This window comes from Nelumbo lutea, chromosome 8, assembly GCF_056320005.1.
Source record: "Nelumbo lutea isolate HS-2025 chromosome 8, American lotus-T2T, whole genome shotgun sequence".
Lineage (NCBI taxonomy): Eukaryota > Viridiplantae > Streptophyta > Magnoliopsida > Proteales > Nelumbonaceae > Nelumbo > Nelumbo lutea.
The window spans coordinates 48915358-48976305 of record NC_142691.1 but is presented as its reverse complement, the minus strand read 5'-3'; the positions used below and the strand labels follow the sequence as shown (position 1 = coordinate 48976305).

Sequence of the window (60948 nt, the reverse complement as noted above, 5' to 3'; positions counted from 1 at the left end):
TATGAACTGGGCCTGGATCTTGATAAGAGTAGTATTCTTGGATCAGGTTTCTATTGAGCAGTTCTGAAATCTGAAGTGATGTGGGTCTGTAATATGTAAACAGAGTTTGCATGTGGATCACTGCAAAATATTTGATTGTCAGATAAAGATAAGACTTCATTGATTTATTACACATTAAATCTTAATGATATCAATCAATCACATTAAGAACATCACACGATTTACTTAATTTTCATTGATTAATGCACCATAGGCTTTGCCTAAACATAATCTCAGATTTGCAGAGAAAGTGAATTTTTTCAGAGGAACTGAAATAGAAACTAATAAACTGATATTTTACTACATTGGTGCCCCGATCTGAATAACTACATTGAGCTTTTGCTTTGAAACGAACCAACTGACACAACTCCTCTTTGCTAACCTGACGGATGTGCTTTTATGACATTAATATAACTAAATTAAAATGGGTAAAAATTGTACAGAGTTGTGCCTAATGAATCATTGAGTGCTGCACTTGAAACAGGACTAGAGAACTTCTACACCATTTGTCAGTCTCAGATCCATCTTTGCGTTGTGCCTTGATGCAGTAGTTTCTTCTTGTAGCAGGAAACAATGTGAAGTTCTCTCGACCTCTGTCGGAGCAGCCATGACAGGAAGGCATCAAGCTCAGGGCTGCCTACAAATAGTTTAGGATGACAAGGAGAAACATCAACATCGGGAATGATAGAGTGCTTGATGATGAAACCATCCCCCCAACTTCGCCATAGCTGTTTTTGTGGACTGCAGGGGCAGTGACAAAACCATTCGATCTCATCTGCCTGCACAGAACAACAATGGAGGTGATGAACTCAACTGATGAGTTAGTGCTCAGATGAGTACAGGCATCAGGATGGGATGGAAAATTCCATCTTCATATAAGACTTGGGTTTGCCATCCATGGCATGGACCGGACAGAGAACCGTTTTGATGATTGGGTCATAATGGTTCAACCAGATGGTTGAACACTTGAACAACTCGACTCATTCAGACAAAAATGGTTCTCCATTATCTTTTAAAGCCATTTCACACCAAAATAAATATTAGAGGGTTTTACTATTACCCATATCATATATCAATACATGTAGCTAGGGGTGCAACTTGGGTTGGGTTGGGAAATTCTTAAATTTTCAATAGGTCTGAACCCGAATCCTAATCTGAGCCCAGTGTAATTGAATTTCTTCAAATTGAGCAACCCAAGTTGCAGCTCTAAACACATGTAAATGGGTAAGTCTAACCAAGCCAACATTTCTAAGAACCAGGCAGGAAAACCGCCATTTCGGCTGCCGGTTTCCGGTCCGGCACAGTTATGTCTACAACATTGCAATGTTTGACACCTAGTTGGAAGAGAGACTTGTACCCGTTTCCTGTGGGGCAGAAAATGATGGCATATTCATAGGCTTTGCAAGTGAAAGTGCTTGTTCTGTCATCAAATGCATAGCTGTAGGCTTTTGGGCATGCTGTCTTAAAGATGGTTGAGTAGGATGAAGGTCTGCAAGTTGTTGGATTGGCATACTCCCCGCTGCAGCAATACTGATCCAGACCGAATGCCTCACATGCACTCCTACATGCTACCACACCCCCTGACTCCACTCCCCCCACAACCTGCAGTTCTTTTGGGCAACCTGAATTCAGAATCAGATAATTGATTGATCAGAGTTCCTCATTATGTTCTTATAACAAGTGAATATACTCTTGACTCTTGATGCATTATTGTGCAAGAGGAATAGTTGGATGAGATACAGGAAATGAATCTCACTAAGTCGAGAAAAAATAAAATCAGTTTGAAGCTTTATTTATTTTATTTAATGAATTACCTAAATAATATAGTTTTTACAAGTAAGAAATTCTACTTCAAACTAAAACTATTCTTAACAAACAAAGAACTGACTTCTCTTGAACTGACTAAAATAGAAACCAGAGAAGTTGAATTTGAATCTTTTAGATAGGATTTAAGATATCTTAGAAAAGTTGTTAGAAGCCGATCTTAACATGGCAAGTCTCTTTATGGGTTCTTTTGAAGATCAAAATTTGGTATTTTTCTATTTGGTAATACAAGTCTGAGTTCCTATCCATTATGCAGTTTTTTGACCAACATCCTGTGCCACGTGGTTAAATACACTAAGAACACGTCTGGATGGACTTTTCCACGTGGCTTTGAGGCTTTTCAGGATGGGATCTACATTTAAGCTGACGAACCATGCTTGGTGAAAAATGCAGAAAGCAAGGCACGCATTACTAGAAAGTAGAAACACGGAATATATAGCTACTTGGCATGTCAAGGCCTAGAAATCTGAAAAGCCATGTTTGATCATTGTTATAAAAAAAAAAAAGAAAAAACCCAGAAAGCCAAGTGGGCCTTCCATTAAAACTGAAAGACAACCTTGATGATAAGCAACGAAATAGATGCTTTTGCAGAAAGCTGGTAAATAGCCAAAAATTATAAAGCCTTTAAAGCCCCTTAAGAGGTGCTAAGCTATTTGTCGGGGTTTAGGATTTAGATGGAAAGCCGAAGATTCAGGGTTCATAATCTAAGCATCCTTAGAAGACATCCAACCACATTTGGGGGTTAGAACTAATGTGAACTAGGAAGTGCTAAAGTGAAACAAAGTGATTTCTTTATTGGACAGTCCAGATCAGCTACGTGTCTCTCTTCATGGCTGAAATCAGATGGGCCGTCTAGAAAAGAAGACTAAAGTGATTATTTAAATAAAAAGAAACTCTAATCGACAAACACTAAAACAACTTGTGTTAAAGAATGGCACATGCAGATCACAAACCCACAATCTTTAGTTCTTTACATTTTTTACCAGGAGAACAATGAAATTATGAGCAATTGGATTAAAAGATCTTACAAAAGGTCTTGTGTATGATTTAAATTGCTATTTTTAGGTGTTAATTGATGAAAATTATGAATTTTTATTAAGCAAAAATATATAAAGAAAACTTCAATCAAGTATGAAAATGGGAAGCAATTTTTCTTTTTTTTTTATGCTTAAAAAAGCAAATATTCATTACTGACTTTTTAAACTTCAACAATAGATATGTAATTTCATAAGATCATAAAACATCAAAACTAACTAAGCAGCTGGATCTGCCTTCAATTTCAGGTCATTGTTAGGTTTTTAGACAGTGGTCAGGTGGCCAACTTCCTACCCTGATACTCAATGGTGGCTGTGGCTTGAAATGGAGGGAATTAATCGATGATGGGCTTCTTAGGATCTAACATGTCAGGCCCACACTACTCTTGTTTGGGAAAGTTCAGTAGCATAATTCACCATTCATCATAAGCTTTAGCAGAACAGTTCATCATACCTGTATTGAGATTAGACACGCAACCGGTGGCATTACAGCCACCGTAGATTCCACGTGGTGCCGCAACTAGTGGCAGATTGTACCCGTCGACGATGCTAACGTCATAGAAATCCTTGTCACTGCCCTTTCCAAGCGTGATCTCGAAAAGCGACACAGGTGGTGTGGCACCATTGCCATTGCACTCCAACCTTCCCCCACAGTCCCCTGTCTCACATGTCCCAACTCCTGATTCATCAAATGTGCACCCAGTCCTGGCCCAAACCCTACCCGACCAACCTGGAGTCGTTTCAATTCTAACACTTCCACCGGAATCTAGTTGAAATCCGGTTGCTGGAAGCTGTGGTGTCCCTGCGCCAGCCAGTGTACCTGGCCAGATTGTGTGTGGGCAATTGTTCGTTACAGTGAAGGTGCAAGCCAACGAGAAGGAGAAGAGGGAGATGGCAATGATCAGAAAGAGTCCAGTAAGGTTCAAGGTTGCCATGATTCTCATGGTTAGAACTCCAGCAACTTTCTGGCCCAAGAAGTTCCCTTGGCTTGACTTGAGCAATTGGTTGAGAGGGAGGAGCCATTTCTCTGGTTTCAGTTTTAAGGTTTTCAGGTGAGGTGAAGGAATAATAGGCTACCCATGTAAGGAAGCATGAGACTTACGTTGCCTGGCCAATTCCCTCAGCCAAAGTTCACTCATTTGGGTTTAGTATTTTTCTGATTTCTGTAACTCAGGTGGCCTCAAGGAGAAGCAATACCTTTCTTGTCACATGTAACAGATAGATATAGTCATTGATTCCTCTTTCTGCTTTCTCATCAGAATCATCATAGGGATTTGAGACAAGGATCCTTCACATGAGGGGGCTTTTCTGAGTGGAATCTGCTTTGCACTCATACACCAGCTTCCATTGGCCAAGTCTCATATGACCAATCGAATAGTTAGAAACAAGCCCTCATCAGGGGGGGGGTGAAACTTGACCCTATCAGTATCAGGCTATCATCATATGGTCTCTCGGCCCTGACCCAAGATTTCAAAACATCAAAATCAATTTGTCATTCTGAGATGGACACTATAGCCAAATAGCATATACAAGTCAAAACATCTAATAAGAACCAAATATGGAAAGTCATATGAAGTAAGGCTATTGTGATAATTCACACTTGGCAGGAGAAAATGAATCAAAACTACATAAGGTGACATCATAAATATAAGATTATTCCTCTTATCCGAAAGGGAAAAAAAAGCAGATCAGATGAAAGAAAGGTGAAACCAGACCTCCTTTTCACACACAAAGGGACGATTGTGGGTTCAAGATATAAAAAGTAAGTCACAAACCATGATCTCCCTATATAGAGAGGAAAGTATCAAATTCTCAACCAAGCCGTCAAATTAGCAGAACACGAAGAACTAAAATCCTTCAAAAGTTTTCTCTTTTACAGAACTCAGATTTGCTTCAGCATATTATATTCTGAAGTGGTGACAAAATTAAACCCACTCATCCTGCAAGTTGAGTAGGAATTAGGGTGGCTGAAACCCCCCAGAATCCCAAAAAAATAACACACATCGAGAAGAGCTGAGCATATCATGAGTCATATCTATCATCCTCTGCATTAATTTCTTCACCGGCTTGATCAGCAACATCAGATTTTGCAGGGTTAACAAAGCGTCCACTCAAAGGATCAACTTGACGGGTATCACGGGGTCCACCTTTGTGGCCCATTGCAAGCATTGGTGGTGGCGGTAGAAGCCCTGCCCTGAAAAGAATGCGCTGAACAGGTTCTGAAGGTTGGGCACCAACAGATAACCAGTACCTGACAGAGAAAAAAAAAAGAAAAAAATTGAGTAAATAATAAATCAAAAACAAGCATAAATTAAATATATTTATCTTCACTTCAAAGTAAAATAAAACATGTATAAACAGATGATAGATTACAAGCATCTGTACATTTTTGAAGGAACCTACCACCAATTAAGAAGGACTAAAATATTCTAAACTATGAAAATTAAAAGAAAAATAGCAACCATCTAGAGTTGTAGACTGTTAAACTACCCTTAAGAATGCAGTAAAGGCATTGAAGAATCTCCATTTAATCCTGTAGCCCTATCGAACAGACTATATGATTCCCTCCTAGAAAGAATAGAACACCTTTCAAGGTCATTGCTTCTGTTAGCATATAAATTTCACAAACTTGAATGAATAGAGAATAAGTTTCATGCCCAAGAGAGGATCACTCGCTTCGGCAACAACTTCTAGACTACAGTGAGAGTCTACAAACCTTGATGCCTTAGACAATTGGTCTTGTCATTATCACTGAATATGACAACATTAATTACCCACTGTTCAAATAGGTTATGTTTGTAGATGTTTGGATAGAACAGAAGTAAGATTTGGTGGGATGAAAAATAGCTCTAGGTAATCAGAAATGGGAAAGCTTAGGCATTTAAGAGAAGTTGGTATGGCTAACATTGCTTTGTTCCAGAACTTTTATCCTTGTGGTGCCAATGCATTAGAATATAAAGCCTGCACCAAGTTCTTGTATTGTGGATGTTTTTTTATTTATTTTATAGATATTTTAGGTCAAAAACTTTATTAGAGAAACAATAATGATAAGTACAGCAAGAAAGTAGAAAATGAGCATATTATAGTACTCAATGAATTTGAAATCACAGATATATTATATTGTAACATGACCAGGTTTAGTGATTTCTGATTGTAGCCAAGTCCCCCCCCCTGCCCCCTGCTTTCATATTTCTTCCTCTAAGTGATCAGTGATCTATCCTTCTGCTGTCTATTCTGATAGAAAGAGTTTTCTTATGTAGGTTTTGAATTCCTTAATGATTGAAGCTAGAGATGGGCTGATTGCTATACCCTCTAAAATTCTATTATTTAATTATATTATCCACTGCCAAAAAAAATTATATTATCCACTGTTGTTCTGTTCAGCAACTACAACTGTTATCAAGTGGTCTCTAAATAGGTTGTCAATCTCTGCAGAGAGGGCAAAATGATCCCAAAAATGATTAACAAATGGACATGAGGGTAGCAAGTGATACGTTATTTCTCTATAAACCTTACAAAGGGTACACCTATTGAGGGGAAAGGAGGGTTCTTTGGTTTCTCCATTAGAGGGCCTCACAGTTATTGAGTTTAAGGTGAATCATATCCCAAAAAAGGGCCTTTATTTTTTGTGGAATTGACACCAACCAAATTGCTTTCACTGAGAAAACCATAGTAGAATTAGAAGGTCAAAGGGCTCAACAAAAGCAGGTATTATTGAAGGACCCCTCAGACTCATAGGTCCTTTTTTTGTGAATGACAACAACAGTTTATTAATATAAAAAAGGAGATAAATATAGAAATGGCTACACCCCAGAGATTGGGATGCCCAAAATGGAAGCTGCATACATCATGGATTTCCTTCTCCATCCCAAAACAAGTCATCTCTATTCACCCCTTGTTAGTCCTAATTCTTTTTACAGGAGTTAATTTTTGAAAGAGAAGCCCTCCCAAATGATCAATAAGGTTCATAATCTCAACAAATATGTGATGTCATTGCCATTGTGAATTTGTTTGATGAATATGTCAAAGCCTCAAAGGACAAATATTAATCCATGTCCAAATCTTGGGACTTTGGTTTTAGAAATGCAAGGATATATATGGAAAAACCACAGACAAAGGAAAGTTTGATTGAAAACATCTGTAAAAGTGGTACCATTGATAAACTATAAATATATTTGAACCTTTCTCTATAGATGACATCTTAAGGGGCTGGTAGCAGATGGCATACTCATCTACCTCTAGAACAACTATTCAACTAGAATGGTGACTGCCACCCATCAATTGAGTTAAGTTAATTTTTTATGGTTTCAATTGATGAAATCCAGGCAATTCAGGTATAGGGTGAGTATTCAGGAATAGTAATGGAGAAATGCTTGCTTCTCAGGACCAGTTGGAAGAGGAGACTCAATTAGAGGAGAACTGCTTGTAATTACAATGGTTAAGGCTAGATAAACTACTGGATTTCAGAAGTTTGATCATAGGAGACTCAAAGGACAATACTGGGCCGTTAAAATACAAGAAGCAAGAATACTAGCATTATAGGAATGAGATGAAGGAAATCTTGCATCTATTTTTGGAGATGGAGATCACTGTAAATTGGGTACAGAAATCTGCTAACAGCTTGGCACATTCAATAGTGAAACAAGGTGCAAGCAGAACACATTTGTTTTGGGGAAGTGTACATAATTGATATAGGCATATTCAGTCGATTCACCAGATGCTGACACATGGCACTACCCAAGAGTATTCCCGCCATTTTGCACTCGTCCAAGGGCAACAGGGTAATTCCCACAAATCATTACTGTGGGAGTATTTAATGTGTAGGCACCACGTTCTCGGCATATTTACTCCCAACACACTTATGAAGGGATAGTGATCGGCTGACGGCTCTTTGGCTGCCCTCTTCGTGACCGCAATTCACGGGACGGCTACTTATTAGTACTCACTCCTCTCAGGCGACTCTGACTATAAAAGGGGCACCACAACCTAAAGGTACACTTACGCACACTTGAGCTAATCATTATTCTCTTGCTGTGACCTCGGCTTCCCTTCACAGCCCTCGGCTAACTTGACTGTCAGAGTCCTCACCCCTGGGAACATTACCAGGGCCTCTAATGCCTTTTCACTCTTAGTAGGTAGGACCCTTGGCTTTCAGACCTTGGAAGTTAACAAGCTGCCCTTGGCTCCACAATTGGCAGCAACAATTATGATGTAAAGAACAGGGCTGACTAGCTTAGCTAGGACAATTTGATTGTATAACACATTATGCATAATTTTTTCTCTCATAATCAATAAAATTTTGATACAGTTAACAATCAAAAATAAAAATAAATGGAAATGTGTTCAATTTGATAAACCTTCTAGGAGATATTTTCTTATCTCAAGTTGTTTTCTATTCAAGAATTTGGGTTTTAGATTCTTTGAGACCCTTCTCTTGTGTTCTTTTCATGACCCTGGGTACCAATAGAGGAGGGAGTTCAAGGAAGTCTCTATGGACTCAATCTTGAGGGGTTGGGCTACAGTAGCTTTGCTTTAGCTTTCTTTGCTTGGTAGCGACTAATTCTGGAAGCCAAAGTCCAAAAAACAAAAGCCACTTTAGGCTCAGTTTGGAAGAAGTACAAATACAAATATGTAGGGTGTAAAATTATGTATTTTGTATGTATTTCTACTGTACATATTTGTATTTGTACTCCTTCCAAACTAAGCCTTAGGCTCTATTTGGAAGGAGTACAAATACAAATGTGTAGAGCGCAAAACCTTGTATTTTGTATTATTTTGTATGTATTTGTACTGTACATATTTGTATTTGTACTCCTTCCAAATTGAGCCTTAGGGACGAAATCACAAAGTACAGAAATAAAAAGAATAATAAAAGAGTTTGGGCCTTTGGGGCAAAACAACCATCAACTCTCGACCTCGACTCTTGTCTCTCTCTATCAACTCTCAACTCTCAACTCTCTCAAATCCAAACCCTAGGTAAACCCTAATCTTCTTCTTCTACAAGTCTGGTGTACAGACCCCTCTTCTTAGGTATGTCATCTGAAACTCTCTACATTCGACCTCTCGACCTCTTGTCTTGTCTCTCTCTCTCAACTCTCAACTCTCGACCTCGACTCTTGTCTCTCTCTCTCAACTCTCAACTCTCTCAACTCCAAACCCTAGGTAAACCCTAATCTTCTTCTTCTACAAGTCTGGTGTACAGACCCCTCTTCTTAGGTATGTCATCTGAAACTCTCTACATCCAACCTCTATTATCTATTCAAATCCCATCAAATGTATGATTTTTCCCCTATTAAACTCCATCCAAATGTATCATATTTCCCCTATTATGGGCTGTATTTTAATGTACCATTTGAATGTATATATGAATATGGTGCTAATGGATTGTTATGTCATTCGAATGTATCATTTTAATGTTATGGACTTTATCAGTTGATGTAACATTTGACTATTATGCCATTTACTGTTATGGACCGTGTTACTATTAAATGTAGAGGCTGATTTATGTCTCTTACATCTTCTTTCCTTTTTTGGCTCTTGGGACCACTCTTTTATGTTGTAACTTATGTACACATTTTCTTTGTTTTATTCTTTCTTGTAAGAGAAGGGCACAACTGTCCTTTCCTTAACCTTGTTCATATACAAGTTAATGATTTCTGGGCATGTGACTAAGGTGAACACACCCTTTCATTTCCTAGTTCTTCTTCTCTGATTTGAACTGAGTTGACCTTAAAATCATTTGAATGTGTTATGAACTGTTTTATCATTTTAAGGCATTATTGAATGTGAATGTGTCATTTTATTGTTATGTGAAGATGGTGATAAATGGACCTTAATATCATTTGGATGCAGCATTTCACCATCCATTCTATAGATAAGACTCCAAATCGAGCACTTCCATTGGCCACAATTATCCTAATCTAATCTATCAAAAAAATTATCCTAATCTAAGATCTTCATTGTGGCACAACTTCCAAGACCCAAACCCTACCAACACCTTTCCAAACCTCCCAATCAACCATCTATCAAATTTCAGACTCAAAATGCCCATTTTACCCCTCTCACAAATAAGATTTTGAATCAAGCACTTTCATTGGCCGCAATTATCCCAATTCAAGATTTTCATCGCAACACAACTCTAAAGACACCCAAACCCTACCAACACCCTTCTAAACCCTACAATCAGCCATCCATCAAATTTCAGACCCAAAATGCCCATTTTACCCCTCCTATAGATGAGATTTCAAATCAAGCCCTCTCATTCACTACAACTGTCTTAATCTAATATCTTCATCGTGGAAAAGTTTCCAAGACACCCGAGCTCTACCAACACCTTTCTAAACCTCCCAGTCGACCATCCATGAAATTTTCAACCCAAAGTGCCCATTTTACCCCTCCTATAGATAAGATTCCAAATTAAGCACTTTCATTGGCTGCAATTATCCTAATTCATGATCTTTATCGTGGATAATTGACTGCAATTATCCAAATTAAGCACTTTCGTGGCCTAACTCCCAAGACACCTAAACCCTATCACTACCTTTCTCAACATCCTGATTGACCATCCAACAAATTTCAGACCCAAAAATACCCATTTTGCCCCTTCTACAAATAAGATTCTGAACCAACCCTTTTCATTGGCCACAATTATCTTAATCAAAGATTACCTTCGCAACACAGCCCCAAGACCATGGTTTTAAAAGGCGTCCAAGGCAAGGCAAGAGGCGTACGCTTCAAGACAAGGCGGCCGAACAATGCCTAGTGTCAGTAGCCTCTTCAAGATGTTGTAGGGCGATAGCCTTAGTTTCGGTGAAGCATACGTCTCTCACCTCGAGGCGCAAAATCATTGAGGTGGTAGCCTCAAAAGATCTAGGTTTAAGGGTGTTCTAACATGGCTAAATATGTAAAAGGATGAAAAAGCATTAGGGAATATGGACTTAGGGTAGAGTCAAACATATTAAGGGTTTCCCTTTTTTCTTCTTTGGACCCCCCAAGACTGTTAAACCCCATTATCACCTTCTTTGGACCTCTTACAGCCTCTACATCAAGTTTTATCACAAAATTACCCATTTTACCCTTTCATCAAAAAAGGATTCCAATTCACACAATCTCATTGGTCAAAACACTTGATGCTCAATTTCCCTAAGATCCCTACACCTTCTACCCCCCTCCAAATGATTGACCCCACCTCAATACCCTTTCGTAGATTTTTTTTATGAAAATACCCCTCATACCCTTGTAAAAACCCAAGATTCCGTTTCCTTGAATCTTATTAGTTCCCCCCTAAGGCCTAGGGCACACTTCAGCCATGTGGGTTTGAATTCCCACCCTTGGATTTCCATGGAAAAGTTTCATTTAATCTTGGGCATTCAGTGCTTTTTTAGCCCTTCCATATTCCTAAAAATCTTTTTCAGTCCTCATTATCCCTCCTACCCTTGGATTTTGTAAAAAATCCCCCTAACACTTGGCAAACCCCTAGCCATTGGATTTCCATGAAAAATCCTCATTAAATCTTGGACATCCAATAAACCCATGACCTTTAAAATTCAATGAAATTATTCTCTAGGTCCTCCCTCACAAGAGCCCCCCCCCACACCTTTTAAAAATTGCAGAAACCCTCCCAACACAAGAAACCTCCCTCGTCACTAGATTTCCATGCCTAAAGCTTCTTTGAATTCGGCCCTAGGATGGGGCACCCTCTTTTTAAAACCCTAGGGCACCCCTAACTCTTTTTGGAAAATCCAAATCCCCCCCTTTGGCTCACTTTATAAAAGGAAGCTTATTCCTTCCTAAAACCCTCTCTTAAAAGGAAAGAAATTCCCCTACCTTCCTATTCCATTCAAACCGAACAAGTAAGACAATCATTATCCCTCTTTCCATTTAAACCTAACACCCTCCATTAAGCAAAAAACATCCCAACAACAATCTCTTATCCCACCTCGCTCATCATCTTCTCCCCTCCTCTCTAAACCTCCATTCTCCTACAACCTTCTCACAAAATCCTCACTACCATTCTCCATTACCTCCCACCATCTTCTAGCTTCCCAAAGAGAGAGAGAGAGAGAGAGAGAGAGAGAGAGACTCAATTAGAGCTCGGCCAACAATTGTAAAGAGAACAAAGAGCAAGAAGAAGAAGAAGACAAAAGTAGAAGAAAAAGTAAAAAGGGGAAGAGAAAAGTGCTCCAAATGATTGGGGGATTCTTGTCAAGCTTTTTGTCATCATTTCGGGCTTTCCTTTAGAGTCTAGAAGTCTAAAAACGTCCCAACTCTCTCCCACACTTGGACTATCAAAGATCCCCTCTATTGCATTCAAGGTGTTTGCCAAAAGGCTAACAAGGTATGTGCTTCTTCATTTCTTTTTGTCAAATTTATGATTTCTATTGGCTTTGTTTTTGATGATTTGCAAATGTTAGTCAACTTTATAGGCTATATCCCTTTAATGTCTTAGAAAATGCATGCCAAATAGCATGTCTAAGGTGCCCCAAATCCCTAGTTTCATCTTTCTTTGGTCCATTAATATGTGTTGTATTTTTTTATTGCATATTATAATGGTGTAGTTTATTTTCATTTTTCTCCATCTTGCATATGGGAATGTTTGCTGAATTTTATCTCAATCAGTATGCTCTCGGCTTGGTTGATAATGTAGTCATACTCATTGCTTCTTTCCCTAATTGCATGTAGTAGCATCGATGTTCTCATGCTATGTTATATGTTTTCTCTTTTTATTTTGCTTGCCTATGTTTGGGGTTTTTGTGAGGGTTGATGATTTCAAATTGGAGGGGAGTTCACAGGAACAATGCTTTAAAAGGTGTGGGAGGTGTCCGCCTAGAGTGGAGTAGAACCCCCTATTTGCTAATGTTGTTCATTCATTCATCCTAATAAAATATATTCTTAAAAGGCAATTAAAATTATAAAATCATTATTTTTTATGTGAGAATTATGAATTTTAAGACCCTAACATGGATTTCTTTGGGCTTGTCTCGAGGGGTGTGGTCAGGAATCCGGGGGCAAAGCCACTAGGTTCAAAACAAAAAAGCGTGAAAATTTAAAAAGGCACACGCCTATGCACACCAGGCATGCGCCTTTTAAAAGTGTTGTGCCTAGGACCTAAGCAAAGCACATACCCTAAAATGTGCCTTGCTTGTGTGCCTAGGTGCACTTGAGGCACCTTTTAAATCACTGATCCTCTGAGTGGATCCTTATTTGATAATAACACAACCTGAGGTCAAGTTTAGAGAATACTATGGCTGCTTGTAAATCATCCAACAGCTCATCAATGAGAGGGATGGATCTTTGACTGTAGTCTGATTTAGGGTATGGTAATCTACGCAAAATAGCCACGTCCCATCTTTCTTTTGACAAAGAACACAGGTGCTGAGTACGGACTAGAGCTTGGTTGAATAAATTGTTTGTCCAACAATTCTTGGACAATTTTTTCCATTTCTTCTCGTTGAAATCTAATCTTAGGTAGTGATATCGCCTCACATTCAATGGTGGTGCACCTAGAAGTATCCCAATCCAATGGTCCATGGGCCTTGTGGGTGACAAGCCTTTTGGTTCCTAGAAGATTATCCAAATATTCTGGTACAAGTTTTTGCAATTCCTGTGGGCTTCCAATGGGATAGGCTCCTCTGTTGTTATCACTATGATCGATGGTTCCACCCCTATTTTCATGAAAATTATTTGACCTTCATCTTGACATGTTTTGATGATAGTCCTCAACCCGTTTGGCTGGGGTGGAGTTGATGCCAAACCTGCTAGATGGCAGTGTTTTCCATTTATTGTGAAGTCCACTGTCAATTGTAACCAATCACAGATGACTGGACTCTCATTGCTTGTGGTGATTTGATCCTGATGAAAGAGCATGCTGTGATATTTCAGGTTGGTCCAGCACATCTTGTTCTACAGGCCCTTCTAGGCTCCCTTCTTCTTCTGGTTCCATTTCTTCTGTTTGAAGCATGAAGAGATGTAAGGCCTTACATCTGTAACCGGCCCAAATTTTTCCTCACAGTTGTAACAGAGACCACAGTCTCTGCAGGCCTGCATTTTGGCCCATGATAGCTTCCCCAATGGTACAGGGGTGGGTATTAAGGCGGTGGACTTGGGCTATGGGCCCTCTATTCTTTTTGTGGGCCGATTGTTTATAATAGGCATTGGACCAGGATCACTTGGGCTGCATGGGTAGGCTGGAGTGGACCGTGGGCCCAAACTTGACCTAGGGTAAGACATAAAGGAGGGTCAATTTAATCTCTTAAAACAAGTAAGCATTTCTTCTTGGTTTCATGCTAAGCTGAAAGTGCCGTGCAGTGAAATAGGTTGGAGGGCTTTCAGGTCGCCGATGAAGTAGCTGCAATGACATCTCCGGCCAGCCTTGTACCCTCGTTGAAAGTTTCTCGAACTCGATCTGGTAATCTTTAACAGATCCAGTTTGTTTCAGCTTTGATAACATTTTATCACAACTGTCAAATCTGATGGGTCCAAATCGTATGCATAAAGGCTTTTGTGAAGTCAGCCCAAGATACCTAGCGATGTGATCGTCGGAACCATCGAAACCAGAGTATTTCCTCCTGCTTCTAAGGGGAATGAGGCGACAGTGACTCTTTGATAGCTAGGTCATGGTATTCAAAACATTTCTCAGCCTTAAAAATCCAGAGTATGGGATCCTCACCTGAATAATTTGGGAAGTTAAGCTTTTTCTCATGGCAGCTCCAGTATCGTGTTGATTCCCTTCGGAGTCTCAACTATTTCCTTCTTGCTCACTTTTGTGGTTTCCTTCAATCAATTTTTTCTCCAGTTGTGCCATGATCGCCACTAGAGAATGCTTAATCTCCTGTAAAATTTCCAATGACTTTATGCAGTTGCACTTCCATGCAATCAACCCTTGTCAACAGTTTCAGACCTGGTACTCGGCATCCTCTGTTCTTCAGGATTTCTTCAAAGCTCTGATACCAAATTGTTGGAGTTACTGCACAACACAGGCTTCCCTTCGAGGGTGAAGCTACCTCCTGAATCGAATTTGATGAGAGAAGGGGGAGAGAGAGAGAGAGAGAGAGAAAGAATTTGATGCAAGTCTTCTATTCCCTTCTTTCAGAGTACAGTCCTCTATTTATATTGTTCTCCTTGTAATAGTCATGTGACATTATTACAGCTAACTAATCACTTGCTGCTTGGCTTCTTGGTTGGTTACATGTAACTGAATCTTGATTAGTTGCCAACTGTTTCTTGAGTAGTTGTGCTTAGTTGTCTCATTGTCTGAGTTGGCTTCTTCCTCTTCTTTCTAGAATATACCTTCAGCCCATTTTCTGGGTCCCTAACAACAGACTGTACTTCCTCTAAACCATTTTTATAATTCTATCAAAAGCATCCAATCAACTGGATCATATGTTTTTTCAATGTCTGTCTAGTTTACAAATCACACCTTTTCAGAATTTTGTTAAAGAATTTCCATTGTCACATAGCAGAAAGCAATAAGAAATCTTTATGCAATAATGCATGGAGATGAATATTCCACATTTCTCTTAGATACCAAACTGACTGTTCTTCTTATTGGTTATTATGTTTATATTAAAGTCATACATGGTATTTCTTGTTGCTTATATTTCTTTTTTTTTTTTTTTTTTTTGATGGTTCTGTAACTTCAGCTTATGAGATAACCTTGATGCATTAGGGCTGGAACAAACTATCAGAAGACAGAAATGAGAGAGGAAGAGAGAGAGAGAAAGAGAGAGAGAGTAGCAAGGGTAGAGAAAGAGAAAAGAAAGAGAAATCCCAAGGAATCGCTCCAAGGGGTCCTATAATCAATCACACTAGGGTTTGTAGGAATCACTCCATAGAGTAAATTTGCTCTAAAGAAATATTCACTCATTCATTAGCTTCATAAGGAAGAGAATACATTTATTTATATAGAGTGACTTGTGGCCCAGAATACTCTTCACCATAATTACAAAAATGCCACTCCTTGTCTTGTGCATCAAGAAACACAATAAGTTTCTATCTACTAATGCAAATAAACTGCAAATTAAAAGATAAGTCCTACTAAACTAGAGGACTAAGATGTTATAGCCCAGGCCCACACAGGACTAGCTAAAATGACAAAAATACCCATACGGTCCAAATATACAAAAATACAGAAATTTTCAGAAATTCAAAAAATTCCAAACTTGATTCTTTAGCTCCTGCATTATTCTCCCTTGGTTCCAAAAAATGAAGAACTTGACGATGATAAGTTGATGCAGCATTTTAAAAGCACAAGGTGCAAGGGCCAATTTTCAAGCATGTAAAACCCACAATCTCTTTTTTTCCTTAATTGCATTAAGTAGCTAATGTGATGTAAAATATATTGCATTCTTGATTATATGAGTCGCCTTTGTACCACGCCCCTTGAGGAGAATCCCCTATTTGCTAATGTTGTTCATTCATTCATTGCAATAAAATATCTTCTTAAAAGGCAATGAAAGTTATAAAATCAATATTTTTTATGTGAGAAAGAAGAATTTCAGACCCTAACATAGACTTGTTCGAGCTTACCTCGAGAGGTGTGGTTGGGGATCCGGGGGCAGAGCCCCCCGACCCAGCCGTTTGACTCAAAAAAAAAAAAGGAAAAAAGCACAAAATTTTAAAAAGGCGTATGCCTAGGCTGAAGCGCAAGGCGCATCAGGCACACGCCTAGGCACACCAAGCATGCGCCTTTTGAAAGGGGTGGGCCTAGGACCTGGGTGAGGCACATACCCCAAAATGCGCCTCACCAGTGCACCTAAGCACGCCTTTTAAATCACTGAGTTGATGTACCTCAATGACAAAAGGTGTAGTAATTCCATAGTTGCTTCAACACACTTGGACTGCAGAGTAGATGTCACTGACATAGTAGCTATAAATGGATCTTGAAAGTAATGCATGTCTTAAATACTGCCTTCCATAACCTACATTGTTAAATCATCAATAACATTAGCTTCTTGAACACTTACATCACCAATCAACCTATCTTGTGGTGAATCTTCCCCTTGCTTATCACTATGAACTTTTTTTTGATAAATAGCTTATCACTATGAACTTTCATATCCAAAATCTCAACTGCAACATTTGCAACTTTTCCTTCAACCTCTAGTTGAGAAATCACCATCTCTATGTGTTCAGCTACCCTTGGTTCTTCAACAAACTCTTGAACTTCTGCCATTATTGATGTTGGTGGGAGTCGTACCATGTCAACTTGTAATTCTTGAATTGGTCCCAATTGAACTTGTAAGGTAAAGTCACAACTTACTTCCTTACTAACATCTACTGCAACCAATACATATGCATCTTGCACCTGAATTTCTTCAACGTGCTCCACTTCTATCTCTTCTTGATCATTAGCCTCAAGTTGACCATGGGTGTTGGAAGTTCCTTCTTCAACAATTCCAATCTTTTCTTGGCTCGCACCCTTTTGATCTTCAATGTCTACAACTTCTATAGGTTGAAATTCTTCATTCACAACTTTAGCTCTAGGATGGGCATCGAACATGCAGGAAATCTTCTTTATTTTCAACTTTGTACTTTCTTCTCATTGGCTTCAAATTCTTTGTTGTAACCAGATGCTTCTTCTCTACCTTGAGTCGATTCAAAGGCATGATCTAAGTCATAAATCTGAATTGTAGACAATTCATTCTTGATATCATCCCTTAATCCATTCATGAAACGAAATAATTTGTGTCATTCACTTTCTGTAATGTCACATCTAATATATAATTCATCAAACTTGTGGATTGAACTATAGATAGCATACCTTGCTTGAGATTACTCAACTCCACATTTAGATCATCAAGGAAGTATTGCGGAATGCACTTTTCTTGCAAATACCTCTTCATCTCTACCCATGTGGTAATAGGATATTCACCTCTATTTTCTAGTTGTTGCTCAAGAATTCTCCACCATACTTTAGCAATACCCGTGAGCTTCTCGGCTTCGTGCGTGCAAATCTAAATCTTTGTTTTTCAGATATAATGCCAATCAAAATATTCTTCTAGTTTAGCAATCCAATCAAAGAATGCTTGTTGGCCTTCATCTCCCTTGAAATTAGGCACTTCACTTTCTCTTCTAACATTCATGAAAACCTTACTCCTATAGCCGACATTACTAGATCTACTTTCTTCCACCAAATTCTTAAGTAAATCAAGCATAGACCTTTCATATGGTTCAAAATCCCTATCATCATTGACTCTAGACCAATGAGATTGTTTAAATGATACCCTAGGCTTATAGAATTGGTTACTTTGTGAGAGCATATACCAAAACTAATGCAATAGGGCTGGAACAAACCATTAGCAGACAGAAATGAGAGAGGAAGAGAGAGAGAGAGAGAGAGAGATCCCAAGGAATCACTCCAAGGGGTCCTAGAATTACTCTAGGGTTTGTAGGAATCACTCCATATAGCAAACTTGCTCTAAAGAAATCTTCATTCATTCATTAGTTTCAAAAGGAAGAGAATACATCTGTTTATATAGAGTGACTTGTGGCTCGGAATACTGTTCATCATAATTACAGAAGTGCCACTCCTTGTCTTGTGCGTCAAGAAACACAATAACTTCCTATTTATTAATGCAAATAAACTGAAAATTGAAAGATAAGCCCTACTAAGCTAGAGGAATAAGATGTTATAGCCCAGGCCCACACAGGACTACTTAAAATGATGAAAATACCCATACTGTTAAATATACAAAAATATAGAAATTTTCAAAAAATTCCAAATTTGATTCTTCAGCTCCTGCATTAAACCTGCTAAAACTTAATAACGATTAGAGATAAAATATATTAGGAAGCATACATTCACCCAAAAAATTAATGAGTGAAAGAATGATAACTTACTTCACTCTATCAAAATTTAGACCCATTCGTTTACCACCATCATGTCCTATAAATACACAAAAAAAAAGAAAAACATATGAAAATCCAATTTCTCATAATAAAAAATCACAAAACAACAATGGAAAACACCAAATAAATATTGAGAAGTACAAATATGACTAGCAAATTTATCAAGTCGAATTAGCTCCTTGAAGCCTTATCCATTCTCAAGTCCCAACATTCCTTATAGATTGAACAAGAATTCTAGTCCAGTCACTCAGTTCATTTAAGATGGAGAGGCAAACCTGATAAATAGTTGTCTATCATTTTTTTCCTCTTGGAATTCAATAAAGACAAACCTTCAACTAATATTGGACAAAATAGAATTGAAGCTTAGCAGATGGTGACAATAGTTCAGCTCTTGTGCTGGACACTTAACCTTGAGATAGTCAGCAACCTCAGCATTCTAAATTACTACTTACTTTTTTATTCACTCTTCTGTTAATTCTATAATTAACCAGCACAACATAAATTTCCTGGGAGGAGGTATTCAAATCAAAACACTAGAGTTAATGTAATAGTGAAGAAAGGTGATCAATCAGTCTCTTTTTGGGGATTCGTATTCAAGAACCAACTACCATCAACATAGACTTCATGGTAAAGCTAGACTAGAGAATTCATCAGGAGGAACATAAATGCAGCTAGGCCTACCAGGAGAAGTGCCTTAGAAACAATTCATCTTTGGCCTCAAAAATTGTCAAGGCGACGCCTAGGTGACAAGGCGCCCTTTGAGGCTCACCTTGCCTAATCGCCAAGCAATTTTGTACTATGTATTGTAAAATAATTTTTTATTCTTTATTTTTTGACATTATAATTATAAAATAGGCACTATTAAACTAAAATATTCATTTTTTATGTTTATATACTAATTTGTTTTTATTATTTTCTTATTTGTTAGGATTTAATCAATACAAACATTGCTAAATGCTATATTGAACCCTCGAAGACTTCAAAACCTGAACCAATAAGTAAGGAAGAACTTAAAATTGTCTAATCAACACATTTTCTATACTTTAACATGAACTCTATACTTTTCTTATGAAAGTTATGAATAATTATTAAGGAAATATGGTTATGGTACCGAGGAAACTACCCTATGATCTACATTTTCTATATAAAAAAATCCATCACCTAGGCGCCCCCCTAACTAAGGGTGAGAAAAAAAACCAAAAAACCGAACTAAATGAGAAAACCGATTGAAATCGAACTGAAAAATCGGTTAACCGAATTCAGTTCTATTTCGGTTCAATATTCTTAAAAAACCGACAGTTTCGGTTCGGTTTCGGTTAACCATTTAAAAAACCAGCAGTTAACCGAACCAACCGATATATATATATATAGTAACATTATTTATATAGTATTATATATTATATATTTTATTTTTTTTTGAAAATCGAATTGAAAAGTTTCAAAAAAAAAGCTGAAAGTCTCAAACTGTTGACTGGTGACTGCTAGTTTGCCTTTTCGAAAATCGAAATTTTCAGCTTCTCTTTTTCTCTCGGTCTCTTTGGTTAATCTGTTGACTTTGTTAGACAGTTTTGTATGCCCTTAGCTTCAATCAAAATGATGTACTTTATGAGTTTATTGTAAATGAATAAAAGTGCATATTTGATTCATGTTCCCTTGGTATGTTTATGTGTAATACCCTTAAACTGGACACTTAATGAGACTCGTATTAGTTTAGAATATTCACAGCCAGTGGGTCGGTCTGGGGAGACCTATCTTGACAAGGCTGACACTGTGGTGCCACCAAGTCGATTGGGGTGGCATGTCTCAACTGCCAGGGTGAGACCCTAGGCACGTACAGTGTAGGATTAATTGAATCTTTGAACTGGACCAAATTTCCAGTATTGCCCTGGACCTTGGAGATTGATGGGCAAAACTGGAAAGTTACACCCGACCCCTAGACTCGATTGTGATACTGCACTAGGTGTCGGATTTGGCTGTCTTTGATGTACCAATCAGTGAGATCCTTAGTGGGGGTCAAAACCTAGGTATGTTGGGACAGTCTGAGAATTCATCTGAGTGGGTGATCATAGTGACAGGATCAGCCCCTTTGTCAGACAAAGGTAATGATCAGGGATGCACTCTAACTGATGGAAACCAAGACTGCTGGCAGCCGATTTCAATCGTTGAGATTTGTTTTGCAAAATATATTTTTTATGAGATATAAAAGTTATGGTTTCAAAATGATTTGCAAAAGGTTTTAATTCCCGGGATCCATATAAGCAGAGAGTGCAACACTGTTCCTTGCAGCCGAGGGAGAGGTCCTCTCTTGTCGGGCAGTGTATGATCATTATGGGCTAAGAGGTTAAGTGTAAGACCATTGAAGATAATGCCTGATAGGCTAATCTTGCATCTACCCACAGTCCCTAGGTGTTACAAGGTGGCTTGGCCCAGGGACCACTTAGGGTAAGTGTTGGGCCCATAGAGACCATGAGATGGTTTTCAAGGGGTGCACTGTCCATAACAATGTATTCGGCTAGGCCTTATAACAAAGGCTGGGCTCAACCCATGTGGTTGATGTGTAGATCGATGTTTGGGTCCCACGCCATACAAGGAAGCCCAACTAGGCAGCAGTTTGGAAGGTTAAGTGAATACATAACCTTAAATGGGCCTTAAGCCCATTTCGAACTGGACTGGTTTGATTAGTCATTTAAAGGGGCGAATTCTGAGATGGATTAACTGATAGGATTGGGCCTGACTCTATCCACTTAGAGAGTCCAAGATCTAAATGAAATTTAGATCTGGAAACCTCCTAATTAGATTAGGAGATGGCTGATATAATCTACATATAAGATAAGGGTCATCCCTTATCACTTAAAGGGACTTCTAATCCAAATTTGATTTCGATCAGCAACTCCTAATGGGATTAGGAGTTGATTCCTTTAAGTCTATAAAAGGAGGAAGGGGCGACAGCCTTTAGACATGCAAGCAATACACATTCTTGTCTTCAGAGCTGAAATCACAAGAGAGAATCTGCACCCTACAAATACTCTCTTGCCGCCTCCTTCCTGCAGCCGCCGCCTCCAGCAGTTCGATCTCCAGTTCTTGGGAGAAATCAAGATTTGATCTTGATACCAATCTTTTGGAGAAAAGATTGGTTGGAGTTGTATTCACAAGCCATCCAGTTGATTCTTGCGAAGGGTCAAGTTCTTTTGGACTGTTGATTCTGCTCCACCTTGCACTGCGCCATCTTCAGTGGGAGCAGATTTTGGATCCTTCCTTGGGCGTGAACACTTCCATTGGGAGATACTACTTCTCTGTATCAGGTATAATCCCTCCCTACTCCTTTTGGTTCTGATTTGGTTCAGTTTATGGTTCAAGAATGATCCTTGAAAATATGATTTTCTAAATAGGGAATTTGATTCCTAGTTGAAAGGAGAGAAAAAATTTTTAAATTTGCCCCCTTATTCCGCAATCTTTGGGCATCCATGTGATGGATATCCTATCCCTTCAGACTTGACTCGAAAAAGAAGATTAAAGTAGTTTACACTATCAAAACATGGAAATAGGTCAGAAAAAGAAGGCATTACTTCTTTCCATTTGTATATCCTGGATCTTCAAAACCCACCACCCACCTCCATGTTCACTAATTTAATCTTCACTCGTCACGTGTGATGGGATAATTAACTCTCAGTCTCTCTTCTCGGCTTATCATCTGTTATCTCTATCGCGTAGCCCGCACCAATCACCACCACCAAGCGACAACGCCGGTCACCGCCTTGCCGATAGTTTTCAGTTTTCTTCTCAGCTTCTCGCCTATCATCTCCGTTGCGCGGCCTGCGCTAACTACCAGCACCAAGCGGCAACGTCGGTCGTGGCTCTGCCATCATCTCTGTAGGTTGTATCTCTCTTCTCTCTCTCTCTCATCTCCCCTCTCTGCAGCTCCTCCAAACGCCACCTCAAGCTCTCACCGCAATAGCTTACAAGAACCTCTGAAAATAACTTTGTTAGAAGCGTCATGACTCGATGCAAGATCTGAACTGATGGTCAGCACTGACAGGAGAATAACAGATGGCCAGCACCAACAAAAACCACCGGTCCACCAACAGTTTTATATTTTTTTTATTTTAAGTGCATAAAAAACCGAAAAACCGAATTGCGGTTAATCGGTCCACCGGTGAACCGATTGAACCAGTTAACCAATTGAATCGGTTCAGCTTCGGTTTGGGTATTTAAAAAACTGATCAAATCGGTTCGGTTTGAAAAAATACCCCACGATTCGGTTAACCGAACCATGAGCACCCCTACTCCTAGCGCCCAGCCTCGCCTTGGCGCCTTGAAAATTATCCTCACACCAAACAATCACAATCATGAGCCTGGGAAAGTATAATGTACCATAGAGATAACCTTGCATGCAGACTCCCATGGGGTGGTGGGCAATAGGCAATAGGGGTGCAACTTGAGCAGGCATTGCATTTTGTTAAATTTGAATGAGCCCAACCCAGAAGTCTGGGCCTAATGTAGTGTAAATTTTTCAAATTGGTACCCAACTTGCATTGACACTAACATACAATTAAAAAGCTGCTCCAAAGAACCTTGATTCCTTATTTATTTAAACACCAAAAAGCTCTACAACAATATGGATCAAAGTCTTAAAATGGCTAATTAGATTACTCAATATCATTAACTGAATGCTTTTTTTCTTGTTGTTGTTAAATGAGCTACACAACAGGGGGAATTATAGTTATTAGGGGTATTTATGTAAAAAAACCCCAAAAAGCAAAAAAAATAGTCATTGGGGACCCCCCAATGGATATATTCTTAGTGGGCCAGAGTGGCTCATAGCGGGCCATGTCATGCCATGTCATGCCGTGTTATGCCGGCTCGTGGGCCTCAAAACCAAAGCTAGCACAACTGGGGGATTTAGGCCAAGCCACGGCATGGCCCAATTATTACAGTGGCCGAGCCAAGCCCAGCAAGGCCCACATATCGTGTCAACCCATGGGCAACACAGGCCACTTTACAGTTCTAAGAAATACCTTTGTCCCTTTATTAAACCATGATTCCAAATCAAGCTTTATTATTAGCCAATACCTATGACCTCAAGTTTGCTTCCTTCCTTGATCTAAACCCTCAAAATGAGCCAAATCATCCAAGTTTCTTGTCTGAAATGCATCCTTGAGATTAGATACCTTTTCTATCTGTCACCCCAATAGTTGCTTAAATACTGCCTAAAAATTGCTTGAACACCCTCTCAAACACCCTAACCCTTCTATGATCCACGAAACCCTACCTTTAAACTCCAAACACCTTGAATCCCACTATAGGTTGGGTAAGGCTTGGGTGTAAGTGGTCTCTTTGAAAGACAGAGAGAGGCCAGTGAGTAGGGAAATAGGCTTTTGGGGCTAAGGATGCTGAGAAAGAGTGCTTGAGTACTGGATGCCAAATGTTGAGTGTCAAATGATGAATTTCAATACGAGGAGGATCTCTATTTATGGGGGAGATCCCAGGATCCCAAAAGGTAGGAGATAAAGGTGCTTGTCTCCTATCGGGAAAGGGAATATTAGATTTGTTGTCAATCATTAAGTGTGCCATTGGGGTTTCACCATGTGTCTCATGAGGATTTTCCTAAGGATCGGCTTTCCTTCCCCTCAAGATCCCTCATTATTCACATGTGCTACTACCTCTTGTGCACCTTATTTAATTGGCGTGGCAATTATGACGTCATTGCCCAGTGGGCGACGTTTTGTTAACCCTACATGGCGCTCTGCCACGTCTTTTGAAGGGCTATGGGTCTATTGTGGATTTGGGCATGTGTGGTTCTCTCGCCAAAGGGCTCAGCCCGGGTTCCTCCTGACTCAAGTCGCAAATGGGCTTGTAGGCGAGCAGCGAACCACGAGTTTATCGCGGTTCTGCGGTGTGCTCTATGGGTTCATTGCAGAACGTGTGATGCGTTGCGGGTTTATCGCATTGGGAAAGTTGACTGTGGGTTGCCCGCATGCAACCCCGTGGTGTTAATTTAGTGTTTGATGTTCTCTGAGGGTCTGAGCGGACACTATATACCTACACCCCCACACATCAACTTTCATCCTAAAACAACCTTACTTCCCCCTTTATTAAACCAAAATTCCATTTCAATCCTTCCCATTTGCCGAAACTCCCTATTTCAAAATTTTCCATCATGACACATCACCTAGTCATTTGACCCTACCATTAGATTTCAAATCCCCTAAAACCCTACCTACCAAATTTCACTTTAAAATTCCCTCGCTTGACCCTTGATTAAACCAAGATTCAATTTCAGACTCTCACTAGCCAATACCATTCACCCATTAAATCTCCATCCACTTAGCACTCTTAGACTAATCTGATGACACCACCAAATCTAGAATCCTCAAAAATGTGGGCCCACCAAATTTTTCCCAAGAATACTACCATTCATCCCTCTATTTGAAAAGATTCCATTTCTTGAATTTTGATTGGTCAACCAATTAGGGCTACCTTGCACTCTCTATATGCCATAACTTTTCTCTTTTACCCAAAATACCCTAAATACCCTACCTTCCAATCTTAAACCCTAAAGTGACCTTACTTTTCCTAAACCATTCCAATCTTACCCTCATACCCCTAAAGTATGAAGACAAAATTACCCCATAAATCCTTCCTCTCCAAATTACCCTTACCTCATACCTACCTAGATGCTTTTACCCTCTAACCTTTTTAACTCAACCTAGTTTGTCCCCAACAGATTCTTATAAATAGGAGGGGCACCTAGGAGAAGCATCAAACAAAGACATACATAAGCCCCCACTCTCGTTAACATGGCCGTGTTGCCCCTTTCCCCACCTCCCTCCTCTCTTGTTACCCACACCATTGCCTCTAATCTCCTTCCCTCTTTTCCCGTTTTTTTTTCTCTTGCAACACTCTCACAAAACATCTAGCCCTAACACAAGGGCACCTCCCAACTCAATAGATGAAAAGAGATGCTAACTCTTTTGCTGATACTTTGGCTAAACAAGGGGTGGGAAGAAACCAACTATTTTGGGCATTGTTGTAATATGAGTTCAGTATGGGAGAGATAAGAGAGTTTATTTCTCCCTTTCTACATATTTGTACTTTTTTCTTATTTTAATGAATCTAATTCAGTTATTGATAAAAAAAAGGATGCCTCACAACTTGCAGGTAAATTCCAGAGGAAGTTCTAAGTTTCCCGTTGTTTTCTTTTTTTTTTCTTTTCTTTGCTGCATATTTGCATTTTTGGCCTCTTCAATATGAGGATTGCTCATGCAGGACGCAGGGCTTGCTTTGTTCCTACTATCCTTTCTATCTCTGTAAGATTTGGATTCAGAGAAGCTGGAAAGGGGTACCCAAGAACCACCAGTCTGCTAGATTCCACACTAAAACCAAAGCAAGGAAGGATTGTAGGTAGCAGTCCATTTTCCTCCCAATGGCATAAACATGCTTTTCTTTCTTTTTTGTTTTGGTTAAAATCATTGTTTGAGGCCCTATTCAAGAAAGTTTAGATCATAAATGGGGGGTTTACCGTGTTTGGGGGAGAACCCTTTCTCATCCCCAGATTAAAACCCCAGGACCTTCTTTGTAAGGGCAAACTAGTTTGGGTACTCACTCACCTCCCCTAAACGGTGAGTGGTGATTCTACCTTTTCATGAACTGGAAAGCCAGATTTTGAGTTGTCACACTATGCAATGTCTGAGTGCTGGGAAATTCTTAGTCCTCCCCATCTTATCTTTGGGAATCCTTCATCAAAGGATTCCACGCCTTTCTGTTCACCAAATTTAACCCCCAAAATTGAAACCTAGTGGAGAAAATTGCGACCACTTTCTTTATGTCCATTTGGTTTACAAAGAATGGACTTATTTTCAGAAAAGAACTTGAATTCACCCCTCTTCTTTTTTTTCTTTTTCTGTTTTTTTTTTTTTTTTTGATGGGCAAACAGGAGATGGTTCAGTCTGTGACAAAGGTAGAAACTTTATATGACCATTTACAAACACAGCACTTCCGTAGAAATGCCAACTCAATATTCAAATGCTGGCAATGGAGGTGGTGTAGAAATGCCAACAGAACAGGAGCTGTCACAAACACAGCACTTCCGTAGAACATCAAAACCTCATTTATGATTGCTTGGATAAGTTTCTGGAATGGACTATAGGCGCTTAGGCAGGGTTATAAATCAGTAGATCATCTAGTCAGATAGGACATTGCTCAATCTGATTACGTATGGGTAGCACCTTTGAATTTTCTAGATCATTTACTGTGGGAGGATCTAAAACATCATCCCCATCCTCTTTTTGTATCCATTATCCACCAAAAGTCACATCTTTAAAAAAATGGAAATATATAAATCTATGAACTAGATATTTAACGGATGGGTAAGAATGAAACAAAACCAATATACAGAAAAGAATACCAAAGGCAAGTTTTTATGAAGTAAAAATAAATGAATGGAAGATGATTTAACAGGTGGTCCTGACCAATCTAAAATCAACATTAGAAAAAGTTAAAAAAATGAAACCACATTATTGAAAAAAAAAAAAGATAGATCAGTAAAATACAAGTTGAACATATGATTTTATTTGTTGATTACAAATACATAGGGATAAAGTGAAATATTATACCCAAGCCTACCTGGTAATGGATTGTAGTAACCTAAGACTTCCAAATGCTTCCCATCTCTAGGAGATCTGCTATTGGCAGCCATAACTCGATAAAATGGTTTGTTTTTGCACCCAAACCTTGATAATCGAAGCCTAACAACCATTTTAGGGCTTGATTCCTTTCTTCTTTAACTATCTCACAAACTTCTGTATATCTGCAAATGCAGAAAAAGAAGTACAATAGAGAAACTTTCAGGATGCCATTTGACAGATTTTTGCATCTTTTCTAATCAAAGTTTACAACATAAAAGCAAAAGTAAATAAACAGGGGGTTTCAGCTGAGCAGATACATAACTTCTATTGGGTTTCCATTGTTGAACAATACTGTCCTATTAGATGCCTTTAAGGAAAAAATGCACTTGGTTGTGCAAAATAATCACAGTAGCAAGTTGAAATTTCTATTGTCCATGGGCTTAAAGTGAGCAGATGTCTATCATGAAAATAGGTAATCCAACACTAATGTGAAATCAAGTAAAGTGAATTTTTGGAATTCATGTGGGAATCCAGATGAATGAGGAAAAGGTCTGCATTAGAATCCCCATCATTTAAAATAAAATTATGATGGCAAGCAGTATTGTTGGAGTTCACTATATATATATATATATATATATATATATACACTTTAGTTATATATATATTGGATAAATAGTTCACTATATATATATTGATTATATTCTAATTGCACTTGCTTGGATGAAACTAAAGTGTACACTGGGATCTAGAAGGGTTGGTGTCCAAACAATATGTATAGGTTTAAACTGTACACTGGGATAAATCTAAAGTCCATACGGTATGTATCATCCTTATCAGGGAAGGAAAAAAAAAAAAAACTACAAGGCTACCCAAAAAAAAAAAAAAAGAATCTACAAGGCTTGGTGTCCATGCATGTCTAACATGGTATGACACCCATTTTAAGTGTTCACATAACATAAAAGTGAAGCTTTTTAGCAGCAGAACACAGGAAGCCAAGTGGCCCCACTGCAAGCTGCTAAGCAAGGCAAAAGCAAGTTGCCAACAACCAGATTCAGGGGGGGCAATCAGTTCAATTCAAAGACAGGAATCAATCCAAATTCTGTCCACAAAACACTATTTAAAAAAGAAACAAAAATCAGCACCAAGATGCCAAAATTTAAGCTTCCTCCAGACTTAAGACACCAAACGAAACCTAAAACATAATCCACAAAGCCCAAGTAGTCAAAATTTCTGCCATCAATATCCTGAAAATAATTAAGGCTTAAACAATGACACCTGCTCTTCTTGCCAAAACCAAGTCAATAATACTCAGTTTGCAAAACTGGACTTCTTCTTTTAAAAAAAAATGGGAGTAAAATGACAGTTAATGAAGGAGAACTGGAGAAGAACAGAGTAGTCATCCAACAAACTAAAGCTTTAAAGATCAATTACATGGAATGATTGGGAGAGCATTTGTCAGCAAACTGTATTTGAAACTGATTTTCCTTTGGTTACTAATGGCATTTACGCAAAATGTTCCTCTCCACTCAACTCAACGCAAAAAAGCCTTATCCTAACTATATGGGGTCAGCTACACGAATCATATTTCGCTATTCCACTCCATGAAGAGCATATTTTAAGAAAAATCGTTTAAAACAAAGACTATAGCAAATTCATCGAAGAACAATCAAGGTGGCACTTACAAAAGGCAAGATAAATTCCTTGGTTTTCATAATTAACTTGTCTAAGAAAGTGAAAAAGGAAGCCACCAAGAATGGCGAAACCCTTTTTTAATCATCATAACAAAAGCTCAACTGTTCTTAAATAATCTATTATATTTTAAGTCCTAAGAAAACATAACCGAAATGCTGATCAATAACCGTAATGCTTTCAGTCACGCCAACTAATGACCATCTGAACGAGCCTTTGTGCCGTTACAGAAATGCAAAACAAGATCTAGAATGCGACCTCTTTTTATATTTGTTAAAAAAGAAAGAATCCTTGAAATTTTCCTTGGCCGAGCTGGTTTCGCCAGAGAAGGTGAGGATTGCCCATGGTTGAAATAAGACCCAAGGATGAAAGGAAGCTTACCTTGATAGTTTCTCTTTCGCTGATACCCGTCGTCGTCTCGCCGGCGAGGAAGTACGGGAAATTTTGAAGGAAAACGAGCGAGAGAGAGAGAGGAGGGGGAGAGTGTTTGGGTTTTTGGCGACGACCCTGCAACTAATACAACGCACCCAACTCCAACAGACCAACTGACGACTGCAGCTGCACACTGGGGCATCTCCTTTATCGTTAATGGGAAGTGTTCCCGATATGCGGTTGTAGTGCTGGTTTGGAAACTGTTAGGTCGGGATGGTAAATTAGGATCTCCTGCCAAAAAAATACGTCCACCATAAAAAAGAGATTTGCCATTAGACCTATTCATGGGTGGGCCGGTCCAGCTGATGTAAGTCAGGCCTGGACAGGATTTCAGGCCCATGGGCTAAGCACGGGCCTAAAACACTGAGCCTAACCTTTTTTTGGCCAATCAAACTTGATAATGTATTAGATAATAAAAATATATTATGTAATAAAATATATATAATATATTTTTTCTTTATTATTCTTCTCTTTTTTTAATTAATAGTGAGATCTTTCATTATTTTTTAGGTTTTAATGTCTTATAATATAAAATAGTTTTTATTGAATAAAAAAGAAAAAAGAAATCTTTTCCAATTTTCTAGCTGAGCTCGGGCTCGGGCCTGAATATATTCTATTAATTCAGGGGTAAAGCCCAGCCCAAACTCAGCCTGGCCCAGCCCATTAATAGGTCTACCTGTCATTTATGAGATGTGCAGAGTCAAATGATGTTGGTAGGGTGTTGGAACACATTTTTTATGGCAGGTGATCTAGACTCTTTCCCTACCCTTGTGGGATCCATCCCCAATGGGGTAGGGATAGGAATGACTTTTTCCCAACAAGTACATGGATCAGTAAATTTTCATCTCGGTTATATATATGTATATATATATATTTAAAAATATGATTAAAGATGTTTAAATATATTTGAATCTTATAGTACTAATTACTTCTTCTTTTTTAATCTTTTAAATGAAATAAAAACAAAACCCAAAGTGATTAACGTCATAAAAAATCATGGGGATTGGGGATCCCACAGGAATGGGGATAACCTTGTCCCCACTAACAAGGATGGGGATAGGGATTTTCGTCGAGATGGGGTTGGGGAGTGACCCCTCTGCCCATTACCATCCCTAATGTTGGGAGCATTATGTTGGTAGCAGATCTGAACTTGAAATCCAATGGGAATGTCTCCTATGATTTCAGCAAACATATATGGAAGATATTCCCAATGTGTGGTTAGATGCTGTGTGGCAGAGTTTTTGCTTGCAAGAGATCTAGGTTTGATTTTTTGACACTATAATCTATAATATATATGGGCTTGGTTTGGACCGCTAAACTGAACCAACCCCAACTAAAATTAGCACTTTGATTTGGTCTAGACTTTGAAATGGTTTGAAATTCTTTTATATTTAGGTTTATAACTTAGGTTTGTTCTTTGAATTGTAGAAACCAAACCAAATTGCGTGTAATAATAAACTCTTAAAACTACATCTGATGTTCAATAGAATTCACTTTCGGGTCTTCAAATATTCATTCTAACCAAATTTAATGTTTACATAGCATATTAATTATGATGATTTAAAACTTTATGATAACTAAAAGATTTTTGTTATTTATTTATGCATAGATGTTGTTTGGGCTTTTTAAAGGGTTAAGCCAACAAAATGGTCCAAAACATATTAGAAACCTCACCAAACCATAATAAAAATGATTTAATCTGGTTTCTTTCCATATAAAATAGTTTGATTTGGTCTGATTTATTCTGGTTTGGTTTCCAAATCAAAATAGTTTTGTTTGGTCTGAAAAAATCTCAGACCATATTTTATCGGTTTGATTTCAGATCTTTTCCAAATTGCATTCAACTCGACCGTGAATACCCCTATTAGCCATAACTTTAGGCTATGTTTGGTTTGAAGGAGAAGGTAGGGAAAGGAAGGGAAAGATAGGGAATCCAATGCAAGGTTTGTAAAGGTTTCCCTTCATTTCTCTACATGTTCCTTCAAACCAAACATAGCCTTAACAATCTGAATTTAGCTGACTAATGTCAGGATGCAATCCAGCCAAGTTAGCCCAAAGGTTGGAGATTGTGTTATGATTCAAAAATATTAAACCCGACTTAATTTTGAGTTGAAGTTATATATACATACTCACATGTATGTATGTATGTATATTTTTTGAGGTTTAATCTTCAAGCTTCGGTTCATCAGTACATACGTATGAGTAAATGAGAAGAATTTGTATTTTGGTTCATTTTTGCTTCAAGTTTTATTTTATTTCATTCTGATGCATACAATCAAACATAAGGGTGCAAGTTAGGTGGACTGGATCAGGTTTCAATGCAACTCAAGCCCGCTCAAACTCTTCAACATGAGCCCAGCCTGCACTAAAATTTGATATATTAGGGTTGTGCCTGGACTCACCCAAATTGCACCTCTAATCAAACCAAGACAAAAGCTGAAACAAAGATACCAGAATTTACAGTCCCATACCTTTGCACTTTTTTCCTTTTTTTGGTAAATAGGTGATAAGCAGCTTTTCATTAAAAAAAAAAGCAATTAGGGGGGATACATGTCCTCATAAGAGATCGGCCAAAACGATCCAAACCAACGGGGGAAAAGTAATGGCTCCATGCCACTACCTCCTAAAGTCCTCCCAGCATTTGCAATGGCATGAGCTAGACGGTCTGCACTCCAGTTACAATGCTGGAAAGTTACATGAGTAAAACATCGAGAAAGGCTACCAATGTCCGACCACAATGCATGTAGGGGGGAGAACTTGTGTTCTCTTGGCGCTGCTATAATCTTTATTGCTTGAAGAGAATAAGACTGCAAAATGCACCTCTGAATGCCTTGATTAATTGGTTCCTCACATCTGAGTCTTATGGCTATTGTGTCTGCATCTAGGACTGAAGTACATCGGACTCTTAAACCCCTTACTCCAATGACCTCCCTGTCTGAATTCTTGGTGAGACAAGCTATGCCCGTTCAGCCCAAAGACTTGTCAAAACTTGCATTGCAATTTACCTTAAACATTAAGGATGGAGGGGGGGATCCAACGAATTACAATGGTGTTTTGGACGGTCTCAATGGGGGTTTCTTGTTCTTCAAGGGGGAAAAGTTCCAATCATATGTGAGTTGACTGTTTTACTACTTCCCCTGGGGTGATCTAAGATCCTCTGAAAATAAATTCATTTCTAGCCAACCAGATTTTCTAGCAGATAAATCCCAAAGAGTATTGCCCATTTCGGTTTCTCGTCCATTGGATATAATTGATTGTTGCACCAGTTTGCTATCCAAGCATCAATACTTGTACATGAGATTTCATCTACCTTCAGGGCTACGAAGGAAAGAAACCAAACTGCCCTTGCAAAGTCACACCTGAGGATGAGATGAATAATATCCTCTATGTCATGATCACAACGCAAGCATGAAGAAGTTGTTTCAATGTCTCTCTTTCTTAGAAGATCATTCACCCCTATAGCTTGGGAACACATTCGCCATAAGAAATTATGTATTTTCAACGAAATTTTTAATCTCCAAATCATTTTCCATACCTGGTGATCAACCTATCTATGGTGATGGATGGATCTCCGATGGCTTCCACTTTCTCTATTTATTTTCCATGCAACATGGTAGCCAGATTTTACACTGTATTCATCATTTTTGTTATAAAACCAAATGAGTTTGTCTTCATGGGGCTCCATGCTTAGAGGAATGGTCACAATATGTTTGGCTTCTGTATTAGTGAAAGTCCTTTCTATCAATTGCAAGTTCCAATGGCGGGGGTTCTCAAGTATTAGGTCCTTTACTTTCAAAATCTCACAGTTTGATAGGTGGGGGATTGGATTTTGAAATATGTAGATGAAGGAAGCCATGGATCCTCTGATATGTTTACCGAATTACCATCCCCAATTATCCAAACTAGACCTTTCTTCAATAGTTCAAAACCATATTTGGTGCTCTACTAGAGCCAAGAATCTTTGTTTCCCCCATGATTCTCGGGGAAGGAGTTTCTTGGGAAGTATATCATCCTTAACATCTGTACCCATAGAGTGTTCTGATTTTGAATGAGACACCATGCCAACTTTGCCAACAAAGCCCAGTTGAAAGATTTAAAAATCTTGGAAACTGAGCCCCCCAATATTCTTTGCCCCACACAAACTCTCCCACCTGATCCAATGAAGCTTTCTTTCATTTTCTTTCTGATCCCAAAAAAAATTGGAGAGTACATTGGAGAAGTTGTTGCGACTGCTTTGATTAGAGTTTCCTTCCCTACCTGTGATAACAACTTACCTTTCCAACTCTATACTTTGCTTCGGACCCTTTCTGATGTGGTACTGAAAACTTCCTTCTTGTTTGCACCCACAATGGTGGGAAGGCCCAAATACTTTGAATTCAGCTTCTTCTCATTTATTTTCATCACCCGACATATGATTCTTCTAAACTTTTGGGGAGTATTCCTACTAAAATAAATTTCAGATTTACTGAAATTTATGAGCTGCCCTGAGACTTTGCAAAAGGAGTCCATAATGGATTTAATATTTATGGCATTTTGATATCAGCTTTGAGGAACATAATGCAATCATCTGCATAAAACAAATGAGATAAAGGAGGTGCTCTTCTTCATATATGGATTCCTTTGAGAACTTCGTTCCAATTGTCTTCATGAATTGTCGCCGAGAGAACTTGCATGGTGAAAATGAAGAGGTAAGGGGAGATGGGGTCTCCTTGCCTAATGCCTCTAGAAGATTTTATCTTACCCCTTTGAGTGCCATTTATATTGAAAGAGAAGTTAACAATGGATAAACAACTATAAATGAGTTTTCTCTAGTATTGGTTGAAACCCATCTTCTCCATTATTGCCATGATGAAGGGCCACTCCAAGTGATCATAAGTTTTGCTAAGATCTATTTTAATCGCCATATATCATGTTCTCCCTTTTACTTTTTGCTTTAGGAAATGATATGCTACATGTGCCATGACAATATTGTCAGAGATCATTTGACCTTGCACAAAAGCACTCTGGTTATCATCAATTAACATTAGCATTACATTTTTCAGCCTATTTACAATGCACTTTGCAAAAATCCTATAAGTGACATTTGTAAGACTAATGGGCCAAAAATGACTCACCTCCTTAGGGTAATTGCACTTTAGGATCAGGGTGATGCTTGTGAAATTTACCGATTCAGAGATAGTGCTTATATGAAACCAGTTTTGGATCGACTCCACCACCTTCTTTCCTACAATGCTCCAATATTTTTGGAAAAAAAATTCCTAGGAAACCATCAGGGCCTAGGGATTTGAGTGCTCCCACTTCAAAAGTTGCTTTATGAATTTCCTCTTGTAAAAGTGGTTGACTCGGAGCATCTATTGTTTCTACATCTAAACAATTTAGGTGAACATTCATAATGCTATGTAAAATGTTATGAGGCCCTGAGGCGAATAAACTTTTGAAATAATTATAAATGACCTCCTCTGTCCTTTTCATTTTTCACTCAATGTCCCTATTCATTTTTTATGCAGTAAATTTGATTTGCCTGTCTTCGAAGGATCACTAATTGATGAAAAAATCTGGTATTCCCGTCTCCCTCTTTCAGCCAGGTATTTCTTGCTTTTTGTTTCCACAAGAGTTCTTCTCTATGCATCTCCACCTTTAATTCTCAGAGCAAATGTTCCTCTTCCATGGATTTGTCAGTGCTCTAATCAAGTGATTGAATTTCTCTCAGTTGTGTCTAAAGGTTTCTTATCTTTGTATGGATATGACCAAAAGAGCTTTTGTTCCACTATTTTAGATTCCGACAACAAACTCCCAACTTATAGCCCAAGGTTCTATCATCAGAGTCATTCTAAGATTGCTGGATGATTTCTTCACATTGTTGATGGGTGGTCCATGCCACTTCAAACCGGAAAGGTCTGAAACCACGCCATTGGAGGGAAGAGCACTAGAGAATTACAAGGTCATGATTTGACCCAATTGTAGCTTCATTAAACACTATAGCATCCGGGAAGTCTAGCTTCCATTCTGAATTTGCAAGGAATCTATCCAGTCTTTGTCAAATAAGGCCCACTCCTGAACAACGAATTGACCAAGTGAACCAATTTCCATGGCTTCCTAAATCCGTCAAATTGCAATCATTTAGCATTTAGCTGAAAGATAAAACTGAGCCCCTATTCTTCTAACATCCTCCTTGTTTCTCCTCTGGGTAAAGTATCTCATTGAAATCTCCCACCACCATCCAAGGGGAAGTTATAGATGACCCAATTTCTCTAATCTGATTCCAAACTTGGCCTCATTGACTTTTGATAGGAGATCCGTAAATAAAAGTGTAGCGCCATGATGATTTTATAGCATTTGCATTTACTTCAGTGTCGATAATATTTCCTGAGACTGGGAGGGCACAAACCATTACATCAGTTTTCCTAGCTACAACAAAACCATCGGCAATACCTTATGATTCCACTGCTATAAGCTGGTGAAAACCGTAAACCTCCAAAGGGCACTTTAGTCTTCAAGAATCTATTTTTGTTTCCATGAGGTAAATTAATTGTAGGGTGTGGGTCCATAAATGATCCCAAAGAGCTTGAATTGCAAGGTTTTCCCTAGTATTCCTCCATGGTCATCATTTGATTTTTCCTGGCATCCATCATCAAAGAGTTTTTCCTCATGTAGCAAGGTCTGCCTATTTTTGGAGCAATCTGCTTTCCTTTATCCTTTGCTCGATTGCCTGCCTGGCCATTTTGTACGTACTTGGGCCCCTTTTTCATTTGAATTGTTTACTTTTTGCCTTTTACTTTCCTTGTTATTTGGGCTAAGTTCCTCCAGGAAGGGTCTTTTTCTATTGGGCTTTTCTTCCATTTGGCTCGAGCCAGTGGAAAAGTAATTTTGGATTATAGGGGTAAAGACATTTATTGTTGGAAGAGTTTCTTGCATTCTCCATTCCATATTGGTGGGGCCTTTAAAGGAGAAATGGTGTAAAGTTGTTTGCAAAAGGAAAGATAAGTTCTCTATGCAAGAAATGATTTCCTGACCTAGCGGCTGATCTGATGAGAGGAGGGGGCACACCAACATGTTGCAGCTTTTGTCTCCATATAGGTGGTCATGTGCTTGTTGGGGAATATTCTGATGCACATACCTCTCCTTAATGGCTTTATGGTGATCCTGTGTATCATCATTTACCAACAACATATTTCCATGTATCTTGTACCCACCGCTCTCTGTTGGGGAGGGCGGGTTAGAGAGGAAGCTTCCCAGGGTTTTGGAGGATGACCCCTCTCCATCCCTATCTCTGGTGCCAGCTTGTTTGCCAGGCTATCTTTGGTCTTCTACCACAGTTCTGGTTTCTTGTGTTCTCTCCCACCTTTCTCTTTCTTGGACCATTGCTGCTCGATTTTCTTTCTTGTAGAAAAACTCAGCATGCATCCATGGCCCAAAACTCCCAAGGGAGTATCTTCTTTTCAAACCTCCTAAGTCTTCATCAAACTCCCCATGTTCCTCCACCGGGCTTTGATAGTGTTTCTTGCCATGCCCTAAATAGCCACATCGGTAACAGAAAGTAGGGAATTTTTCATACTAAAACTCTATCCAACGAGGTTCTCTATTTTTCCTATAGAGATAATATCCTGGCTTGACCGAGTATTTAATATCTAGCTATATTTGAACCCTCAAATGATCCTTCCATGGCTGGTCTTGCTTCTGTTTTTGGATTTTCAAAACTTTACCAGTAGTGGTGCCAAACTTTATTGCCATAGACTCTGCCAACTGGTCCAAAGGTAAGTCGTGGATTTGCATCCAGGCAGTGTAGTGTTGGAGCCGCACTTCATCTATTCCCAAACCATCTTCATATTTGCAAGTTAGTATTAGGTAGTTCATAAAAGAGGAAGGCCCTTTCTTTATAAATTCTTCTCTATTTCTTTCTAAAGGGAAAAAAAAAGGAAATGGTCACCTACCTGGTTACTAACCTCAAAACCTTTGATATGGCCCCAGGCTTGTAAGAGCATGCTCTTCACTCCAGAGTGATTTATTAACATTTGGGTAAACACTTTGCAAACGAGGGGATATCGACTACCCGATCTTCCGTCATTTCCCAGTTGGGGGTCTTCCACTTCTTCCACGATACTTCCATTCATTTCCATGTAGATGAGAATAGGAGGGGGGGGGGGAGTGGGAAGGGTGAGATTTTCCAGCTAGAGTTGAGGAAGGGAATCAATCTTACACTCAACCGCAGGGTGGCGGGTGAGAAGGAAGGTGGTGAGTGGGGAGGTTACAACCAGAGAAGAGAACCTAGATGGAGGGGAACTCTAGGTGCCCCCTAGTATTTATTGCCCAGCCGACAACCCCCATACCTTTGCACTAATACAAAGGAAATTGCACCACATATAGACTAAGCCTTGTAGAACACAAGGTACAATTGAAATAACAATTTACATGGGAAATACATCCATGTTTTGCGACACTTCTTTGGTTCTAGGCGTTTGGGTTAATGGGTAGTGAAGATGCAAGCCACATTCTAAAGAAGTGCCCTATAGTGAAACCAGTCCAGATGTAGGTTGAGGAATGAGGAGAAAATTTGCTACCCATTATGGCATTTATAAAAAAATAGATGCTCTAAATTCTTCCAAAATAAAAATAAATATGATGGTTCAGCAGGTATTGTTTAGAGGGCAAGAAACAAGGGGACACTATTAAAATAAAATTTTGATGCATTCCCATTCTCAAAATGGGGAATGTACTTGCGGATGTATTGCTCGACATTACAGGAGTGATATTCTACTCAAGTTTCAAAGTTTTGATACAATACACCCCATATACGATATTATATCATTTGCTTTCTGAAACCTCAAATAAGAGGTGCTTCAGAATTTTGGCACTTTCAAGCGATAGGCAAAATTAAAACTGACCCCTAAAATACTTTTGAAAAAAAAAAAAAGCTAAAAATGAAGAAGTTACAAAGCATCAAAAGACCCAGTATGCATGTTCATGCATATTGGGCACATCAATACTTTAAATCATGATTCTACATGCTTGAGTAGGTAACCTTGGTATTTGTATATCCTCCATCAAATGGTGTAATGTTAAACATCACTTAAAGCACAGAAAGCAAGGTGCCAACCAATTGGTTGGTAAGGTCTCCTACTACAGGCAAAGTTTGGTTGAACGTGATGGTTGTTCAACTAATCCGAATTCTCCTACTGGTTATAGCAGAGACTTGGGATCGAATCCCACCTACACCTGGGAGGGGGAGGGTTATGGGTTACCCCTGTTGTATAGCCCTTCAAAATATATCTATATCTATACTACTTATAAAAGTGCGAATGAGGAGGTATTGGCTTGTAGAATTTTTCTTCACTAAAATACCCCTCATCTTGAATTTACTTCATTTCCATTGAAAGGGCAAAAAATGTAATTAAAAGAATACCATTAAGTATATTTGATTACCTCTCATTAAGTCTCACATTTAATTCATTAAATAAATCGCATTCTCTCTCATTGAATCCAACATTTAGACTTTTGTTTATCATCATTAAATTCCACTAATAAATCCATACACAATAATTATTAATATAATGAAATTTTATATTTTAAAATAAATATAGAAATGAAATCATATTTTTCATCTAAGTGGTAGGTAAGTAGTTCAACCATTTGTGTCAAATGGATAACTTCATGATGTCATAAATAAATAATACAAATTTAGAAATAAAAAATACTTTTGTTTATCATCATTAAATCCCACTAATAAACCCACACACAATAATTATTAATAGAATGAAGTTTTATATTTTTAAAATAAACTTAGAAATAAAATCATATTTTCCATCTAGGTCATGGGTAAGTACTTCAACCATTTGGGTCAAATGGATAATTTCATAATGTCATAAATAAATAATACAAACTTAGAAATATAAGAAATGCAAAAAATATAGCAAAAAAAGAAATTTTGAAAAAATTTGGACACGTTTCTATTATTATATATTAGTCATATTAAAATATAACTATGATAAAACAGACATAATTTTATTAATAATGGACATCAAATATACAACATGAAACTGATGGGAAATTAAATAATCTTCTTATATAGGGGTAGATTAGTGGTTCAACCTTTCAAGTCAAATAGGTTAAGCCATAATTTATAATTAAAAATAAATTTTTTAAATAGATTAGTACAAAAAAATATGAAACAATTTGGACACATCTATAATATTACATACTAATAATATAAACAAAGATAAGTATGATAAATAATAATTATTTTATCAATGATATAAATGAAATGCAAAATTTAAAACCAATTTGAAAATGAAACTATTTCCATATCTAGATGGTAGGTAAGTCAATGGATTAACATTCCGGGTCAAATGGGTCAATCTATGATGTCATAACTAAGTAACAAATATTATATATATATATATATATATATATATAAACTCAAAGAAAAATGTAAGCTTTGTATAAAGCATTTAGATACGATTTTATTGTTATATATTCACCATATTAAACAAAAATAAATGTAAAAATAAGAATTACTTTTATTGATGATGAAAATGGAAAACATGATTTAAAATCAACCAAAAATGCAAAATGGTTTTTCCATCGAAGTGATGGGTTAGTGGTTAAACTATCCATCTCAAATGGATGTTATTATTAAATAATAAAATACATAAAATTCTAGAAAACATAGAAAATTGTTGGTAAATTTTGGGTACATTCTATAATATTATATATTCATCATATAAAAAAGTGTGATTAATGAGGATTATTTTCATTAATGATAGAAATGAGATATTAAGATAAAAAATAAAGAGCATTAATGTCTAACACATGACCCGACTAACCATGTCAAATGGTTCAATAATTTAATTAGGTAGGTCATCGTAGGCAAGTGGTTTGGTAGGGATGCAAACAGATTGGATCAGATTTAAATTAGGGTATATTCAAATCTAATTTGATTGAAAGATTCGACCGGATCTCATAAATGTAGATTCAAATCTGAATTCGATCAAGATGTCAGATATTCAAACACGAGAGGATCCGATTTAACTTTTTAAAAAAGTAATAAATTATTAAAAGAAAAAAATATAACAGTTGAAATAAAAAAGGCAAAAAATATAAGTATTTTTTCAACTATTTCCATCATATAAAAAGTTTACAAAAATGCAATATAAATAAATTATTCATAAATAAATAATAAATAATATATGTATTATATATAAATAATTGATTTGACCATAATATTGAAAACCAAAATTCAAACAATATATTGGAATTGCATTTCCTCTTGGTAAATAAGTAATTTTTATTATCTCATAAATTAAATAATAAAACATAAAAATATAGAAAATTTTATAAATTTTATAGAGAAATTTGAACATGCATTAATATTATATATCCTTCATATTAAACAAAAATATGTTTGAAAAATGAGAATTATGGTTAGTAAAGATAGAAATGGCTAAAATACAAATAAAAAAATGAATTAATGTCTTAATCATAGTCCATTTTCTTGGTTAAATAGGTTAATGGTTCAACCAATAAGGTCCTTTGTTTATTGATTATTATCATTATCATCATCATCATTTGATATTATCACATGAAAAATGAAGAATTACTTTTATTGGTGATGAAAATGTAATACATGATTTAAAATCAACCGAAAAAGAAAAAAATGGTTCTTCCATCCAACCGGTGGGTTAGTATTTAAACTATCAATGTCAAATGGATCAACACTTAATATTATTATTAAATAGTAAAATACAGAAAATTCTAGAAAATGTAGATAATTTTGGGTACATTCTATAATATTATATATTCATCATATAAAAAAGTGTGATTAATGACAATTATTTTCATTAATGATAGGATAAAAAATAAAAGGGCATTAATGTCTAACACATGACCCCACTAACAATGTCAAATGGTTCAACGGTTTATTTAGCTAGGGATGCGAACAGATTGGATTGGATTTGAATCAGGGTATATTTGAATTTGATTCAATCTGAAGATATGATCAGATCTCAAAAATATTGATTCAAATCTGAATATGATCAAGGTGTTGGATATCCGAATCTGACACAATCTAATTTAATTTAAAAAATAATAAATTAGTACAAGGAAAAGAAAATAAAATAGTTGAAATAAAAAAAACAAAAAAATATAAGTATTTTTTCAACTATTTTCATCATATAAGAAGTTTACAGAAATGCAATATAAATAACATATATATTATATGTAAATGATATATATAAATAATTAATTTGACCATAATATTAAAAACCAATATTCAAACAATATATTGGAATTACATTTCCTCTTGGTAAATAAATAATTTTTATTATCTCATAAATTAAATAATAAAATATAAAAATATAGAAAATTTTATAGAGAATTTCAAACATGCATTAATATTATATATTCTTCATATTAAACAAAAGTATGTTTGAAAAATAAGAATTATTTTTAGTAAAGATAGAAATGGCTACAATACAAAGAAAATAAATGAATTAATGTCTTAATCATAGTCCATTTTCCTGGTTAAATAGGTCAAGGGTTCGACCAGTAAGGTCATTTGGTTGTTGATTATCTTCATCATCATCATTTGATATTTCCACATGCAACGCGGTTGTACTTTTATTAGTTACCTATAAAAGTGTGAATAAGGTATTGGCTTCTAGAAATTTTCTTTACTAAAATACCCATTCTCTTGAATTTGGTTCACCTCCATTGTAAGGGCAGAAAATATAATTAAAACAATACTATTAAATACATTCAATTACCTCTCATTAAGTCTCACATTTAAGTCATTAAATAAATCACATCCTTTCTCATTGAATCCAATATTAATACTTTTGTTTCTCACTATTAAATTTTACTAATAAATCTATACACAATAATTATTAATACAAGGAAATTTGATATTTTTAAAATAAACCTAGAAATGAAATCATATTTTTCCATCTAGGTGGTGGGTAAGTAGTTCAACCATCTAGATCAAATGGATAATTCCATGATGTCATAAATAAGTAGTTTAACCATCAGTAAATAGTTTGAAAAATTGGACACAATTTTATTATTATATATTTCTCATATTAAAAAATAAGTATGATATGATAGACATAATTTTATTAATGATTGACACTGAATATACAACTTAAAACTGATGGGAAATGAAACAATTTTCATATCTAAGGGGTGGGTTAGTAGTTCAACATTTTAGGTCAAATGGGTTAGCTCATGATGTATAATTAAAAATAATTTTTTTAAAATTGAATAATACAAAAATTGCAAACAATTTTGGACACATCTATTATAGAGGTGAGCATAATTTGGTTAAAACCGAATTGAAAATGTTAGTTGGTTGTTTTAGTGTTTTGGTTAATTCAGTTAACTAAATAAACTGAACTTTTGTATATCGTATGCAATATATAATATATAATATTATTTATATATTAATGTATAATATAATGAAATTTGCTTTCATAATATATATTATATATTATATGTTATAATGTATATAATATAGTATATACATTATTAAAATTTGGTTTTAATTGAAATAACTAAAAACCAAATAAAAAATTTTGGTTTTTTTATTATTTAGTTTCAATTTGGTTTTATAAATTTTCAATTTATTCGGTTGGGTGTTTAACCGAATAAACCGAATTCTCACCCCTACATCTATAACATTATATTTTAACCATATAAACAAAAAATAAGTATGATGAATAATAATTATATTTTTAGTGATATAAATTAAATGCAAATTTTAAAACCTTCCTAAAAATGAAACCATTTTCATATCTAGATGGTAGGTCAATGATCTAATCTTCCAAGTAAAATGGGTCAATCTATGATGTCATACATAAGTAATAAATATTAAAAACTATATAGAATCTCAAAGAAAAATATAAGCTTTGTATAAAGAATTTTGAGATAGTTCTAATGTTATATATTCATAATATTAAATATGAAAATAAAAATTACATTTATTAATGATGAAAATGGAATACAAGATTTAAGTAGAAAATGTAACTAAAATAATACTATTAAGTGCATTCAATTATTACCTCTCATCAAGCCTCACATTTAAGTCATTAAATAGATCACATTCTCTCTCTCTCTCTCTCTCTCTCTCTCTCTCTCTCTCTCTCTCCCTCTCTCATTCAATCCAATATTTATACTTTTGTTTCTCATCATTTAATTCCACTAATAAATCAATACACAATAGTTATTAATATAATGAAATTTGATATTTTTAAAATAAACCTAGAAATGTAATCATATTTTTCCATCTAGGTGGTGAGTAAGTAGTTCAACCATTTGGGTCAAATGGGTAATTCCATGATGTCTTAAATAAATAATAAAAACTTAGAAATATAAAAAAATAAAAAATAGAAAATAAAAAAAATATAAAAATTTTGAACACTTCTATTATTATATATTTGTCATATTAAAAAATAAGTATGATAAAATATATATAATTTTATTAATGATGGACATGGAATATAGAACTTAAAACTGATGGGAAATGAAATAATTTTCCTATCTAGGGGCAGATTAGTGGTGCAACCTTTAAGATCAAATGGGTTAACTCATGATGTATAATTAAAAATAAAATTTTTAAAATATAATAATACAAAAAATACAAAACAATTTTTGGCACATCTATAATATTATATATTAATCATATAAATAAAAAATAACTATGATGAATAATAATTATTTTATTAGTGATATAAATTAAATGCAAAATTTAAAACTAGTCAGAAAATGAATCCAATATCATATCTAGATGGTAGGTTAACAATCTAATCTTTTAGGTCAAATGAGTTAATCTATGATGTCATAACTAAGAAATAAATATTAAAAAAAATATAGAAATTCAAAGAAAAATATAAGCTTTGTACAAAGCATTTTGATACAATTCTAATATTATATATTCATAATATTAAACAAAGATAAATATAAAAATAAAAATTACTTTTATTAATGATGAAAATGGAATACAAGATTTAAAATCAACCAAAAAAGTAAAATGGTTTTTTTCCATCCAAGTGGATTAGTGGTTCAATTGTCCATATCAAATGGGTCAACCCATGATGTTATAATTAAATAATAAAATACACAAAATTATAGAAAATGTAGATAAATTTGGGTACGTTCTATGATATTATATATATTCATCATATAAAAAAAGTGTGATAAATGATAATTATTTTCATTAATGATGGAAATGAGATAAAAATTAGAAAAAAAAAATAAAGCATTAATGTCTAACACATGACTCCACTAACCATGTTAAATGGTTCCATGATTTAATTAGCTAGGCCACTGTAGGCAAGTGGTTTGGTGGTAAATGAGCCTACAACCTTGAATTGGGTAGTTAGTTAATCAATCTATTAAATTGATTTGACCCCAATATTAAAAACCAATATCAAACAATATATTGGAATTGCATTTTCTCTTGTTAAATAAGTAATTTTTATTATGTTATAAATTAAATAATAAAAATAAAAAATATAGATTTTTTTATAAATTTTATGGAAAAATTTGAACATGTATTAATATTATATATTCTTCATGTTAAACAAAAATATATTTGAAAAAGTGAGAATTATTGTAAGTACAAATAGAAGTAGCTAAAATACAAAAAAAAAAGGTTTTTGACCAATCAATGTTTTTTTTTAGCAATAAATTGGTTTATGTTAAAACATACTAAACAAATGTGTCCAATTGACAAACCAACAAATCCAACTCTATTTGAAGCTAGCCATCTCCATAAGTTTGCAATTGAATTCATTGCAATTTGACTTAACCAATTAATTGCCTTTTGTACGAACCAGAGTATTTTGGTGAACACATAAGAAATAGAGATCCATTGTATTTATCTTTTTGCAACAAAATTAAACCAGTCAATAGGCTAGGTGGATCCAATAGACCCAAACCAATCTGATGATCCTAACAATAGGGGTTTAAATGGATAAATTTGAATTTGATCAGGCAATATCTTAATTCGATTCCGATTAGAAAATTTGATATCCAAATTCGATTGGATATCGAATTGATATTGAGAATTAATATTCATATTCAAATTTGATTAAATATTTGAATATTCGATTTGACTTGAATTTGACTAATTAATTATTTTAGGTAATTAATATATATATATAATAATAATAAATATTTTATTTATATAAAGTATATAAATATATAAATTATTTATATAATTTAATTATTATATGTATATAAATTATATTAAACATTTAAATATTTTGTATATTATATATAAAAAATAAATAATTGTTTGAATTCAGATACTTATTGAATCAAATTAGGTCATATCTGAATTCAAATCTGATTATCTATTTGGTATGAATATGATGTCCAAATTTGATTCGATTTTGTTGAATCTTGAATTCAAAATCGGATTTTTGAATACCGTTGACACCCCTACCTATTACGCAAGTCCAAGATAGACCCTTTTTCTCATAAGTTGGGTCTGAACTTGATAGTAGGGGTTTCACTTGGGTATATGTTAAAGTTTGAGTTCATTAGCTCAAATCCAAGGCCAAAATTTTTAAATTGGGTACCAACTTGAACCCTTATAGGACTATAAAATGGGTAAGAATTAAGTCAAATTGAGTCCAAATCCAATTAATTTAAGTTGGAATTGTTACGTTTTTGTATTTCTATATTTTCATGAATGATGTTGCCTAATCTGATGTGTCTCGAACCGATGATGCAATCAGATAGTCCTGCCAACTAGGCGAGGCCAAGGTGGAAAGATGAAGTCATGCACCAAAGAGATTTGTGAACACAAAAGGACTCAGTTGAGGAGTTATTCCTCGGGTAGGCACTCCGGCACTCAAGTTAGTAGTGAGAGAGGGCAATGGGTGTTGAGGTGAGTAGAGAGTCAAAAGTCCTTTACCTTGAGTGAAAGGTGTCTATTTATAGCCGAGTATCCATGCTGCAATCGGATTAGGCTTCTAGAGTTGTTGGGATGACGTTGTCCTTCGAGGAGCTAGGGAGGTTGCCTCTTCCTCGATGGGATTTGATTCCTTGTTCGTATAGGACTCTACATCCATGGGGTGCCCTTCCATTATGTGGCCATGGTAGGCAGTGCTGATGTGGCCCGAGCAGGTTAGTCGCAGAAGTTGACAAGTGGCAATCCAGGCCAGCTTAGGCACTGCCCAAACACCACTCTCCCAGTTCCAAAGTTGAAGAGTGTAGTGCTTGGCCGTAGTGAGTCGGAAGAGTTCTGAGGTCCTCAACTGAGGAACTTCAATTCTTCTTGTTCTGGCCGGATTGTGGTTGGATTGATTTGATAGATGGACTGAGTAGTTCAAGGCTTTATACCATTACCTATACAGATCGACAATCGTGTCATTTCATCTTCCTGAAGTTATGCATGTGTGGAGTGTGGTGATGCATCTGTGTCGTTGATCTGGTTCAATCTCGATTGTTTGTTGCCATTATATAAGGGAGGTTGGTGAGCCATTTTACTTTGTCATTTTTTATAGTGTCTGTGCCTGGGAGTTTGGTTGATGTCTTGGGTTGTTTCCTTCGCTTGGTGCTTTAGGTGATCTGAACTCCTTTTTTCCTCGGTAAGATATCCTCCACTTTGCCTTCTATTTCTTCTTTATTCACTAGGTATTCATTAGGGGGTGAGAGTGATAGTAGTCTTTGACATGAGGCAACCGAGGCTAGGGCATTGGAGATTGTCGCCAATGTAGCTGAGTTTGATCAAGGAGACAAGGCCAAGGTTGGGGGAATTGAGGCTCGGGAGGAGGCCGATACTGAGGAGGCTACCAAAGCCGATGGGGAGTTAGAAGGGCAGGTCCTTGACAAGAGGTTTGAGGAGTGATTTTCCTCGAATCCATATAGTCTCTCTTCAGCCGATATGGCTTGAAATAGGGAAGTGTATAACATAGTCTGGTCACTGACCTTAGATTCCCTTTAGATCCTAGGGTTGTAGCCATGCTGAGGTGGTATTAGGTCCTTCCTGTTCAATTGATGTCAAACTCATTTTGGTACTTGCTAAAGAAGATGAAGATCACCCTACTGATGTTTAGGCATTTCCTTCACCTTAAGAAGCACAAATAGGGCTACTACTACTTGTCAATTAGGCCAAACACCAAGGTGCTCGTTGGAGCCCCCCTCTTCAATCAAACACTAGAAAGAGGGCTTCTTCTTTGTCAAGCATCAAGGAAGTTGGTTGTTCCCTCTTACCTTAATCATCCCTCGGACCAAGGACAAGGATCCTTCTCAGGTTGAGTTGTTGAAGGAGGAGGTAACTAACACAAGGGAGGATAATAGGGGTACATATCAGTGAGTACACCTCGTCCCAGATGTTAACTCTTTCTAGGATTATGCGGCCACCAGGCAACCGATCTCAGTCCAATTTGTTGATTGCTTGCTTCCCTCCTACTAAGCGCCTTTCCACTTTTCCTTCCCCTATTTTTTTGACTGACGTGATAACTTGCACAAATTCTGACATGGTTGGTACCTCGAACAGAGCTCGATGCATGTAGGCCACAACTAAAAGAAAAGCCCAAGCAGTGAGGGCTACAGGTGCTTCATTGGGGGGTATAGAGTCCCGACACCATGTAGTAGAGGGTACTCCTTGGCAAGCGAAGAGGCTGAGATCGATGGAGTAAGTGGTGGTGGTCGACTCTTAAGGAAGCCACCCCTTAGCTCAGACAATCTTCAGCATAGAGCGGAGACGCTCCAAGCAACACTTCAGCTGAGGGTAGAGAGACGACTGACGTGTACATGTCGCACTAATTGGTATGGCCGGGTGACACCCTCGAGACCAAGGGGTTGCTGAATAGCTCGCTCATGGTGTGATGCTCCTCGATATCAGGAGGGAGGCTGGCAGCCATACCAACAACTTCTTGGAGAGTTTAGCTATTTATCAGATCATGGTGGTAAACTCAGTTCCTCGTTACTTTCATTGGTTCATTTTTCTTTCCTACTAACTATCTTGGTTGTAGTCTTTGGCCTGGTCGACCGTATTCAAGGCTTGTAGCAGCTATATGAGGTGAGGGAGGTTGAGAATGCCCAGTTGAAGGTTGAGCTATCCGAGCTGAAGTGGGAGAGGGTTGAAGAGAGGGACGAAACTATCCACAAGCTAAGGAGCCATGTTCATGATTTGAATGAGGCTCGCGAACAACTGAAGAAAGGACTAGAGGAGGCCAAAGCAAAAATAACTTGGGCATAGGAAGAAAGCATCAATGAGTACAAAGCTTCGGAGTCCCACTAGAATGAGTTGGATGACTATGCCACTAACTCTTGGCAGGAGGGCTTCGCTCTTTGCCAAGGAGAGTGATGCACTAGTTCCCTGAGGTGGCGAGTGTGGTGTAGGAGTTCAGTCCCTTCGATCCCAAGGAGATGCCTCCAGAGACCACCAGAGTGATCAAGATAGCTGATGATCTAGCTCGGACTGTGCTTGTTTTTGTGCAGGAGTTCAGTCCCTTCGATCCCAAGTGGTTTTTGTGCAGCTCAGAATGTTGAGCTTGTTTTTTGTAAATTTTGGTTAAAGTAATGAAACTCGTTCCTTTTGAGCCTGTGCTTCTATGCTTGGTCCTTGTTTTGCAATTGTGTGAAGGCTCTCACTAAACCACTTCCGAGCCCTCACTCATCATACTAGGGAGTTTGGTGGCACTTGGTTTTGTGGAAACTAATCAACACTAGTTTGGGTTATGCTAGCTAAAGTGTTTCTTATTCCACAATCATCACAATGGGGGGCTTGGTGCCACTTGGTCTTGTCATAACATTTGCGGCCAGGCTAGCTATGGTCTTTGGCTATCTCTATCCCATCCCCAAGATGGGTAGGTGCTCAGGAGTCTCTAGTTGACTCCAAGTGCGGAGTTTGATAGCTGCCCTCTATCCATGTGTAGTGTGGAAGTCGTTCCCACTGTGCCTTATCAATCAGATTTGGTGTAGGGCCTCGGCCATTTAAGGTTGGTTGGGTCTTTGACAAGGTTGCCACCACATCATGCCCTCGGTCATTAGTGTTCGGTCAGGTTGGTGTGTGTGTGTCGCGTGTGTTGTGGGTATGTGCTTCTCGATCGGGCTATCTGTGCACTTTCTTACTTAGTTAGTTGAGAAGACAAAACTTTATTCATATTAGATCATAGTACAAAAGACATGTGGCCACCATTGGAGCTCGGTGTCGATTACTAATAGTACATCCTTAAATTTCCCATATTCCAACTCCTCAATAGCGGTTTTCCCATCAAAGTCTTTTAGCTTGTGTGAGCTTGGTCCAAGCACTCTAGTCACTTTGTATGGGTCCTACTAGTTGGGTTCGAGCTTTCCCTCTCCTGGCTCGGGCATGATAACTTTGCAAAGGACAAGATCTCTTGTCTTGAACTCTCTTTGTCACAAGCTTCTTCAATTAGGTCGAGCTCAGTGGTCCTCATTATTCATCTCATCATTTTAAAGCTCAGTTTAGAGTGTGGAGGGTCCAAATTCTGCAAGGATCATTGCCTCGACTCCAAATGCTAAGCTGAACAAGGTCTCTCTAGTACTTCTCCGCAGCATAATTTTATAGGCCTAGAGGATGCTCGGTAGCTCTTTCACCCACCTGCCTTTGGCCTCGTCAAGCCTCATCTTCAAACCATGCAGCAGAGTTAGTTATTTTGGTCTATCCGTTGCTCTGATGTTGGTGTACTGTTGTTGTTTGGTGGTCTATCCTGAGCTTAGCGTAGAAAGCTTCAAACTTCTGATTGATTAAGTGAGAGCTATTGCTGGTGATGAAGACTCAATGAATGCTAAAGCGGTAGATAATTTTCCTCCATAGGAAGCGCTGGACAGTTTGCATGGTGATGCATGCCAAAGGCTCAACTTCGATCCACTTTGTGAAATAATCTATTGTGACAGGGAGGTACTTCTTTTGGCCAACCATGTTGGGAAAGGTTTTGAGGATATCCATGCCCCACTAAGAAAAAGGCCATGGAAATGGGATAGGAATTGGCATGAGAGGGGCCTCTGGCTGGTATTGTTGGTTCAAGTGACTCTAAAAACAATTACACTTTTAAACGAGTAGAGATGCATCTTGCTTCATAATGGGTTAAAATAGCCTTGCCAATGTGCCTTATATGTTAGGGTTCATACACATATACCTTTGTGTATCTCACTAAGGATACAATTGGCTTAGCTTAGGGGAAGACACCTTAGGTAGGGGAGAGTGTGACTAGCGGTAGAGCTGACCTTGGATGAGATAGAACTGACTTGACTGGTGAGCAAGTCTCTTTGCTTTGGTTAGTCTTCAAGCAAGGTGATGTCCTGCAGGTATTGCATGATTGGGTCCATCCATGATGGTTCTTACTACATCGGGAAGATTGTCAGAGCTGCTTCTGAAATATTGGGCTATGCTACTAGGGTGTCCATCTTGGCTATAGTCTCAAGGTCGGCCCGTGGTGAGCTCACAAGCTTGGTAGGGCATCTGCGTGGACATTCTCGACTATGGGGATCTGTTATTTAGTGAAGTGCTTGAACTGTCCGATGAGCTCTTGTACCTTCAATAGATATCTCGCCATGGTAGGCTCATAGGCCTCGATTTGACGTATGGCTTGGTTGGCCACAAGTTGGGAATCACTGAAGGCTTCTACTCGTTTTGCTCTAGTGTCACGTGCGAATTGAAGTTCAATGATCAACTTTTCATACTTTGCCTCATTTATTCAATGCCTTGAACTCGAACAACAATGCGGGCTCAAAAACGATTTTGCTCAGTCCAAGGAGTATGAAACTAACACTGCTCCCTTCATCGGTTGGATGATCCGTTGACATGGAGGGTCCATGCTGGAGGGTCTTCAGTTGGATCTTGAACTAAGAACGTGTACTCGGCCAAGAAGTTGGCTAAAGCCTAGGCTTTGATGGTGGGTCGGGGTGCATAGTCGATGTCGAAGTCACTTAGTTCCACGCTCCACTTGATCAGCCATCCTGATGTCTCTAACCTCTACAATATTTGCTTCAACGGTTAGTCAGTCAATAATAGGACACTGTGTGCTTGAAAATAGGGCCTGAGCTTCCTTAACAAGGTGGCAATGGCCATGACGACCTTTTCTAAATTCAAATGCCACATCTATGCATATGTGAGGATCATTTTGTAGTAGACCGGCTTCTAGGTTTGGCCTTCTTCTTTCATTAGAACTGAACTAACCACTTTGTCCCTAGCGGACAGGTAAAGCAAGAATTGATCATTGGGCTTCGACTTCATCACTAAGGGCGATGAGCTCAGATATTGTTTCAGCTCTTGGAAGGATTATTCATAGTCATCGGTCCATTAGAAGTCCTTCACCTTTTTCAGTGCTTTGAAGAAGGGCAGACAATGGTCTACGGACTTTGACATGAATCTACTCAATGCTGCTATTTGGCCTTTGAGGCACTGCACCTCCTTGTGTGTTCGCAATGACTGCATGTCCAGGATGGCTTGGATTTTCTTTAGGGCTGCCTTGATTCCTCTCTGTGTGACCATGAATCCTAGAAATTTGCTCGAGCTGACCCCAAAGGTAGACTTTGTCGGCTTCAACTTCATGCAATAGTGCTTGAGGAGGCCGAAGACTTCTTCCAAGTTAGTGTGGTGCTGCTCTGACTTTTGGCTTTTGATCGGCATGCATCCACATATGCTTCCACATTCCAACTGAGTTGTTCTCTAAAAATATGGTTCACTAGCCTTTGGTAAGTGGCACCAGTGTTCTTGAGTACGAAGGGCATCACTTTGTAGTAATAGAGACCTCGATCCGTGATGAAGGTGGTCTTCTCTTGGTCATTTGGGTGCATCTGGTCAGAGGTGAAACTCTTCTTCTGCCTCACAGGTCAGTAGCGTGAGCCAATGTTAAGTCGATGGGTTATGACCTTGGGGTCGACCCCCGGGATGTTTGCTATGGTCTAAGAAAACCCATCAGTGTTACCTTTCAAAAATAGGATAACATTGTCCCGGAGACCATCCTTTAGGAGGGATCCAATTTGGATAGTTTTCTTTGAGTCATCATCAAAGTTGGCGAGTATCCTTCACACTTCAAAGTTGGCAATTTGTGAAGATATCACTAAGGCATCATTGTGCGGTACTTGCACCCCCGTGAGGCCGTCGTTGTTAAAGGTGATTGGGGTGCCTTGCTTTGGTCTCTTAGGCTTCTTGTTGTCAAGTTGGTGCAATCGAGCATAGGTCTTTTGGAGCGAGTTGCTCTCTCCTCTCGAGGCTATCCCACTTGAGATGATGGTGATGACCCCAATTGAGGGAGCTCGGACCACGGGTGCATCAGCATGGCCTTGATCCTCTTTGGGCTTCTTCCCTTTAATGTCGATGAACCCGCCAAGGTATCTACATCGGACTAGGTCTTCCAAGCAAGGTTAAAAAAATCGTTACATATCGGCCCGTATTGTCCGATACACCCCTATAGGGGTTGTATTAGGTTATGGCCTATTTCAGAGGGTAGCCAAGACTTAAACTGGCCACTTTGAACCAAAATAAAAAAATACATAAAAGTTAAAAAAAAGGACCGATACAACATATCGGCCAATATCAATACTTTGAACCTTGCTTCCAAGTGGTGGCGAAAGTCGTGGCATCTCTCGGTCTCGTGGTCGTGGTCTTGATGAAAAACACAACACTTGTCTCAACTTCTCCTGTTGTTTTGGAATTTCATCTTCTTGGCCCACCTGATGAAGTTGCAGTTACGAATCTACATTAATATCTCAGCCTGCAATGCATTCAGTGGAGTAAAATTGTAGTACACTAGTAGTGGAGTTCTCAGCCTATGATCAGTTCAGTGGTCTTGCCTCTTACTGTCCTGATCTGACTTCCGATTGTCATGGGCTCTTTGCTTTTGGTTGTACTGGTCTTCCTCCTTCCTGCACAATGCATAAGCTTCTTCAACATTTATGTACTTTTTCCCATGCTTCATGAGCGTGGTTAAAGCGGGTGGAAGACTCTTCTATAGGAAAAAGCTGAACATCAATGAATGTAGTCCATTCATGATGGCAGCTACAACCACTGAGTGATCTAAAGTTTGAATCTGAAGAGCTTCAGCGTTGAATCTTGCTAGGTAGTCTCTTAGGGTTTCTCCTTCCTTCTGCTGCACTTGCATGAGGTTGGCCGAGGTCCTCTAGTGCCTTTGGCAAGTGGTGAACTACGCTAGGAACTATGCTTCCAACTACTCCCAAGAGGCTATGTACCGTGGCAGGAGTAAGGCGTACCAGGTTCTGGTCACTCCATGAAGGTTGTGAAGAAGCCCTTGTACATGAGACCTTCGAATGAGTCATGCAACATCATTATTGCCTTGAACCCTTCGAGGTGGTTGTTAAGGTTTGAGGCCCCATCAAAATTTAAATTTTTGAAATTTAAATTCAAATATAGATTTTAAATTTTAAATTCCTAAAATCTAAATTCAAGTTTGAATTTTAATTTTTTTAATTTTTTTTAAAGGCAAACAAATCAACCACACAATCTAGGGGCTGACCTAGGGTTTCCTGAACTAGTGGTTCAACCAATGTGAATCATTTTAGGATCAATTGGAATTACACCACTTCCTTTGGTTTGCCAGGTAAGAGGTGGGGATGTGGGAGGCTCCCCTTGCTCTCGCAAGGAACTAATTAAGTAACCACAAAACCCGCTTAGGTTTAGCTATTTAACCACTTTCCTTAGACATTAACTTCCGGTTATGGAAAATAATTTCAAGCTCTCCTAAAATTCAACACACCTTTGAGCCAAATGTAAGGCTTCCCTAAAGGATCTTTCTATCCAAATATTAAATTAGGGTTAGGGTGAACCGCACGTGAATGGTGGTGAATTTTGGGCCAAGGAAGGGTGATGAAATCCCCACCTTATCTTATTTAAGTTGGATGCCCTTAAATGAATTAACAGAAAGATAGAATAAACACAACAAAATGCATCTAACTACAATGCATGAACAATTGTTTCTAAAATGTAATTCAGCAATATCATAAAAGGATAAAGCAAACAACTAAGCAAAATGAACAATTAAAATAATAAAAAGAACACCTAACACATTCACAACTAACAATGATAATTTCAACAACTAAATAAAGCTATATGATGCATGCTCTAGAAAATAAAACCCTAAAAATTGGAATGAAAATGCAAGAAAAAAATTCACCAAATTTTTTTGATATTTTTTATTTTTTTAATTCAAAATTTAAATTTTTGGAAATTTAAATTCAAATTCAGATTTTGAAATTTAAATTCCTAAAATTTAAATTTGATTTTTTTTTCAATAAAAAAATTAAGATTTAAATTTTGATATTTGAAATTCAAATTCAAATTCAAATTCAGATTCAGAGTCGAACTAAAATTAAAATTTAAATTCAGATTTGAAATTTAAACTCAAATTCGAAAATTTAAACAATTTCCTATTTAACAATTAATTATTCAATTAAACAACTAAAAGATAAAGAAATTAAATAAAGCAACAAATAATAATTGCAAACATAAAATAAAACAACAATTAATTGTTCTAAACAGAATTAACACTACCAAAAATAAATTCCAACAAACTAATTGCTAATCTAAAAATTAAACTGAAAATAAAATGATCAAAAAGAAAATTATGTAAGACATAGATAAAATAAAAGAAAAATACAAATTAAAAATTTAAACTGAAAATAAAATAAACAAAATAAAAAAATATGCTGGTTTTTTTTTACATTAATAATTTTTTTTTCGTTTTTTTAATAAAATCAAAAAACAAATCTAACAATTAATATGAAAGAAAATTATGCTACAAGAAATAAAATAAAATAAAATAAACAATCTTTTTTTTTAATCTAAAATAAAAGAAAAACACAAACCTAATAAAGGAAAAAAATTGAACAAGAAATTAAAATACTGAAAGAAGAATAGATATAGAAGCAAAATAATACTAAACAAAATTAATCGGATTTAAAAAATTAATTAAAAATTAAAAAATCACTATTCTACCAAAAAAAGAGTTTGAAAGTAAAAATAGGAAAATTAAAAATAAAATGGAACGATTACACCTAAAATGCAATCCAATTTCTCTTCTCTTCTCTTTCATCCTACAGTCCCGCAATGCTTCGGTATTCCACCTTTCGCTATTCCGTCCTGCAGAATCAAAGAGAAAAAAGAATTAAACTGAGATAACAGATCAAGTAATCAAACAAGGAAGAAAAAAAAATGAAATAGATCCAAAAAAAGTAAATAAAAAATTTTCTCCGTGCTTCCCGACAACGACGCCAAAATCTTGGTGTGTCCGGAAGCGCGTCGTTAATCACTTCGTAACACCAGTTTAAATAATTATGATTTTTTTGTTTCTCACAACAACTATAAACGTACTAATTGGTGAGAACGGGTCGTATCCACAGGGAAGCAAGGGAAAAATAATTATGTAGTTAGATTCGGGAGAAGAGAACCCAAGTGGGACTTGTAGAAATAAAAGTAACTTATTAATTAAAAAATGAAATTCATTAAAACAAAATTCGAACAGTACTGAGAATAACAAGTGCATAAAAATAAATAAATAACATAAACAACTAAATGAAAGAAACAAAATAAAAATGTCTGAAAATCCGAACAGAGGTAGTTGTTTACGGATCGCTCCTTCCACCCTCGAACTTCTAGAGCTAGGCCTTCCGTCTTACCTAGCCGAATTTCAGATTTGTAGAAAAGAAATAAAATACAAATTTAATCTACTAAAAGGAAATTTGCATGAAGGAAAAATAAACTGAAATTAAAAAACATAAAGTAATTCTAAATCGTCGTGGAACCTTGCATGGCAAGATGAGAGGCTGGGGAGCCTTGTCCTATCTATCCTAGTGTTTCCATCATGGTGAGTATGTGGTCGATGCTCTGGTGTATGGCATTGAACTGGGTGGGGTTGAGCATTGCCTGGGGTCGGGGGTACTCGAGGCAGAGAGCTACGGAGTGAGCGAGATCCCCAAGATGGGGAGCGAGCTCCAAAGTGATCGGAGGTGTTTTTAGGCATGGTTGTTTTCGACGCATGGTAAGAGGTTAGGGAATCAGCTTTTTGTATGCATCCCACAGATGGCGTCAATCTCATATTGTTTGATCCAAGGTTTCTCGAACTAAAGACATAGTCAGATAGTCTTACCAATTGGGTGAGAATAAGGTGCAAGGACTAAGTCATGCAACAAAGAGATCTGTGAACACAAAGGGAGTCAGAGGCTCTAAGTGAAGGGACTGAGCAAAAATTGGGTACTGATAGCTGCCCCTCTTTTTCCTCTCTTTCAAGATCCCCCCTTCCTTGAGAGTTGGATCAGTATTTATAAAGGAAGGGAGAGGAAAAGGCATGCAGTTCATCCAATCACAAGGCTTGGGCTTCAAGAAGGCTTTTATAGGAGAAAGGGCAATAATTTTTCAAAAAAAATGATGCCCGATCAAACTTTCCTCTTTGGTGAAAGATTTGCTCACCCTTAGTATGCATGAATGTGTATAATTAGGCCAATCTTGTCTTGGGATAGGGTTGAGTTAGGCTCGAGTTGGATTTGGGCTACCTAGGAAATAGACTTGGGCCCAAACACCCCCCCCCCAAAAAAAAAAAAAAAAAGTAATGAAGTATTGGCCCCAAGTCCAACCTAGGGAGTGAAAATCTAAGCTTAGGCTATGTAACATTGTGGGTTGGGTTGGTCTTGTCCAAGTTACACCCCAATAATAAACAAAACACATTTTCAAATTTGAATCATTTGATTATGGATAAATGGATATCCTATTCCTATAGAAAGCATAATAGGATATTTTTAACAAAGAAACAAGGTTATAGAAAAGTAAAATAAAAAAAAGGAAGAAATGACCTATCAATTAAGGGGTATCAGGGACAATATCATTAAGCAAAATTTCACCTCCCTTATATTAAGTCTAATACATATAGGTGTATAGACATTTTGCTCCAAGATTCAATGGCTTTGAAAAACACTCAATAATGCACTTGGAAACATCGAGTCACATGAACTACAATAATCTTTCAACTTAACTAGAGAATAATGAATGGATGCAGAAATGAAAGTAGAAAAACAAAATAGAGTACTGAAATAATATATTATAAACTTATTGGCACCTTGTGAGAATAGACACAAAATAGGAAAATACGCAATTGAAATGTTGAAAAAAAAAAACTAAGGGTTAATTTTGTTCAAAATTGGAATCAAAATCGAAATTGGAATGTCTATTCTTCCCACCTGTTTGGTTTATACAGGAATTGGAATCGGAATTAGAATAAATTGGAATGGATCCTCATTTTCAAGGAAAGGGGAGGCCATTCCCTCAAATGGTAGAATGCCATTCCACTAGGAATGGAATGGGATTTTGATTCCGCCTAATCAAACATTTGAAATAGGAATGGACTCATTCTGATTCTGATTCCATACCACTATTCCCACAAACAAAATAGACCATACTTCATTTAAAATTTTAAATTAAAGACAATTTTTGCAAAAAGAATTAAAGACATGTTTTAAACATGCTATTTTTTGTGTGTGGATATGTGTAAACATGTGAAAAGGGGAAATGAGAAGACAAATACCATTGGCAAAGCTTTTGAATCACATTCATTGTTCGAGCGGTGCCAACACCCAATTTTTGCTCGGTCTCTTTAACCTACCTCTTCTTACCCTCTATTTTAAACCTTGAATACTTGAAACACGACCAGACAAAATTGAGACATTACAGAGCCAAAATTCATCTTTTGATATAATCCATAAGACAAATGAAAACCTTGAAATCAACATCAACATCCGATTAGACATCACCCTCAGACTTAGGATACTATAGCTTAATTACACATTAATCATACCAACTTCCTTCCTAACGGCTCCAATCTATACGATATTCAAACTCCAACTCTTCAAAATCAAATCCAAAACAAACATCACCTCAAGATCATTAAGAAATAATCAACTAGCAATTCCCACCACAAATCTATAATAACCAACTACAAAAAAAACAATATCCCATTTTGATGGTCTGAACAATTACCAAGATCGACCATTTCTTTCTTAGATAAATACCACCCACTTGACCCCATACCATAATTGGTACCTACTCAACAAATTTTAGCTCAAAATTCCCTCGTTTGACTCACTATCAAACCCATATCTTATTTCAGTAAATCTCATTATAGAGCTTACCATACATCATCCCAATTTCATCGGACCAATCAGACCTCCCACTGTGTTCAGAGACCCAAAAAATCATGACACATCAAATCTTACGACCAAATTCCTCCATTTAACCATTGAAAAAGTAAGATTCTAATTCAAACACTCTCATTGATGGATAAATCTTAAGATAAGACCATGATCTGAACTAAACTTGTTAATCCACAATTCTAATCAAAGATTCATAGATTTAATCAGAGTCTAGATGATTAAAAGTTCCTACCCACCAAAATCCATCCCAAAATTCCCTCGTTTAACCCTTTATCAAACAAAGATCTTATTTCAGCAAATATCGTTGACCCAAACTTGTAAGCCATAGATCTCCATCATCACAATCCTATTTGTCCAATTAGAAAACACCACTATGTTCAAAGACTCAAAAAACCCAGCACATCGAATTTCATGACCTGATTCACCCGTTTGATTGTTAAATTAGGAAGATGCCATTTTGATGCAACAGATCAAGTTACCACCTCATTCGCCCCAACCGAAAACCTCAAAAGGGTTATGAATAATGTTAGACCCATTCTTGACCTGTTCAAACACCTGGACCATGAAATGATCCAAATAGACCCAAAAAGCCCAAAAATCCAAAGATACACCTACTTGAAACTAAGAAAATACAAAACCATATTTAAAATTTCATCAAATTTACATTTTCTGCCACTAGTAGCCCCAAATACGAGATTGCCATGATAGGCATGCCCCAAACTCCCTTTGGTTGCACAAAACCCATGCAAACCACCCCCAAATTGAAGAAAATCTTTCATGACTAAATTGAAGAAAAACTTTCATGGAAACCCAAAAAAACTCTCGTCACATCAAATTTTATAACCAAATTCCTTGATTTGACCATTGAAAAAGTAAGGTTTCATTTTGAGTCATTTCATTAATTGATAAACTATAAGGGAAAGCCATGATCTGAATTAATTCTATTAATCCACACCTTTGATCAAAGATCCATAGATTCCATTAGATTCGGGATGGTCAAAAGTGCCTACCCACCAAAATTCCCTTGCTTGACCCTTCATAAAAAATGATCATATTTTAACAAATCTCATTAATCTAAACTTGTCAGTCATATATCTCCATCATCCTAACCTTATTTGACCAATCAGACATCACAACTACATTCAAAGACCCCCCCCTCAAATTTTATGACATAATTCACCCATTTGACTATTAAACTAGGAAGATGCCATTTCAATGCATCGGATTGAATCACCACTTCATTTGTCCTAACCCAAAATCTCAAAAGGGTTATGACTGATGTTAGACCCATTTTTGACCTGTTCAAACACCAGTACCTATGAAGTTGATCCCAATAGACCCAAAAATCCCAAAAACCAAAGATACCCCCACTTGAAATTGAGAAAAGGCAAAACCACATTTAAAAGTTTATTATATTTACATTTTCTACCACTAACAACCCTAAATACAAAAGCGATATGACAGGCATGCCCCAAGTTCCTAGACGCACAAAACCCGTGAAAACCACCCCCAAAATGGAACTAGATGGAATCAGCCATACCCAATATGTCATCAGATAGGGTGTGATTCCAAATTCTTAGAATTGACCCCCATCTGTCTAGGGTCTAGGGGTAGAACTGGCTTGGAAATGAAATTCTCTTGAAATAAATCCCAACATACTTTAAGAATATAATGATTTGAGTCCAAGTACTCGTGGTTACAAAGGCCATGGTCTCACTTGACCATTGAGTCATTTAAGTGATTTGATCCTTTTTTTTCATTTTGATATTTGAATGTGTATAATTAGCAAATTAAAAGGAAATATTTATAAAATTTAATTTATAATGATAAGTTTTAAACCACGTATTAATATTATTATGATAATCTACATATTAAATTACCAATTTAATCAATTAATCAATAAAGATAATATAAATTTTGAACTATATTATTATTATTATTATTATTATTGAAAATCAGGTTTTTAAAGAACATGTTCCATTTTTTTAGAGGGGTGGGGGGGGGGGGTTTAAAGAAAGAACGGGTTCCACAAGCAGACTCTAGAATCAACCCTAGAACTACCAAGTCCAATATTAACCTTCACAAGGTAAGTTTAGGTTCAAAAAAATGAATTGGCATACACACATGGAATTAACCAAATTGACCCATGCTCACCCCTATACATTTGCATAAGTTCATACATACATGCACTCATGTACATTAAATTTTAGAGTGGGTTCATTGACCAACCCAAACCCATCCTAAGCATGAGCCCAAGACAAGGGCATCAAGTTTTAGTTTGGAATGGACCTAGGTTGGGTAGATTGGACTTGACCTTGGGCTCGGTCTAA

General features: G+C 37.1%; 2 protein-coding genes across 2 annotated transcripts; both read right to left on the bottom strand.

Annotated features, from left to right (window-relative positions):
* Nucleotides 1–225: 225 nt before the first annotated feature.
* Nucleotides 226–3959, bottom strand: LOC148844066 (pathogenesis-related thaumatin-like protein 3.5). The gene is made up of 3 exons (XM_088959636.1): nucleotides 3352–3959; nucleotides 1397–1661; nucleotides 226–818 (listed from the first exon to the last, which is right to left on the bottom strand). Exons 1-3 carry the CDS (start codon nucleotides 3839–3841, stop codon nucleotides 677–679), a joined length of 897 nt encoding a protein of 298 aa, XP_088815762.1. The 5' UTR covers nucleotides 3842–3959; the 3' UTR covers nucleotides 226–676.
* A 509-nt stretch (nucleotides 3960–4468) lies between these two features.
* On the bottom strand, nucleotides 4469–29746 carry LOC148844065 (small ribosomal subunit protein bS16m/bS16c-like). Its single transcript, XM_088959638.1, has 4 exons — nucleotides 29441–29746; nucleotides 27369–27552; nucleotides 18738–18783; nucleotides 4469–5148 (listed from the first exon to the last, which is right to left on the bottom strand). The coding sequence occupies exons 2-4, from the start codon at nucleotides 27499–27501 to the stop codon at nucleotides 4920–4922; spliced, it is 408 nt and encodes a 135-aa protein (XP_088815764.1). The 5' UTR covers nucleotides 27502–27552; nucleotides 29441–29746; the 3' UTR covers nucleotides 4469–4919.
* Nucleotides 29747–60948: the final 31202 nt, after the last annotated feature.

What these genes read in the sequence shown, in the direction of transcription:
- LOC148844066 (XM_088959636.1), bottom strand. Translation starts at nt 3,841, where the DNA reads ATGAGAATCATGGCAACCTTGAACCTTACTGGACTCTTTCTGATCATT. An exon ending in CGTGTCTAATCTCAATACAG is followed by an intron (nt 1,662 to 3,351) that starts GTATGATGAACT and finishes TTCTGAATTCAG; the next exon opens with GTTGCCCAAAAGAACTGCAG. An exon ending in TTCTGCCCCACAGGAAACGG is followed by an intron (nt 819 to 1,396) that starts GTACAAGTCTCT and finishes TGTTCTGTGCAG; the next exon opens with GCAGATGAGATCGAATGGTT.
- LOC148844065 (XM_088959638.1), bottom strand. Translation starts at nt 27,501, where the DNA reads ATGGTTGTTAGGCTTCGATTATCAAGGTTTGGGTGCAAAAACAAACCA. An exon ending in TTACTACAATCCATTACCAG is followed by an intron (nt 18,784 to 27,368) that starts GTAGGCTTGGGT and finishes GTGTATTTATAG; the next exon opens with GACATGATGGTGGTAAACGA. An exon ending in CTAAATTTTGATAGAGTGAA is followed by an intron (nt 5,149 to 18,737) that starts GTAAGTTATCAT and finishes TTTCTCTGTCAG; the next exon opens with GTACTGGTTATCTGTTGGTG.